The sequence below is a fragment of the Phaethon aethereus genome (genome assembly GCF_964289735.1).
Source record: "Phaethon aethereus genome assembly, chromosome: 2".
NCBI lineage: Eukaryota > Metazoa > Chordata > Aves > Phaethontiformes > Phaethontidae > Phaethon > Phaethon aethereus.
This window is the reverse complement of record NC_138582.1, coordinates 32,639,228-32,711,316: the sequence shown is the minus strand read 5'-3', so window position 1 is coordinate 32,711,316 and position 72,089 is coordinate 32,639,228. Positions and strand designations below refer to the sequence as shown.

The 72,089-nt window shown below is 41.5% G+C and overlaps 3 protein-coding genes across 3 annotated transcripts in view; 1 reads left to right on the top strand and 2 right to left on the bottom strand.

The window, feature by feature from the left end:
* Positions 1–41,878: 41,878 nt before the first annotated feature.
* IMPA1 (inositol monophosphatase 1) lies at positions 41,879–49,838 on the bottom strand (the record flags this gene model as incomplete). The annotated part of the gene is made up of 8 exons (XM_082015195.1): positions 49,764–49,838; positions 48,430–48,563; positions 46,336–46,440; positions 44,991–45,036; positions 44,747–44,855; positions 43,959–44,067; positions 42,426–42,577; positions 41,879–41,997 (listed from the first exon to the last, which is right to left on the bottom strand). The coding sequence occupies exons 1-8, from the start codon at positions 49,824–49,826 to the stop codon at positions 41,879–41,881; spliced, it is 837 nt and encodes a 278-aa protein (XP_081871321.1). The 5' UTR covers positions 49,827–49,838.
* Positions 49,839–58,947: 9,109 nt separating this feature from the next.
* ZFAND1 (zinc finger AN1-type containing 1) lies at positions 58,948–66,871 on the bottom strand (the record flags this gene model as incomplete). Its single annotated transcript, XM_081996755.1, has 8 exons — positions 58,948–59,118; positions 59,285–59,440; positions 61,978–62,102; positions 62,908–63,008; positions 63,094–63,221; positions 63,589–63,628; positions 65,601–65,643; positions 66,817–66,871. The coding sequence occupies 8 exons, from the start codon at positions 66,869–66,871 to the stop codon at positions 58,948–58,950; spliced, it is 819 nt and encodes a 272-aa protein (XP_081852881.1).
* Positions 66,872–68,798: 1,927 nt separating this feature from the next.
* CHMP4C (charged multivesicular body protein 4C) overlaps positions 68,799–72,089 on the top strand; it is a gene marked incomplete at both ends in the record, with an annotated part of 14,174 nt that continues 10,883 nt past the window's right edge. The window contains one exon of the mRNA XM_081996676.1: positions 68,799–68,994. Coding sequence (XP_081852802.1) covers positions 68,799–68,994 — 196 coding nt within the window. The remainder of the gene's footprint in view (positions 68,995–72,089) is intronic.

The following is a 72,089-nucleotide window of genomic DNA, read 5'->3' as shown; positions in this document are numbered from 1 at the left end:
GACACTGTTTCTTACCCAGCTCCTGCAGGTATGGCTTCCTCATTCTCTCAGATCGTTTTAGTCTTGCTGCCAAATTATTTAAGCTGGACATAATTTAATTGCTTTTATGATCTGATATGGCTCTAGGTTGTACATATCCCTGTTCTAACAGTACCTTCTGCATTAGTTTGTTAACATGAACTTCTGGTAGGCCAATACTAACTTGCTGGAATTATATTGAAATATTTGAAAATTCCTTCTGTCATTTATAATTTACTGCCTGGCTTATTGCTCCTTCAAAGTGCTCACCACAGTTAAGGCATGACCATGCCCTCCTTGGTGTGTATAAAGCTTCTGAGAAGAAGCCCCCTGCAGTGGTAGCACCTCAGGTTCTTCCCCTGCCTATACAAGTGTCACAAATATGATCATCAACATCAAGAGCAGAAGTGGGGAACAGCAGAAATGCTGCTTTTGACTGTTGGGAACGACTCCCTGGGTCACAGAGCCTGAGCCAGGGATATCTGTTGTTTCACAAACATCTAGTGCAGTTCTGTTGTACAGCAATAGGCTTGGTAGAAGAAAATAGTTTACTGTTTGTGTTGCACTGTTGTTCATCCAGTTTCCAGTTATTGTCTATGACATGTTTAGCTTATAAACATTTGCTTGTAACTAAGTACATGATAAAGTGTTGCCCGGCTCTCTGGGGTGACTGAACTGTGTTTGGTGTATGCCCAGAAAAAGCTGTGTTTCCTTCCAGGTCTCTTCACTTCCCTATCCTGAAGGACAGGAACCTGAAGCCTGATGTCTCATTGCCTTGGCCTCCTGCAAAGCCTGGTACAGAAGTGTTGTGTTCATCTGATTTTTCAGTTTTCCGCCTATATTCTATAAATGCTTTGAACTGTTAGTACCAAGGGTAGAAGTTCTCAGAAAATATGGCATCAAAGTAGTTGTAAATAACTTGTATGGAATATGTATGGAATACGTAATATGTACTATGTATGCAAATAACTTGTCAGGCCCATGTATGAAAACTTTTGACAAAAGAGACTGGTATTTCATGTGTCACTCTACTGTTGGAAAACTAGGCCCTGTTTACCTAGCAGACATCTGGTTAGGCTAGGGGGGAAAAATAAACCCACATTAACCTAGTATTTGTATATTCAACTTGTGTCTGGCGCTGCCCAGGGCCCACCTTCAATGGGAGGAGTAGAGTGCCTCTTGCCCCGAAGAGCTGATACTTTGGGTGTGCCAGTGGGAGGTGGGGTATGCAGGCCTGAATTCTCCTGGACTGAAGAGGCTACTGGAGCTACGTGTCCAGATACTCAGACAATGGGAGAGAGGGATGTTTTGTTCAGCTGTTTTGGTTACTTTCTTATTAGTGAGACAGTTGTCTGCATCTGTATGGGCCAAAATCATGTTCATGGCTGGTAAAACTTCATGGAGGTTCCCATAGATGGAGAAGGCTTCAAGGAGATGCTCCTTCTGTCCCACTGAGCTGGCATGGGCATTTCTTCCCTTAGCATGGTGGCTAGCAGAGATCCTTCTCTTTAGGACCCACATTTCTTCATATGCTGAATAAAGAAAGTTTCCCATTTACTTTGGCATTGAGATTTCTTCCTCCCAAACTTCAGCTTAAGTATTTGTTTTTTTGATCTAGCTTTTACTGTTCCAGATAACAGGTTATTATATAGTGTAACAGCATGAATTTGTATTCTTCTGGTACCATGTCTCAATCTATCTCATTTATGGAAATCTATGCCATAGACTGAAAGTTATGAAGAGGGAGTACTTTACTGGAGTAAAGATGATGAATTCATACATGAAGTCTTTAAAATTAGTTCTAAATAAACCTGCTTTTAGGGTGATGTTCAAGCTGCTCATCAAGTCAAAAATACCAGTCCACTCACATTCCTTCCTAAAGGAAGATGGGCTTGTGACATGGAAAGACATTAGCATAGTCAGAGATGATTGAACCCACCTTCATTAACTAGCAAAGTAGTTAATGCCAAGACAAAAAGGAGCAGTAATTAGTCTTGGTTCAAATCCTGCTGTTACCTTGGTTCTCTTTTTGTGGGATGAGTTGAGGGAAGGGTTCAAATGATCACCTTGGTACACATAATCCCATTTCAGATAGATTTTAAGAGTTACAGGTCATTAAGATCTTTCCAAACTCTGTCATGGGAACGTGCAAAATCTTGGCCACACTGAGGCAAGCTGTCTGTGAGGACTCTCCATCTACAGGGAAAGTGGCATTATCAAGCTGTGAAGGACTTGATGCCACAGTGGACCACTGTGCCTTGAATGAGCTGCTTGCATCTCTGGGCAGGTTCCACACATTGCAGCAGCGAACAATGCAGTATGAGTAACTATGATGGCAGATGCAGATGCTGTGAAAATAAACTTGTAGAAAGGAGTCTCACTGTGGTGAGTATGGTGTTTTAAATCCATACCTGATCCCTGAAATAGTAATAGCATGTCATCAAATATTGTTGAATTTAACATGTGCTATTAATATGATACACAATGCAGGAAAGTTTTTAAGGCTTACTGCCAGTTTTTAAGAAACTGCAGAAGCACTAGACAACCACAGAGCTCTAACCCAAGGGCCAAGCAAGAGTAATTGTTAAGACCAAGATCCTTCCGGAGTTTGTAAGTCATCAAGGGAAAGTGCTCAATAATTCAGTTCATACAGGTACAGTTCTGCATAGATTTGCAAGGAAGAGGAGTCTGGTTCACTAATCCTAAATTATAACAGTTCTTAATGAGTTTCAGTGTATTCTCCTGTATCTTCTTGAGGAGTACAGTATAAAATTACCTGCATGGGAACTGATGAGGAATTGCTCCATGTAGCATCAAAACTTGTTGTTGTGAACTGGTTTGATTATACCTGAGATATGCAATCATATTTTTATAAAAACAATCAGCAAAGCTCTTATAAGCATATTGAAAGCATCCCTGTAACTAATCTGCCAGTTATTTTACTTATTAAAACTTACAAATATACAAAGCAATTGATTTGCTGATTTTGATGCCAAAGGAACTATCTGGAGCAATTCTGAGGTTTCATATAATGGTATAGAGGTAGTCTGAGACTCCTAACTTCTAGCTATAAACCTATTGGATTATATAATTTTATTCCGCGATTACCACAGTGTCTACTTTGGCTGAACACTTTTTGCCTTTAGAAAGGCTGAGAGATCATTTTTCCGAACTCAATCCCAATCAGAAATAGACATTTTCTGAAGTAGAAACAACCTGAGATCCTTCTTGTCTTTCCTGCCAGCTAACTTCTCAGATGCAACGTGGTGTTAAGTGTTTGTTCCCATTAGCAATAAAAGAACTTGGCTGTAACCACAATGTTGGAGAATCAAACTTTCTTTGGGACAGAGGTGCTTTTTTGCCAGTTCCTGCAAGTAGTTCTAGTACGATAGTGATCACACTCACACTACCTTCTGCTAGACAGAAGGTGTACAATCTAGGACAGTACTGAAGCTACTGGATCTCCCAGAGTGTACTGAACATGACTAGCAAAACTCCTACAATCTCTCTGACCCTGTAAAGGTAAGCGGTGAGACACATCTGGCAAGTGCTTGGAAGTGCTCAGCTAAAACTAAATCTAGACTATTGTCCTGTAGTCCAGGACAACATATTGGCTCATTCTTGGGTGAGCATGGCTCTCTATAACTAAACAACTCATGGAGTCTGTTGGCGCCACAAAAACACTATGTGCCTAATATGATCTACTCTAGCTGCATAGCATCTTCTGCCCTGTGAAGCAGAAAATATTGAAGACTGGTAGTGCAAATTACTCATGTGTAATTTTGTTCTGTAAATTTGCTCTGTACCTGAACAGAACAGTTCTGTTTCTGGTACAGAACCTGAATATGGTAGCTGCTTAAAAAAAATCTGTCTGGTAGCCAATAATGTAGCATGTTCTAGGGTCAAAGTAGAACAGACTTAACCCAGTTTCCTCACTGGCACTTGATGAAACTGCTGTTCAGTGTTCTTTGGAAGTTGTGTCTATCATGTCTCAAGGTTAGTGGGCTGACTATAAAGGCTGTAAGATAAGTCTTGTCCAGAGAGGAACTGTGTATTTCATATACACTTGGGCTAGTGTGGAACTTAGATTAAAATTTCTACATTCATAATCAACTTGATTAAGTCAGAAGTGATGGACTTTGGATTCAGGTCTACTTACACAGAATTTTGGAATATCCCTCACCTTCTGGTGTACATGATAAAAATCAGTCTGCTAGATATATCAATACTTTAGGTTACCAGAGCATTATTTTAAAGTTCTATAATTATCACCATCCTGATTAGTTTCTACTTGTACTCATATTTCTATTATGAAGATAAATGCAAGTTTATTAATATTGCACACTAAAAGAAAAATTTAATTCATTTTACTTTATATCTTGGAGATAAATGATGTTCAGTTCTGTAGGCACACACACCAGGATGATTCCAGGAGATAAGGTTAAAGGTCTGCTTTATATGTAAGGAGAGATAATGACTTTTAGTCGCTTGAGGCTGCAGTGATGTCAGCCAGCTAAAGTCTGAAAATTGAATATTGCTCAAATGACACAAATAATCTGTGGAAACACCTTACCTGAGTGCTCTGGCATAACAACAACAAAGACCTGATACCAACTTGAATTTAGTCTTCATAATGAAATGGCAATTTTCCTATTAATTCTGCGAAGAGTGTCAAGTGCAGCTAGAATAATTCAGTCTCAGGTTTCTCTGAATTTCAGAGGCAAGCTGAGCTGCCTTCTGCCTCACTTTTCCTTTTATCTTCAATTTTGATGTATTGTTAAAAGTAACATCTCTGAAGAGGAAAAGCTATGTTGCACATTGAGAGAAATCATTATTTCTGATGCTTGAACTAAATCTGTTTCTTAGTTATATTATTTGGATTACTACTATCCAAAGTCACAATGACTTAAATCTCTGTGGTTTTAGCTTATTGGCTGGATGTCCAAATTCTCAGTCTGCTTTTAGGCAAGATGGTGGTCTGCGCTTGGGCAACCTGAGCTAAATTAATACCTAACACAACTTCTGCAGAAAGCATGTCCCTCACACTTTGAAACTTCCTTAGTTTCTGCTGTGTGTCAAGCTGCACTAGTAATGAGCCTCTTTGGAGAGAAGAAAATAGACAAGATGATCTCTCTTCTCCTTTTCTTTCCCCTTCCCCACAAAACAGACAGACAGAACCTTTCTCTTTAGAAGAAAGAGCAGTTGGTGAGCTTGAGATGTGTCTCTCTCTGGTCTTCTATGACCTGCCTTAGAACATTAAAAAGAGGGACAGTGCTGCCAAGAAACAGAGTGCCATTGCTTGGAGAGAAAAGTTTGTCTCTTTCTCTTACATTAGGCTTGTTAATTCTGTCAAGATGATGGCAGGCACTGACTCCAAATAGCCACTTCAGTGAGACTGCTGAAAACTGAGCTAAATGTTCTGTTACTCAAGTTTGTGAAAAGGCGAAGGCAAACCAGAAAGGAATCGTTGCTCTATTTATTCTATTTATTATTGCACATGGGTCAGGGCAATCCCAAGCACAAATACAGGCTGGGCAGAGAATGGGTCAAGAGCAGCCCTGCCGAGAAGGACTTGGAGGTACTGGTGGATGAAAAGGTGGACATGAGCCGGCAATGTGTGCTCATAACCCAGGAGGCCAACTGTATCCTGGGCTGCAACCAAAGCAGCATGGCCAGCAGGTCGAGGGAGGGGATTCTGTCCCTCTGCTCCGCTCTGGTGAGATCCCACCTGGAGTCCTGCGTCCAGCTCTGGAGCCCTCAGCACAGGAAAGACATGGACCTGTTGGAGTGGGTCCAGAGGAGGCCATAGAAATGATCAGAGGGATGGAGCATCTGTCCTGTGAGCACAGGCTGAGAGAGTTGGGGTTGTTCAGCCTGGAGAAGAGAAGGCTCCAGGGAGACCTTATTGCAGCCTTCCAGTACTTAAAGGGGGCTTGTAAGAAAGATGGGGACAGACTTTTTAGCAGGCCCTGTTGTGATAGGACAAAGGGTAATGGTTTTATACTAAAAAAGGGTAGATTTAGATTGGATGTAAGGAAAAAAATTTTCACAATGAGGGTGGTGAAACACTGGAATAGGCTGCCCAGAGAGGTGGCAGATGCTCCATCCCTGGAAGTGTTCAAGGTCAGGTTGGATGGGCCTCTGAGTAATGTGGTCCAGTGGAAGATGTCCCTGCACATGGCAGGGGGGTTGGAACTAAATGATCTTTAAAGTCCCTTCCAACCCAAACCATTCTATGATTCTATGATTCTGTTCTTCTTAAAGTTGCTTACACTTCCTATTCTCCAAACTCAAGCCCTTGTACTTTGGGAGCCTTTGTCTTCACTGCCTCTCCTGAGCCCCATCTATTAAAATCTCTCTTTCAAGTATTCTGTCACTTTTTTCTCCCTCTACATACCTACCAAATGGGGAAGCTACTTTGGTGAACACATAAAAGTGGAAAAAGGCAAGGAAAAGCTCATGAACATTCTTTTGTTTTCTTAACAGGTCGGTAAAGTTAAGCCTTTTATTAGTGTCGTATAAAATTTCCTTTAAAATCAAATAGCTTTATTCCTTTTTCTGACTCATATAGCATTCTTTTAGTATGTGTCAGAAGCAGCAACTTCCTTTCTCTGGAAAATCTGAAAATCAGGTTAGGTTTCTGGGCCATGTGGCCCCAGAAGGTCCCAGACTTGTCCAGCTCAGTAAGGAATGAAGCAGGTATATGGTGGAAGGTGTTTATAGCTATAGGAACCAAGGAAATTGTCCATCTCTTTTCCTCTTCCCTGAAAGAGCTGTTCCTAAAGCACAAGGAAAAAATGTCTTACTCCTTACATTTTATAATGCAACAATTTTCAGGGATTATCTAGGGATTTACTTCAAAGCAGTGTTTAGTTTCTGGCATCTGGAAGAGGTGAGCTATTTGCATGTGTTTAACATTCCTACTGGAAACTTTGTGTTGTGATATTGCTGCAGTAAACCAGCATGTATAAAAGATTGTCATTATCACAAATTAAACTCCAAACTCAATCCCTAAGAGCATCTGGACCTTTTAAGTAAACCATTTTTCAAAACACTGAAATAAATGTCACTGTAAGTCGTCTATTTCTGCACATCTCAGTCTCAGAGTAGTAGCATGTACCTGTAAACAAGAAGGTGTAGCTGGCTTGGATCTTTAACTTCAGTTGTGATAATTAAAGGCAGATAACTTTAATTCAGTCATAAGGTTGTAATTTGCTGAGCTTCAGTAAGGGTAATTCACCAGCTGTTCTGTGGCCACCAAGAGAGAAATCTGTATTTGGACTACGTCCTTGTGGCCCCAGCCTGTATCAAATACAGGGTTTAACTCTCTAATTGTTGGTTAAGACAAGCTGAATAATTTCACATTTTCTGGCTACTGTGGGTTGGCTGATATCCTGGATCGGACTGTCCTGAATAAATGTGGATTTCTAGAAAATGGGTATCTATATCAAAGTAAGTCACCTTGGATTCCCCTTTATATGCAACAGATGTCCAATGGTGGATTACAGAGTACAAATGGTCCTATTTTAAGGTCATTGCCTATGCTAGAAGTATAATTTTGTAAATTGTATTAATATCTTGTAAAAATGAGCAAGAGTGCTCCTACATGAAGCTCTATACCTTCAAGTCAAAACTTAGAATGAGACACTTTCGATAAGCTTAGAGGTCTTTTCCAGTCTTAATGATTCTATGATTCTACATGATGACAACGATGATGAGAGTAGGATGCACTGAAAGTTTTTATCCATTTGCATTAACTGAACTTGAGCAGTTGAGGGTTTAGAAAATTATGGTTGTCCCTGTCTCTAGTATTTTCTCTATTTTCTCTTGAATTAGAATCTAGATGATTTCTAGGCCATCAAGTGTAATTTTTCAACCATACCTTGAAACACTTGTCAGCATTCAATTTTCCCTGTCTAAGACACAAAGCAGTGCACCATTTCCTTGATCTTCAAAGTCATCTTTGTCTTTGTAGTTCTAATATCCACATGACATCTTGGTCCTAAGTAACTGCTGTTTTGTATCCCTGTAAGCATTGGGGAGCTAATAAAGTACAGTGGATGAAATAATGTCATCAATGTAATCTTTAAATTAACAATATGACTTTCTCTCTTCCTTTTTAAAAAAAACCTATATTGCAAAGACTGTAAATCCTGATTATAATAATTTTATATAATTTGGAGAAAGAAGAAATATCCCTATATAGAAGAATGTTGTTCTTAAAGTTCTCCCACCTTTATTTTATTTCTTAACAAAAGCTGATAATGTTCTTCTGCTGAGTTGAAAAATAGCCTTCAAACTGGCAGAAAATATGCTGCCACTTCCTTTGGTGAGAGTCGGAGGTTTAATATTTGGGATTTTTTTTCCTAGGTACCTAGCCCTTTCCATGAAATGCAAAGAGGTCTGTTGAACTGGGTCTAGCTGGGATGGACTTAATTTTTGTATCGGCCTGTATGGTGCATCATTGCTGGCTGGTGTCAACCCAACACAGACCAACAGATGTAAATTTGGCTGGGTGACTGTATACTTGATAATGCAAAGATTAGCATTGTAATGTGTGGTGGATTGACCCTGGCTGGATGCCAAGATGCCCACCAAAGCCACTCTATCACTCCCCTCCTGAACTGGACAGGCAAAAGAAAATATAACCAAAAGCTTGTGGGTCAAAATAAGGACAGGGAGAACACTCACTAACTACCATCACAGGCAAAACAGACTCGACTTGGAGAAAATTAATTTGATTTATTACCAATCAAATCAGAGTAGGGTAATGAGAAATAAAAACTAAACCTTAAAACAAGATTAACCCCACCCCTCCCTTCTTCTCGGGCTCAATTTCACTCCCAATTTTCTCTACTTCCTCCCCCCAACCAGCACAGGGGGAGGGGGAATGGGGGTTGCGGTCAGTTCATCACACATTGTCTCTGCCGCTCCTTTCTCCTCAGGGGGAGGACTCCTCACACTCTTCCCCAGCTCCAGAGTGGGGTCCCTGCCACAGGAGACGGTTCTTCATGAACATTTCCAACATGAGTCCTTCCCATGGGCTGCAGTTCTTCACAAACTGCTCCAGCCTGGGTCCCTTCCACAGAGTGCTGTCCTTCAGGAACAGGCTGCTCCAGCATGGGTCCCCCATGGGGTCACAACCCCTGCCAGCAAACCTGCTCCAACGTGGGCTCTTCTCTCCATGGGTCCTCACGTCCTGCCAGGACCCTGCTCCAGTGCAGGCTTCCCACAGGGTCACAGCCTCCTCCAGGCATCCCCCTGCTCCAGTGTGGGGTCCTTCACGTGCTGCAGGTAGAGATCTGCTCCAGCACAGCCGGCCTCACCATAGGCTTCACCACGGGCTGCAGAGGAATCTCTTCTCTGATCGCTGGAGCACGTCCTCCCCCTCCCTCTGCACTGACCTGGGTGTCCGCAGAGCTGTTTCTCTCACATATTCTCCTTCATTGTTTTAAGATTTGGTTTTATTTTCTCATTATCCTACTCTGATTTGATTGGTAATAAATTAATTTCCCTAAGTAGATTCTGTTTTGCCCATGATGGTAACTGGTGAGTGATCTACCCAGGTCCTTATCTCAACCCATGAGATTTTTGTTTTATTTTCTCTCCCATGTCCAGCTGAGGAGAAGGAGTGATAAAGCGGCTTGGTGGGCACCTGCCATCCAGCCAAGGTCAACCCACCACAATATGGCACATCATCTTCACAATTTTGGGCAAGTGCTGCAGTATTTAAGAAACCTGGTGCCTAATGACTAACCAAGGGCAGCATCCTAGCCCTTGGCCACCCAGTCAGCTGTACAGGCAGTAGAAGAGGGTGAAAGCAGTCACATCAAAACTCCTGATTTTTCTAGATTTCCAGGCAGTGTCTGTTCCAAGCAATTCAAGTACTCCTCCTATTGCAGATCTTGATGTGATTGATAATCTGTCTGTGGCTTCCTTTGATTTTTTTTCACCCGGGAAGGAAGGATATGCAACAGTTCCAGTAAAGATTATTTCAGTTCTTTTAGTGTTGGCTATAAATCAGCAGCTGCTGTTCATAGCATACATGCAATTTTCATAGAGCCCGTCATGTTAATTTACCTCAAACTTGCTCTTTAGTGGATCATGTTCCTGGTGTGTGACCTGACTATGCAGAGAAGGGGTTTCATGCCGCAGATCATTAGTTTAATAGGTTTTGTGTAAAGCCGGTGGGCAGTAGTCAGTACTGGCTCAATCGAAAACCTTTATTAAAGATGGAAATAGATATAAAATCTCTGCCAATAACACCTGTGGGTGACACAAAGACTGGCAGAATGATAAATTATGACAGATTAAGGGCTCGTAATGCAGCATGAGCTGGACTTGGTAACAAACAAACTGTGTTGCAGTATGCATATAAAATGGGGTACTGGAAAATGGTAAATTTGTAAAGGATTTTGACCAAACCACAAAGTGGTAACACCAGTCTAACATTGTGACAAACAGGGCTAACGTGATTCTTGGGTATGTTAAGAGGAGTAGGGTATTTTTATGTTATTAAGGTTGCTGGATGCAGAGTATAGAACTGCTGCATGTCTCGTACAGGATCAAGAGAAGATTTGTTGAAGAGCTGCACAAATTTTCTGAGGGATGAAAAAAATGTCTCTCAGTGAGGGGCATACCTAGCTTGGGTTGCATATAGAAACAAAGACTGAGAAGGAAGCTGAACACAGTATAATCATCTTGCTTTCACTGCAGATAAACCGCAAAAGGATACTACTATGTTTGATAAAGCTCTTTATTCTCTGGCATAACAACAGCCTGTGTCTGAAAGCTGAAACTGTACAAATTAAAAATAGAGGTACACTCCCTGAGTGAGTGAGATTAATAAAACCTGACAGAAATTCTCTGTATCTTGTTTCTAAGTCAGTATTAGTCATTTTTCATCATCATCATCATGTCTCTAGAAGATATTTTTTAGTCAGATTAAAATTATCTATTACACTTCCAGGCACTACTGTGTGAAGTTGAATGATTTAAGAAATACAGAAGTCTGTCCAGATTAGTATCTTAACTTTTATGAATCTAATGCAGAAAACACACCCCTCATGGTTTTCTTAAAATCCCTGGTCCTGCCTGTTCCTGGGTATGGAATATCTATTTACATTTCATTATTTTTTCCAAAAGCAGTTGCGTTCTACAAATATTCTTGCTGCTAATCTGCATGTCTTTTCTTCTTCTACTGGAAATACGGGCAATCTAGTGGAAACCTTTCATTCTTACCTCAGTTTTACAGTCATGTGGTATGGTTTCATTGAACTCCTCACCCAAGGTGAATGAGATTGTGATACTTCAAAAGCACCTTTTGTTTTGATGGTGATCACATGCCTTTCAGCACTGATTGTCATGCTGGGTTTGGCTGGCTTTCCTGGTTTCCTTGAGGATAAAACCACTCAAAAAACAAAACAAAAAGAAAGAAAAAAAATTCAGATTGTGTAATCTCTGCCAGAAACCTGAGCAAACACTTGTGGAATTGAATGTCTTGTAAAGGAAAAAGTGGCACTGATAGGAAATGTAATGCAAACATTTCACAGCATGTCGTCTTGAAGAGCTCTTAGCATCTGCAGTATTTAATTTCCAACTGAGGATAGGATGTGATGTATCATCTATTAAAGTCAGTGGCTCTTATTTGCTAAGTAGGAAAGACATTTTCCATTGTTGCCAGCTCACTGCAGTCCACTGCTGTCTTTTACAACTGCCTTAGAAATGCTTTGTAAGTTATTCTATACGCATGTTGAACTGTCACACCGACCCTGCACTTGTGAACAGAAAGCACTTCATGAGTGAAGGTAAAGGTATATATTAAACTGTCTTCATAATATGAATTATTGCTGAGGGCAATAGTGCATTCCCCTTTTCAGCTTTCCTGGTTGGATAAAATGTTACTAGTACTAGCACTAAGTGGGGAACTGAACACAAATAAGGCTACATGCTTTTGGCACATGTACTGGCTCTGTGGAGAAAACTAGGTACATAATAAAAATTAGAGCTGTAGGTATTCTGCCCACCAGCTCCATTTGCTGCTAAAGCTGCTCGTGACCAGACAAGCTGAAATACAAGATTCAAACATCCCACCAGCATCAGGGCTGAAAACAAATCAAGGAGAGAGGCAGGTCGACTCACTCCTGTAGCAGTACTCTTCCAGAGTCTGGAGATACTCCGTGCTGTTCTTTAAATCGATAACTGAAGAATGAAAATCATGTAACACTCCAGCTGATTGAATCTTGTTATCCTCTCCTGAAATGCTGCTTATAAGAGAAGGTAAATCTGCAGGACATATTGTTGCTGTATGGTATCCCCCTGCACCTTACAATCAACCCATCCCATTGCGTTGACACACACAAAGAAGTCCCTGCAGACCAGCAGTATGTTGTGCAACCAGCTGCAGCACACACTTGTATCTACCTGGCCATGCACCTGCACAATTGAAACTTCTCCCAAGATGATTGAAGATGAACTGCAAGCCTGAAGGAAAAATCCATGAATTCCAAGAGCTGTGAGTAGTCTGAGCAAGCTGAAACAACTCCACCTGATCTATCTCATGAAAAATATTTGCAGCGTTCATAGCTCTTTGCCCTTTGTGGAAAGCTGTTTAGGCACCTACTCCAGAGACTGGCCTGCCCCAGCTGCTTTTTATTTCTTTCCAGCATTGGGTTTTCAAAAGTGTGAGATGGGCAATAATATAATATATAATGTATAATGTATAATTCCTGCTTTGGCAAGTGCCATTATGTCTGTTCTTTGATGAGGTCTTTTCCTGACCTTGTGCGTTGCTAGCATGTTCTGAACTCTATCTGGCTGGCTTGCTTAGTGCTGGGCAAAGATGTCTTCCAGAGGAGAGTTTTGCAAGTATTTTTTATGTAAATATCAACAATTTTACAGTTCTTAAAAAACTGAGATAAAATTATCTCTTCAGACTTCATGCCTTACAAAGACAGGTCTGAAGGAAGGAGCATCACAAGAAAATCTTACTAGAAGTCCCCTAGGGAGGTTCTGATACACCTCTAGGAAAGCAAAGTTTTTCAATAACGATTAATGGAAAGTGATTGTGCATTTAAGATGGGGCAGCTCCGTGTTCAGGGAATACCTACTAGAACCAGATGGATTTGGGAAATTATTATTGAACAGGCATATCTCAGGGTAGAAAAGATGTCTGAGAGAAGCTGCAAATGGCTCAATATCAGACTGCAGGAGCATTGCAAAAGAGAAAAAAAAACAACAAAAAACCCCCAAAAAGTAATTTACTTATTTCTAGCAACTGAAGAACAAGTATCTCTGCTCTTATCTTCTACATCTTCTTCCAGCTGTTGTCTGTTTTGAGTGTGTTCTTGGTATTTAAATGGATTTTCATTGAAACATTGTTTCTTTGCTTTCTAGATACACAAATTTATCCTTTTGATTATGCTTTTGAATTCAATTTTCTCATGGGAAACAAAAATTAGCATTAAGATATTAAAACCTAGTTCATCTTTTAACACTATTTCTGTGATAAAGATACCATCTTTAGCAGAACTGCTTGAGTTAGGAGACTGACAGATGGGTTATTAGTAAGTGGATGTAATAGCAGAGACTTGACGCTCTTTTCCCAGTTGTGGAGTAATTGCTGAGGGACAATTTGGAGATTTACTCTCTAAGAACAGCATTGAGACCAGGTGGAAGATAGCTAATGTACAATGAGTTTGCACCATGACGATTCCCTAGGCAGCCCTAGACGTTGGCAGCATCAGGGGAACTTGATGTGCTGATCCTGGGAGAAATTGCATGGAGGGTGGAGCGGAGTGGAGACGTCGCGGCCACGCTCTGTGAACAAGGGAATTTAAAGGTACACAGTGTGTACATTAATAAGCTGCACATGCGATGCCCTGGGTCAGTGACCTGTCAACTTTGATGAAATGCTGTACTTGGAGTGAACTTTGCTTATTATAATACCATTATAATACTAAAAATCACACCCCTCTCAAAAGCTACCCACCTCCCAAGGTGCGACCACCCCTCAATGAGCGTGCGCACTGAATTTTTCCTAGTCTGTACCTTTAAACGCAAAGCGAGAGAATTTTGAACCAATCCTGATAAAGGTACGTATGACTAGAGTCACTCAAGCTCCACCTGCAAAGTAAAACACTATAAAATAGCGTGAAAAGAGCTGGATGTCAGGGAAGACACCATCACTCCTGACTTTTAGGATCCACCGACGGACTGACCCTCTCTTCCCCCCCCATTGGGACGCCTTTGGGTAAGATTCGAACACTCGGCTATCCTGAGTGGATCCGCAGGAATTTTAGGAATTTCTAAAGTTGTTTCATCACCCCATGCGTGTGTAACCCGACCATAATCAACCTAGTGCACTTGCTTGCAGACAGTGAATTTATCACCAGCAATCCAAAGAACTTGTGCATCTGTTGCTTCAACAAATCGCACTAGTGACTGACTCAGCCGTGTGTGTGTTGTCCCTGAACGCGACCGTACCTCTGAGTGCAGCCGTGTGAGTTCAGGACGTGTCCAACTGAGCAGGTAGTGTGATGTTAGCAGTGCATCCGGACCCGTGAGAGTCCAACGAGAGGGGTTGGGCGCGACCGGACTACTAATGCTGACTTTGGACATTTGCCTCTTAACGCAACGCCAGTGAAGCAGATTACACAGGCAGTTTCCTCACAAAATAAGTTACTCCCTCCAGTTTAATTTCCAGCCTTTCCCCAGTCTGTTATTCTTTCTTTCCCTTCAGAATAGACTATGTCTTCATAGTTATTGCCTTATTCTTGCAAAAAGATAGTAAATTATTTCATCCTTTCTTTCCTATCCCTATATCTCTTATTTCTATTTTAAAATGGTGTTGATAAAAGAATTTTAAAAGATAATATCATAAATATACACTCACATATATATTACATATATAAATGCATATATGTGTGTGTGTGTGCACATTAAAATATATATAAAAACCATGTCTCATCTAGTTCTTTCATATATTATTCAAATTTTTCAGAGGAGGCTGATCTCAGGTTCCCAAAAGATGGTAAGTCACCTTTCTGGATGTGGTGAAGTGCCGCTTCTGAAGGATAACAAGAAACAAATGTTTTACTTGCATGATCCAAAGGGTCATTTGCAACCTGTCCTGAAGTGTCCCTACATGTGTGGCACATAGAAAACAGTATTTGCTAGTGTATGATGGCGTGTGCCACTTAGCCAAGACTGATGGAAAAAAGTGCCTCAGAAGCCAACCCACAAGCACTTCGCTTTCACATCTCAATCTTCTCTACAACATTTCACTTTTCCCATTAACAATTCGGGAGGGTAAAACAGCCTAGCTAAGCCTGAATAAAAGTAGCAGCCAGAACCAAACACAAGCAGGGCTGGATCTGCTTCCCACTCTTCTGCTCTGTTCTCAAAGGCATCAGGAGTCAAGTCTAGATGGGTGATTTTGCAGTTTTGGACGGAGGCTGATGACGCCGGTATGGCTTCCCAAAGTCAATGGAGGCAATGGACCTGCTCCGGTCCTTGGCAGGAAATGTCAGAGGGAGGCAGTGAAGCTCACCTAAGGAGACATAGGGATATTTAGTAAATCTGAGTTTAAGATGTAGCAGATGAAGGCTTAAGGCTAGCTTACAGTGGTGCCAAAGAAAAAAATAGAGGAAGAAATGAGAGTTAATAAGATAAGAATTTGAGGTTTTCAGAAGTTGATTCCACAGTGACAAAAGACCATTCCTGGAGCCTCTGAAAGACAAAGTGGGAGTCAAAGGTCTGGGGGGACTGGGGAGGAAGAGTTTGCAGTTGAAAAGGAGATGAGGAGATTCAGGGATCTGCTAGAAGTGGAGAAGAGATGATATCATTTCTGGGTGTTGACAGCAAACAGAAAAGAAAATGACACAAGCATGAAGAGCTCTGCTCAAACAGCCTGAGTGGTTGGGGCGATACATGCCAAACGCAGTTTCAAATATCCAGAGAAGAAAGTTGGGAGTTACCCAGGCAGGATTCAAGGACTTCTCTGCATAGTTGCTGGAGATGCTATTGTCGAGGGCCAAAAGCTGTATATATGTTTAAATATTAACCGAACAACTGCCCCTGCCTCTTGCTGGTGCTGTATGTTTTTGATCCAGGTTTTGAGCCTGCTTCTCCATTGCAGCATATGAGGACTGGAGCTGGGAGACCCTACTAATGCCACTGTTCACTGCAAAGTGGGGAAGCCACATCACAAAGCAGTTTTCTGTGTCTCAGCAGGTCTCACCAGGTTGTCTGGCCATGCCCTGCACTGTGTATCACAGCGCTTTTTAGTGTTGTCTTTTTTGCAATAGCTAGCAAGAAGATGAGTGATGCAACCTATGAATAAAATTCCTATAGAGAAACTGAAGGAAAAATACATTTGCTGGGTAGACTGGTGTGCTGAAAACCTCATTTGTGCTTTCTGTTGCTTAAGTCCCTCCTTGGTGTTAGAAGCAGCACGTCGTTCTGTGACCCTCTACCATCATTACATGATTGTTTTTCCAACTGTTTTGTTTACTGTAGGTCACCTGGCACATAACATTTCAAAAGTGATTCATGTTTAAATCCTGATGGATTAAAATAAAGGAATTGACCAATCAATTGTTCTAGAATTTGACAACTTTGATGTTTTTAGAGTGGCTTATTCCAATAGGGAGGTAATAGCCTTAATTAAGTTAACTAAAATTGTTGAGAACAAAGACAAACATACTTCTACTCACATAAGACTTTTCTTCAGATCTGAAATGGACATAATGGTCTAGAAAACAAAAGTTGGGTTGGAAACAAAATGATTTTCTCAAAGGAATTTCTTACTGCTGTCTAGCTGTATTTATCACACTCTCTTTTTTTCCCCTGCCATGTTACATTCAGACTCCAGAGTTGTTTATAAGCACAGAGCACATTTGAAAACTATTGTTTTTCTGCGAGTCACCTTGAAGGGTTTTTTAGACAGGCCAAATGCATCACTCTGTAAAATCTGATGAGGTGTCATGGGTGAACATAGCCCACCACCTTGGAGGTTTAGGAAGCTGTGTTAGACCCATGCCTGGGGAGAGGAAGGGTGGGCATCCCTTCTTAATCCACCGTGCAACGTGAGGACACCTTCACTGGGCTCGTGCCCAAAGCAATAGGGTGTCATGCAAGCAGCAGGGAGTGATGTAAGCAATTACAACTACTAAACCAGAGTAACACTTCCTACTGAAAGACTGTTGCCCTGTGACTCTCTGTGAAAGGACCTGGGAAACTCAGGTGCATTGAAGCTTAATCCCAATGAGGTGCATCCCACTACAGCTAATACTGGCCAATTATTCAAGCTACCAGTGTGCTATTTCTGGTGGGCAGCTCTCCATGTCCTTATCATTTCCCTAATCTTCTTTTCATTAAATTCCATTCTAAACAATTACTTAAGAGAGAAAGTGGTACTGGGTAAAACAGGATTAAAATACTGATCTTCTCAATGAGACTCAGGAAAATGAAGGTATCTCACAAATATGAAAGTCACTAAGGTTTTGTTTTACTTCTGCGGAATACGATTAAAAAGAATTTAACAACCTGCTAGTGTTTCGCCTAAGGTTTTCCTCCTCAACACAGAACCCTGGACAGTCATGTAACACAAGAAACTGCAGAAACCTGTTGAAGAAATTAAAAACTACTCTGAGTCTGAACTTCTAGAATGAATCCTTGACTGGGGAGAGAGTGAGAGGCATGGACTTTGTGTATAAAAAACACTGAATATCGCCCAGTGGTGAATAAAGCTTTGCGATGTGGTGAAAACTCTTTATTCAAGAAGACACTCTTTAAACAGTGGTTTTATCCTTAGGGTATAACAGTCCAAATACTGCTTCCCACACTTTCTCAAGCCATGAGTAGTTTGTCCTTCAAAACATACCCTGAAAAATATGTGCACCTTCCAGTACCTGATGGGAGTCTTATGTGTGCAGGCAGGGCTGGCTGATAAAAGTCTCACATGTGCCAGAAAGGCTGGCAGATTGCTGCCACAGCATTTTCTTTCTGGAGAAATTAAATGGTGTTTTTTTTTAAATGCAGTAGATGCCTTGCTAAGAAGAGCAATTCGAGCTATGTGCCAAAGCCCTGACAGGAACTGATGATGAAAATAGCCTGTATCTGGGTGGCTTCACCTTTGGTGAGTGCAACTGTGCTATGGAAGTCCTGCCACTGATAAGAAGACTGACTAGCTGTGACTTAAAAAAAAAAGTAAAAAAAAAAAACCAGTACCTTACCATTTATCTTCCCTAGCAAAAGAGGATTTGTCATGCTGGGAGCAACACAAGAGCAAGCACTTCTTGCCTTCACAGAAGGAGATGTGCAATTCTGTTATAGATGCTGATGCTTTCTGCTATTCAGTTTCTTTTTCTCAATAACAGTTATTCTGTGATATCATAAACTGGTTTTTCAAAGCATCCAAAATCAGTCAAAGCACTACAATAAATCTGACCTTTCTTTAAAATAATTTTTTCCAAGAAATGTGACTGTTTTCTGATTCCATCAGTTTTGGTGATATCCCCCATATTATCTGCACAGAATATCTCTACTCTGTTGTCATAGTTGCCAGTTGATGGGTTTACCTGCATCTCTCAACATTGAGTAGCTTTCCTCAAGTCCCATGGGAGACAGAAGTTTTAATTTAAAATCTGAGTTTCTAGCTTTGATGACTACGGAAAAAGATGAAAATGTGTACTCAAAATGAAATAACACCAAATTTATTGATTCAATGTACACCCAATTTATTGATTCAATTTTAAATTAGCTATATGAGCTCATGGTTGTTTGTTGGGGTTTTTTTAATGTTGGGGGCTGACTACACTGAATTCCCTTGTATACCTTTATTTATTTATAGCGTGCCTAGTCAGAGCTAGGTGTTGATGGGCTGACGTTGTCTTTGCTAACAACAGTTGTGTGATGCCACCAACTAAAGAGGAGAACTAGTCTCTTCTGTCTTGTATCATCAGGAGACAGTTAATTTCTGCTGACCCAAACCGACAAAGATGTCTGAGAGAGTGGCAGGGCTTGTAAAGACAATAACAGTATTTACAGACCAGCTGATCTGTAGGAAGAAAATGGGACAAATGTCTGAGCACACCAGCTCTTCCACAGTTGTCTTTGCTTTTCAGTCTCTTATGGATGCAGGACTGCATGTGCATCAGCCCTGGAGGCTCCTGTCCATGAGGCAAAAGCCAGATGTTGTCACCCTCTGCGTAAAATCACCCGAACTCTAACGGCAGCCCCAAAGCTTGCAGAGATTTGCCAGTCCACGAGTTGTGCAGGCTCTAGCAAGCTCCTGGCGAGCTGGGTTTCTCACTTCTTCTTGGAGGTCTTCCCATGAGGCATTAGGGCTTGTCATGGCAATGGCTTGTTCAGGGAAATAAGGTGTCAGCTACCAGACCTGGACGGGTTCCCAGCAATGGGCAGTGTGGTGATGCTGTCATCTTGAACAGTTATGGTGCCCAACAGTACCAGAAGCATTGGCCGCCTGTATTATTGCCACAATACTCATGACCCTGGCCTTTTGTCCTCTCCTGGCTTTCCCAGGTCACACTTGCAGTGTGTGGTATGCATGATGTATTGCTCCCACCACCCATCACTGTGTAGCATTGAAGCCTCTGCTGCAGAATGAGGTCTCCTGAGGGCAGGTCCCAGATCCAGAGGGAGATCTGATGGTCTAGTAATGGGAACAAGTTGAGCAGACAAGATGCCCTCCCCACAGGACCTGTAATCTTATGGACCCATTATCCAAGAAACTTTAAAGTTAGCAGTGATATAGCAATAATTCTCTTATATCATCATGATGACAGATTAAAATGGGCTTTTCACCCTCATACACTGTGCATGTATATGCATACACAAATAGATTGGTGGGTTATTTGAAAAACACTTCCCAGACTCTTTAAACTCGACCTTCTGTTCCTGCATGAAAGTAAAACTACAGGGCCCAAGCTACTGCTTGCTAATTTTGTCCAGTAAAGGGAGCAGAATTTTTGCATTTTGGAGACAAACTGTGGCAGAGCACTCAGCAAATAGCAAAAAAATAAAACCAAAACTACAGTTCACCTGTTCCTTGCCTCCTCAGTTCTATCACCATCCCCTAAAATGAGATTCCCTTAAAATAAACTCTATTTGAATTATATAGTTTGGTTTCTTTCCATTTACCTCTGGCTCTTCAGAGTATTCTGAATTTCTCTGCATTTAGGAGAGTGAGAAACACATTCTTCAGACAGAAGCTGTAAGTGTAGTGCTATTTCTTGGCTTCCAACTCTGGGTTTTGAAATAAAAAGAAGTCCCCAAACCCAAGAAAGAAAGCACACAAATTTATGAAACACTGCAGCTTGAGATAAGCACACAGTTGGCCGTACTGCAGCCATAAAAAAAAGGCAGCAGCTCTTTGTGAAGCCCAATGATGCTGTCAGACTGATGGTTTAGGTAGGAAAAAATGGGTCTGCTTTTTCCTGATAAAAAAGATGTATGTTATTGTCAAACTAACATATAGAAACTAGCAGCAAAAGCAAAGGAAAGGCACTAGGGAAAGGGCCTGGCTCACCATGGATGAATTATAAAAAAGCTGAACAGGGAAGGCCGCTAAGAACAGCGAGAGCAACAGCCGTCACGCTGAGGGAGGGCTGCCTGGTCCAGGCAGAGCACACACATCTAAAAGTGGACTTGGGTGTGATTTCCTTTGGAAATTATTGATGTCGGTTAGTTTTATGAGTACCTAAAATTGAAGGTTCTAAACTCAGGGGGTTCCTATAAACCCACATCTCTGCCTTCAACTTACACACTAACACTACTGAGCATCCACCATGCTCAGCATCACCCACTTGTAATTAGCCAGTTTGTAGCCAGGAGCAACAGATTTTAACAGCATTTTTAGGGGAATCTTTTCCTACAAATAGCAGAGGCCCAAAGATCTTACCCAGTAATCTTTCTCTCTGCTTTTTGGCTCCAAAATACAGTTCATACACAGCAGAACTTCATCAGGAAGGAAGGCTGAGACAGCTGGCTTCCACAGTGCCCTGCAGCTTTCCAGCTAGGTCATTAGTCTTAAAAGAAGGAGGCCTTGGTGTGCCAAATTGGGGTAGAAAGTAATTTATCCTGGGTTTCCAATTTCAAACTATTACAGTTATGAAGATCCTAGATTCCTTGCTAGCTGTTTTCTGGCATGAGCAAGAAAATGACCTGACTCTAGGAAAAGAACTGGTCTTTGAGTGGATGGATGAGCCTTTCCCTGACCTGGGTAAAAATCAGGTAAATCTGAGCTGCGTGGAGCTTCTTCCACTCCTTGCCTACTTTGAGTTTCTTCCAACCATGCTTAGTTACTCTTCTCTCTGTGTGCGGGCTTTTGTGGGTGCCACTCCTATGGGCCTACCTTTCTCCCCTGCTCTTTGCTTGTACCACTCTCAGCGCCCTTGTAAAGGAAGGAGACCTGGGCAGGCAGCTGGAGAGAAGGACTCAATGTGCTCTGGCCAGCTGGAGTCCCTGGAGCCTGCTGGGGCATGCACTGGTCACCCTGGCGAGGTGTGCACCCGTATGTCTCTGTGTGTCGAGTCCTACTTTGCAACTTGGGTCCTATTTATCCATTTGCTCACTGAGCACCCTTGAGCCCTCTCAGCCCAACAGCTCTGGAATCCAGATGTCGCAGGATATTTGTAAAATTCCAGTTTCAAAAATTTTTCAAGTCAGCATAACCCGAGTCAAAATAGTTTGTTTTTTTTTTTTTTTACAGAAACATCTTTTTATTCCTTTCCTGTGTTGCATAACAAGTAGAGTGTTTCGTTGCATTACAAAATGCCTGGGCTGGGCTGCTTGCATTTTGCTGCAAAGGTGGCTGAGTGTGGAGGGAGAATGTCCAAAAAGCTGAGATCAGAAATCAGCAGGTCTTGTTTTAACAAGCCAGCTGAATTCATTACAGGCTTTTTGCTGAGTGTGCAAGCAGCAACAAAGAAGAAAACTGCTGCTAGCTCTTCCGCAGTGGCTCATGTCTGATAGCTCAGGATGATTTAACCTGTTAGACGGAAATCTGCAGAAACAAATGGGACACCTTTGGCTCTCTTCACGAATGTCTAACAACAATTTTTCCTACCTCCTGCTGGACAAAACCCAAAATACTGCATGTGGTACAGCGTACCTTTTAAAGATCAGGATTTTGTGTATATGGCCTCAGTTCTACCATTTTGTTAGAGGTTTAACTAACTCCGTAACTAATATCTAAGGTCCTGATGGTGCTGCCATTACAGTTGTTGGACTCACTTGACTGCTGTAGTAGTGATGCACGCTAATGATTAGAGGACCTCTCCATTCCCTCCTGGTGGCATTGCAGATAATGAGAAGCTTACTACTACCTGTTACTGCAAATTTTATACATCTTCCAGCTCTGCAGCAAGCCCAAGAGTAATGAAAGTAGATTCTGTTTCCATCTTCCAGGTGTCTTTACACTTATCATTTAAGAAAAAGTTTTGGTTTCTGCTTCCATGTTTGTCTGCTTTTTATATTCAGACACTGCCCCAGGGACCTTCCAGTCTCCTCAGGCAGAGCAGCAAAGGCAAGCAACCTTCTCAAGTGTTTAATTAGTTGAATTTTCTTCCAGTTGCTAACATCTCCTGTCATATCGGCATCTGTTTTGTATCTTATCATAGAAGTACAGACAATATGGCTGGAAAGGACCTTGAGAGGTCATTGTCCCTGAAGGGATGATCATTAACATCTCATTTCTGATGGGTACCTGCATAACCTGTTCTTGACAACTTGTGAGTAGATATTTCTCAATCTCTCTGAGATTTTTTTCTAATGAGAATTAATCCTTCTTTCTGCAGTATTTAATCTTATTTCTTATTTTATTATTATAAAATTATTTCTCGTTCTGTCTCCACTGAGTGTTTATTCCTTTCCTTTTTGCAGCAGCTGCCTGAGCATTTTAGGTAATACTAAGTAAGCCCTCATTTTTCTCATCTCTGTTTAACAACCTCCCTTCTTCACAGCCGTTCCAGGGCAGCTTCTTCCAGGTGCTTGATCCTTCCTGTTGCCTTTTTCTGAATGCCCACTGACAAACACTATAACTTCTTTAACTTGCTGCTGCTGCTTCATTGTTGTCAATGCTTAGCACACTATTCAGTAATGGCCAGCAAAAAAATCTTCAATATGTCTCTGTGGCTGGTCCTTTTGCAGAAACCAGTTTAAAACATACTTTTATTCTGAGATGTATAAAACCAGCTTATAAAGATAGTCACAGTCTTTGGCTTTGTTTTCTCAGTAATCCTTCTGGCAGAAATACATCAATATTTGTGCATGAACAGCTCCAAAAGTCTTCCATGTACAGACCTGCAAGCGGGAGGAAAGGCAAATAATGACCCATTTACACGTAAAAGGAGAAGTGGGTTCTTTGTGAGGAAATTGAGCAGGATTTGGAGAGATGGGTTTCCAAATGAGCCATTAAAGGTCCACACCAGAGAGATTTGGTCCTTACCAAAGAGATTTGGGGGCTGCTGCACACAGGCACACAAAACGCCGCTTTGAAGCTGTACGAACAGAGTGCTGGATGCTCAGTCTAGCCTCAGCTGGTTAGAAATGCTCAGACACCACCTGCAACATTTTCTCCATGACCAGAGTATTTTCTTTTGTCACCAGAGAGCAAAGCAGAGGCTTCTGCTGGCTCCATGCCTGTGCTCCTGACACATGCGATGCACTTGGTGATGGCTGAGGCAGATTGAGCCCTGAACTAAATCAATCACCTGGGAGAAATGCTAAGAACATCCCCAGGATCTGTATCACGGTGTGTCTTCCTTGTAAGCATCTGCTTATCACTTGCATTCCTCTGCCTATGCTGACACCTTTTACTGCTGAGAACTCAGCAGATGTGTTCATCTTTTCCAGTGTGCCTTATCTGCTGCCTGGACGCAGGGCTAACATTCTTGCGCTGTGGAGTTTTTAGATGCTGTTTTCACTAAATAAACTTTTATGAAGTGTGAAGCTGCAAGTGACATAATAAGTTTGGATCTAGAGCTGCTGTCAAGGTCTAGAGGCTATTATGTGTACATGGTGTGAAGTAATCTTTATAGTCAGGTGTCTGAACCATAGAAAATTATGGCTAGGAAGGGCTTCCACAGATCAGCCATTCTACCTCCCACCCAAACACTGGATAAACTCTACCTACAACTTCCCTGGCAGATATTTGCCTTATGTCTTGTTAAAAGTCCCCCAATGATGAAGCTTTTCACAGATTTCCTCAGGCAATTATTCCTGTGCTTGACTATACTCACTCATTTTCCTAATGTATAATTTAGACAGAAATAATGTGCAACTTATCTTCAGACAAGAAAGCAATATGATCAGAGAAAGGTAATATTTCTATCTATCTATCTCTAGTACAACTGCAATAAGAGAGTAACACACTTAAATATCTTGAAAGAGCTAACCGAGAGAGACCTGTGTAGATACATACGTGGATATGAGCATGGCAGCACCAATCCTGTCAGGGAACTATGCAAATTGGGTGGCTGGAAGTGCTGAGTTCTGACATTTTTTTTAAGTTTCTCCCTCTCTGGGCTGCAGGTGTCTTAGTCAGTGCTATGAAGTGATGCCTCCCTCCATGCAGGTTTCACAGCTCTAAGCCTTTACCTGGAGCCTCTCATTTAGTGGCAGAGGCAGATCTCACTCCCTTTCTTCAGCATAGATTGGCAGGAGGAACAAATTCTCGCCTGAAAAGTCCAGGCTCATGACGTGTGCTGAGGTTCCTTGCCTGAAGATTGCTCGCGGTTTTCCCCTGTTGCAATGCCCTGCTTGACATGAAAAAAGTTCCATTGCACTGGAAAGCAAGACTGTGAGTTTTAGACTAGCAATTAGATGCCTGTGTTGAAGCTTGGAAAGGTGGGTTTGGGCCTGGCCACAAGGATTGCATCAATATTTTATGCAATATTTGTTTCATGCAAAATGCATACACAAACTTTGGCTGAAAGAGCAGGCATCACCCTCCACCCCCAACCACTTTTCTCAGCAGTCGTGCTCACCTTCTGTGACTCACTGAACATTTCACTCTTCCACACAGTGGAACAAGTTCAGCAGGTGAAGCAGAGCCCTCAGTTACACACCCTGTGAAAGGTGAGCAATAGTGGTTTGAATCCTTTCCCACAAAGAGAACGAACTCTGTAGCCCACTTTTTGGTGGCTGCTGCAGAGCATTCAACATTTTCCATCTAGCTGCATTTTGAAGGAAAGCAGCAGATTCCACTGGATTTCACACGGATACAAATTTGGGAGCTCAGAGTGATTGTGCCTGGGGGGATTTAGACAAGCGAGGGCAGGGGCTGAGCTGCACGTTGCCATCCCAATGGGCCCAGAAATGGAGCTGCTACTGTAAGGGGACAGGTCATGCCAGAAACCCTCTTCCTTTCATGGTGAAATAAGAAGAAAAGATCTTGAGGGCCCCAGCTGCAAACAGCTGGATTTAAATTTAAATTTAGATTGCTTTCCCAAGAACTCACAAGAAAACTACAGAGCTGAAAACTTCCCAAGCCCTGATGCACTGAGCTAGCTCCTGAATGAAACTTAGTCCTATTACATCCATAATGTGCTAAGGAATGGTGACTGCTTTTAAAATTGTTATCCTGCATCTTAGAGAACAGGGCACCAATTACTTGACATAACCTTCTTGCTACTATTCATCAAATAATTTTTATCTCATTATAGTAGTTTACTACAAACTTTTCCCCAGGGAGTTTCAGACTGTGGTATTGCTAGGCGTGCTGAGTGAGTTAAGGATGCACATTTCTAATTCAGCCATTCAGGTGTATTTTAGTGCCTACTTCCCCCAGAGTCTCTTATCTCTTTTGTTTTAATTTCAGATGTGGTTAAGTTAATTCTGGAAAATTAATTAACAATCAGCAGAGAAAATCTGAGATTGAAAGCAGCTTGCATGAATGTGGCCAAAAGAAAGAGAATTCACATCACAATTAGAAGATGAAGAAAAAGGGAGACTAGCAAAATAAAACAATAGACCTCAAGAAGGTAGATTTGACAAAATTCAGGTAGTGTATCTCTAAAGTTTAATGGGAAGCCAATGAAATGGAAGGCTAAGCTAAGGAGAATGGCTGTCACTCAGAAAGGAACAATACGAAGGACAGATACAGATACGTTCAGACAGGACACAGAGGCAGCTTGCCTCTTTGTCATTTCATCAGTGTCCTGAAATGCAAGAGGAAAAAAAAAAAGGAAAGGAGGTCATATTAATAGTTAGAAGAAAAGAAGAATGAGCATTAGCAATTAGGGACAGGATCCGAAAGACCGAGGCATAAAGGAAGGTGCAACTTGGAGAAGATGGCAAATAACAGGAGATTCGACTGTAAACGGCCTTAGTAAGGGAAGAGCCAGGCAAGAAGAAGGCCTCTGCTTCACCTGCTAAACAGCTCCATCTGGAGAAGGCCAAAACATTCAGTTCTTTGGCTCAGCCTCCCATAAAAAGTTCAATGACGAGCAAATCTATAATAATTAATACCAGCTGAAAAAGTGTAAGATTTCAGCCTGGAATAGGGGAACGATGCGATAGGGAGATCTTGAAAGGTAAAATTCTTAGATGTTTGATGTTTCAGTATGGCTGATAAATTGCCCGGTATGATGTTTAGACAGGTTGAAGCAACCTCACTAAAGAACATACGGGAGGGGAACAAAAGTTCAGGAAAAACACCTGCCCTGAGGAAAGAAGGAAAGAATCAGAGAGGAAATAGGGAATAACAGGCCTTACTGACAACAACTGAAAACTAACTGTAAGTATCTAATTGATAAGAAAAATTCTGGTACTTGCCAACATAGATGTCAAGAGTAAATTACATCAATTCAACTGTATTTTCTTCTTCAAAAGGTTAATTGGTCTTATGGTTAGGGAAGAAGTAATATGCCATCTGTCCTGATTTTAATAGGGGCTTTTGACATTCCCTTTCAATGCTCTTACAAGGGCATTAAGGAGGCACAGATAGGATGAAATCGATAGAGAAGTACAAAGAAAATGCTATTTCTCCATGATTTGTTGTCCAAATGGAAGGACTGGGGTTTCTGTAAGGCCCTTCTTACATAGGTTCAACTCTCTTAAGTTTTCTACTTAATATAAGAATAATTCATGCTCACACAAATGGAACAAGAAGTAACAAGCTTAAGTTTTAGCAAGACTCATTTTAGACATTAGTAAAAACATTTCTAGCTGTAAGTAAGTGGCACAAGGAGAAGGAAACACCTGCAGAGTGTCTGTCACTGGAAGTCTGTAATAACAGCTTACACATCTGTCAGGGATGGACAACTGTAGTTGACTGAATCTTCTCTCCCTCCCTCTTTGTTTTGCTTTGCTAAAGGCATTCAAAGAAAAAAAAAAAGACTGCAAATGTAATTAAAAAAATGATTTTTCCTGACTTTAAAAAGAGAAGAACCCTCCCATTGGTTTGTGGAGTCAGGCACTTACATACCTTTGAGAATCAAAGCCTCTATCACATCAAATGTTAGTGATGTATGTGAAGATCACTATTTATCCGTATATTTTATCTTTGTTTCTAACAGCTATAATCATAATTAAATTCCAACACTGCTGTTGTGGTTCATGCTAAAGCTGCTTGCTTTGCAGTGGCATAGCTGAGACACTGATCAGCCTCTGGAACTGTTAATTAAAGGATGAACACTCATGGCAGAAAAAAATGTGCTTGTTGTGGGAGACTAAGTGTTAAACGGAACTGCAGGCATTTATCAAGATAAGCAGTAGCAACATGGAGGAAATCATTCCAATGAGTGAATATGATAAAAGAGATTCAGCAAATGCAATTATTAAAAAGAAATGTCAGCATTGCCTCCTCAGGCTCAGCATGTGCACGGGTGACCGCTGCGGTGGAGGGCTCTGTTCCGGCAAACCCCCAAAGTCTTTGCATGTCCTAATGTGAACAGACATAAAGGTGGCCTACTTGGAAGGGTGAAAATTACTGAGCAAAAGAACATGACCTGCTGAAAAATACTGACAGAGAAAGACCTGCGAGCCTGGAACTGTGAGCCGGGGGACTAGGCTTGGGAAACACAATCACCCTTGAGAAGTGCATCTGGCACCTCTGAAGTACAGCTGGGTACCTACAAACCAGAGACATCCCGAGATACTATCGATAAGCCCCAAAACAAGAAACTGTAACAGCAACTTATTGCCTGAAAAGTGGAAACAGTCTGGGAAAATAAAATGGTTCTAAAAGAACGGAAAATATCAACTGTTGGCTGTTACAGGAGAAAAATGGAATTTAACAGCATCTATTGGCTGCTTGAGGTGGTGATGTCCTATACCCTCTTATGCCTCTGTGATCTAAGAGGAACTTAATTTTTATCCAAAATGAAGCCTCTCTTTCAGAACTTCCCATGCTGTGCGTGCTTTTCCTTTCCTAAAGGAGGTTGACTCCCACACAAACTTTCTACAAAAGCTTGGATGCTCACTGGGGACGCCTGGCTGACTCCAGGCTCAGTGATGCAGATCATCTCTGAAGTGAGACTGTCTATTTATCTCACTGGACTTCCTTTGGGCCCAGTCTTGGGGGTTTGTCCTCCCACCTCTGGGATGGTTGGGTCTCCCTCTGGGATCAGATTGTCCTCTTGGGATCGTTTGGCTCCTTCTGAAATCTGTCTAATTCACATGATATCAGACAGTATTATAGACCAGTATATGTAATCTATCATAAGTATATCTGCTGCTATATTGTTGATAAGTTGCTTCACTAATAATGTTTTTAGTAACCTGTGATAGCATATACCTACTTGGTTGTTGCTATACGATTCATTGCTGCTATTATTAACCACTGCCATACTAATCATTGATACTAGATTATTGATTGCTGATCATTATTTGTAATAGCTTGATATATGTATGTAGAATCATAGAATCTTTGGGTTGGAAGGGACCTTTAAAGGTCACCTAGTCCAACCCCCCTGCAATGAGTGGGGACATCTTCAACTAGATCAGGTTGCTCAGATCCCCGTCCAACCTGACCTTAAATGTTTCCAGGGATGGGGCATTGTCCTGGTTTCAGCCAGGATAGAGCTGGTTTTCTTCACAGAAGCCAGTGTGAGGCTGTGTTTTGGATTTGGGATGAGAAACTGTTGGTAACGTGCTGATGTTTTGGGTTGTTGCTGAGCAGTCAAGGACAGTCCAGCTTCTTGTGCTGGCTTGCTAGCAAGAAGGCTGGGGGTGCACGGGAAGCTGGGAGGGGACACAGCCGGGACAGCTGACCCAGGCTCACCAAAGGGATACTCTACACCAATACGACATCATGCCCAGTTCATAAACTGGAGTTGGCCGGGGGGCGGAAATCGCTGCTGGGGACGGGCTGTCGATCGCCGGGTGGTGAGAAGTTGCTGTATTGGGCATCGCTTGTTCTTGTACATTCCTTTGTCGGTATTATTATTGTTGTTATCGTTGTTTCCTTCTCTCTTGCTGTCCTATTAAAATGTTTTTATCTCAACCCACAAGTTTTTTTTTCCCAATTCTCTCCCCCGTCCCACTGGGGGAGGGAGAGTGAGCGAGCGGCTGCGTGGTGCTTAGCTGCCGGCTGGGGCTAAACCACAACAGGCATATATTCACTTTATTAATCATAGGTATACTTGCTATTGGTGATTTTCATGGTATTTGTGCTAATCTGTAATAATGTAGATAAATTAAGAGGTTAAAAGCCTCCATGTCCTTGTGTATTATGGAGTCCTACAAACCACGGTCACAATCTCTACCCACCTGCAAGCTGGGCAGCCCTTTAGGTTCTCACATATTCCCAGGCACGTGCTTAGTTTCCCTAAGAGTACTCCATCGTGCCATTGGGAACACAAGTGAACCTAAAGGTAAGCCTGTGACAAAATGTTTTGCTGGATGTACATGAAGCTGTAAAAATCAATAGCATGCCATCAACAGACAGGATCATGTAGGTGGTTCAAGGAAGGGAAAATACACCTGCATTAATCAAATGGCTTGTCATTCACTAAAGATGTTTGGGAATAGCCTGCTCTCTTTATTCAGCTCTGTGGTCTTGCAGGGCCAGGCTACTGAGCACGCAGCTACTCACAAGGCCAGCTGCAGCTGGAGAAGCAGTCAGTGATCTGAACACTTGTCCCCAGGGAAGCTGGGGAAGAAGGGACTCTTCACCAGTGCCGCCTGCTCCTCTCCAACGCCGTGTTTGTTTATCACTGCTAAAAGTGGAGGCTCGCTGATGTAAAGCATTTAGGTGGTGTTGAGCAGAAAATATTTGTCACCAGGTCTCCTTGCCTAGCCATGAAAAAAAGCAGATTGGTGGGTACAAGTTAAATTAGTATTTAGCAAGCTAAAGTTTGAAAAAATAAACTTCACCATACATGACTTTATAAATGAATTTTAGCTTCTCCAAACCAGTTTTGTTTTGATGTATGTGGACATTGTCTAGGTAATAAATATGTATAATATAGATGTATATGGATTTTTGAAGATTAACATAACATTTTCTCATGATGCTACCAGGAGTCATTTCTGTGGCTCATGAATACATGTCTTACAGTTCCATCATGAAATCGATATAGTTACACATAGGACTACCTTGCTCTTCAAGGTTTCCTACCCTACTTCCACTCACCTAATTAGCTCAAATTGCATCAACTATCATCTGGTTTAACATGACAAAGTACCTGCTGTACCTTCAGGCCCACCTACGTACCTGCTATGAATATGTCTGCTCTAAAAAGCCAGGGAACTGAGAGCCACCTTGAAATTAAACCAAACGTACTCCTGCTGCGTGAAGCTTCAGTTTACCCAAACATCTTCCCTATAGTCGAAAGCTGTTGCAAAATGTCTTCTCTACCATTAGCTTGCAAGATCTCTGCCACTATAAGACAGCCCTCCCTTTACATGCCCTTTTCAAAAATAAATGCATCCTGTCTTTGATGGTGTTTCAGTCTGAGTTTGTTAAGTTCACGTCTCTGAAGTCGTTGACAGAAGACATTACAACAGGCAGAGTGGGAGTGGATTTACAGTTCCTGTACTGCGTTTGGAAGTGCTAGGGACAAGTTTTCACAGACTGTATGGAAGAGTCATACAGCCGAGACACTGCCTCTGTGTGTCATCTTGCATATCTTGGAAGATATGAGGCAAGTGGGGGGAAAAAACAGCCTTCAAATGAAACAAACCTTTAATGAGTGTGCTCAGGTAAAGAGGAATACAGCAGAAAATCTGATATGTGATTGATACAATAAAATTTAGTCTCCAAGACAACTTAGGCTGCAGGAAAGACTATTATTAATCTGCCCACAGTGTTATCTAGTCTTTGAGTCTTGCCTCCATAATCCAAATCATATTATTAATGTATTTGCAAATCTCACTTCTTTTATTTTATTTGGTGCTTACATTATCTCAACAGCTGTAATTTGATCTGGGAGCTTTTTATTGTCACTGATGCCACCTTTAGAAAATCATTAGTCTCTTTATAGGTTAAAACCGTAACTGAGTCTTTCCTACTTTCTTATCTTCTGTTTCATCTTCTATGCAGATGGTGCCTTTTCTTGTGAAGGTTAAATCAATATAATAGTTTTAAATATTTGTGGAAAAACTGACTGATGACTTTTTTTCCTAGATGTTCTGCTAAAATAAAATGATTCTTTTAATAGATGCAAATGTCTCTTTTCCAGAGAGCGTTCTCTAAAATCTTTATTCTGGATTACATCAGAATCGCAGGGCTCCGTGCAGGTACAGACCCTTCTGGAGCAGAGCCACGTGTGGAGTTGGAAGTAAAAGGTTTTAGTGTTGTTTTAATTTTCCAGGTGTTCACTCAGACTTGTTACCACAGAATACAAGGTAAGTAAGACATATCTGAGAGATTTCATATGGATAGTCTGTTAAATGCACGTGCCCATGCTCAAACAGTTGAACCATCTCACTATAATCAGAGAGTACGTTCTTCAATTAAATAACTACAAATATCTTTGACAGATCAGACTGTGGATCTGATCCTGTGCTGCTGAAGTGAACGCCAAATCTCCCATGAGGTCAGGATCATTCCAGAAATGTTTCATTCTAATTCTCAGTGAACAGGTAACCACGGGAGAATGGAGAGGCAGGAGAAAAAAACCCTAAAACATCTCCACACAGCTGCCAAGGTTATACTGAACCCTCTATGACAAGTCTGTATCTTGCATTACTTGCATGCCAGTGACTGGGAAATGTCGGGTTTTGTACTGTTTGTGCTGTATATTGTATTTTCTTTTCCCTGTAAGTGGAAGGAAAGAAGTCTGCCGTGGCTTCCCAGTTTTCAGGAACAATATAATTAATGAACTTTCCCGTAGCATCTGTTTTCTAGGAGTCTAGATGACAGCGTGACACCAAGGAGGTATGGACTGAGTGCGGTTGGGCCGTGTCCCCTTCAAACATGAGGATCGGAGCTCCCCTGCTGGTACCACACACCCAGCAGTGACGGCCATGGACAGAGAAGGTGCTGATACATCTGCAGCATGGTGAAATGTAAGTGTGTAGGTCTCCACATTCATTACCCCACAAATCTAGTTCCCACTGGAGGCACCTAATCTTTGTTATTACTGCGCTATTTGTCTTGAGAATTCCCCAAGTGCCCAGAGGGTGCAACTCGGCAAATGCCTAGAATGGCCTAGTACTGCTAGTGCTGAACATCTTGGACAGCCCAGTTTGGAAAAAACATTTTACCTATCTGAGACCAAAAACCAGACTAAGGGACTCCGTCCATAAGTTCTCCCAGCATACTTGCCTGGCAGCACCAGGGCCAGACTCTACAGAAAACGCAGTTGTGGCCACCACCTTCTTTTCAAGTTTAAAGACCAGAATGTACTTTTATGATATTTTTTTTTTTTTCACTTTTTGAAGTTGTATCACTCTGAAGGCAAGACAGGAGGATATCCTAGCCTAAAGAAATCGCCACTCCAGCGAAGAGCGCACTTGCCTGAGAGAGGAAGGAGGCTGCGATTTCTCTCTGCTTCCCATTGTTTGTACATTTTGCCTGTAACTCTTTCATTTAAAATGCATAGCAGTTCTTGGACCAGGAACTGGAACCAAAGATTCTCTGTTTCATGTCCAGGTGTGCAGCCTACCCAGCAAATTACACCCCTGAAGTCTTTCTTGCTTGCTTCCTAGTCCAATGAACCTCAAATTCTTCTTTGGTAATGAAGAGACTTTCCAACAATGGAGGTCTGAGTCTCCTTAAGCAGAGAAGGAACTAAATGTGGACTCATGTGAGCAAGCTCTGCCTCCTGCACAAGGCAGGTGCCTTTGTCTCTGGCCACGGAAGAAAACAGTTTCTACTCCAGTACCACAATAAGAAAAAGACAACCCCAAAAAAACCTCCCACCCTGTACACTTCCTAGCTATCAGCCATTTTCAGCTCAAGAACTTCCTGAGACAGATGTGATTTATATTTAACAACTGTCAGTGAATTTCATTGAATTGGCAACTTCAGTCTCCTCTACACCCTTTTTTTGAGATCTCGTTTTACATTTCTGCTAGCAATAGGATTCAAGACACATTGCCATTCTTCAGCTTTGCCTAATTTTAAGGACTTCCAGCTGAAGACTGCTCTGTTTTTAGGAGCCCCTAGTTCTTGATGTTTATCGCATGGGAAAACTAGCAATCAACTCTCTATTCTGGATTCCCAAGGAGACATAATTAACATGACTTCAGTTGGGGTGCGTTGAATATTGCAATGAAAACTTCAGGAAGAAGAAGAAATAAATACTAGTAACAGAGTCTGCTGGAGTAACTAACTTGAGTATAGAGCTGGGCTGGCATTTACTAAAATGCCAAGTATTAGGCTTGTTGGCAGGTACACAAGGGGCAGAAAGAAATACTTCTGATAGAGTAAAAAGTACTAGTTATTCGTTTTCCATGATATTTAAATAAAAGACAGAAGAAATTAACTGGAGTGTGCACTAGTGGAAAACATATTTTCTCTCTCAGTTGATTTGGTTGACTGAATAGCAGTGTTCCTCAGTGTCAGATACACAAATGACTGTTGATGGGAATCATTATGTCTGGGTTTGCACTTCCTTTCAGTGGAAACTGCTATTAAGATCTAAGTGCCTACAGAAGCAAAGCTTTTAGCCTCCCCCTGCTATGACAGTTTCTCATTATGAATTCCATTTCAACATAGTGAGCCGAACAAGGTGCACAGATGAAGTGGGATACAATTTACTTTTACACAACTAATACATTGCTAATTACGCCTGAATAAATATTGAAACAGGAATTTCTAATAATATTAACCATTACTCTCTTTTAAATGTGTTTTGCTGGGGACTGTTCAGAACTGTAATCACAATTTCAAGTATAATGAAGCAGAAACAAAGGGAGTTTTTATTATTTTTAGCTTTCAGTAGTGAAGATAAAATAATAAATATTTTTTAGCTGTTTGCCTACAAGAGGCCAATGCAAACATCCAGTAATATGTGGAGGTTTCTGCCATTAATAAGAAACAAAGTCATCCTGATGAACTCACAGACCTGAATTAACTTTTTTTTTTTAATTCTGGAAAAGATACAGAAAATTTAAAATCTCTACAGAAGCTTTCTATATGGCTGTATAGAAACACTACATAGATGTCATCCTGCCTGTTCATTGTGAGGGCTGGAAAAGAATGACCTTTCTAAAACTAGAAAAATCCCCTGCAGTTACTAATATAAGCTGGTCCCAAACTAGGACCTCTTGTCCCTTTTGCAGCTACCTACTGCTGTTGCCCTTCTCTGGCCAGCCCCTCTCCTACCTTCCCAAGGTATCACACCCCATGCATTCCCCAGGTCAACACATCTCCTCAACTGGAACTCTCTTTCTGCAGCTACTTGTCCTCAGCCACGGTCCCCCCTGCCAGAAACAGCATTTGGAGCTTTCCTTTTGTCCAAAGAGGCATTTGTGACTGAGGATAGCTGGAGGAAGGAGAGTGTAGCTGTCTTGCAACACCATCGAGAAGTCATAGGAGAAGAGTTATATCATGCTGATCCACACTAGAGTAACTTGCTCATTTAAAGTCACCCCGACTGGTACTGAAAGCGCATTGCAGATGCTCCGGGACCTCTCTCTCCTTTTGCTACTCGCTATGAGGAAGCAGAGCACCTTGGGGCCTGCCCAACAGCCTGTGCAGATGTGCTTGGCAGCGTGCTAATGCTGGGCATGTTCTGGATGGCGTGCTCTAGCAGGGCATCTCCAGACACATTACAGGGAGGGCAGGAAAATCTTCTCCCGAGAACACTGTTGAAGCAATCCTTAACCAGCGGCATTGACATAAATAGCAAAACTTTAGTCAGTAATGCATTGGCACGTAACCTCTAGGGCACTACCTTCCTGGGCAAGGTCACAAATACAGTGAAACATTTTATAGGATGCAGCACACAGACCTGTCAAATAATGAAATAAGGGTATGAGTTACCTATCCACGCTTGGACAGGTTCTGAAAAATATAGTCTCAATATGCTGTACGGTATAGGGACAATGCAGACACAGCTGGTGAAGTTCCTTTACATCATCACAGCACATTTGGAGGTAAAATACTGGGCTTGGGCTCTCTTTGAAAAACGAAAGAGTTGCATCTCAAAGATCATAAAGAGCTACTCATTTGTGTCTGGGTTTGTGGTCCCAGAGCTGTTCTATCTGCGTACAATCGATACCTGCTTGCCCAGAACACTATCTGGTAGGTTGAAAAAAAGGCTTTAAAAAGCCATGTCCTAATTTATGATAGCAAAAATCTAGGGAAAATTACTACAGCTTTAAATGCAGTGTAATCTGATCACTTGTATGGCTTCTATCTTATTTTAAAATTTAGATTCATGTTCTTGTAATAGATACCACAATCTTCAATATAATTACATCAACAAGGAGGGAATGTTAATGGTGCTGACACAAGTTCCATTTAAAATTTCTTGTCCAGTCACAGAAACACAGAGCCCAAGTCCTCAAAAATTTGTGGTATAATTCTTTTGAATAATTCTCAGATACGTTTTTAGTTGCACCCAGCAATAATTGCAGAGAGCTGAAGGAGGATGGGAGGGAGGAGTGGAAAAGTGAATCTTATCTATAAAAAAGGCACCCTGGGCCTTCTGGTGTTTTCCGGGCTGCGTCTGCCATCTAGTGCTTTGCCAGGCAGGGTGAGGTGCGCGGCTTACTTGGAGTCTGCATCAATCTTCTCCGAGACTCAACTCCGCCAGTGTATGCGGGCAGGGTAAATAGTACAGAACCACCTCTCCAAGGGACAGCAGAGGAGGAAGGTTTAACACAGCAAGTTGAGGAAGAGCTCCTAAGAAATTAGTGCTCAAGTATTGGAGGTAGCACCATTTCCTCTGAATTAACTGCTTTACATGGTCATAAGCGTGGTCTCTACTGAGCTAAGGACAGACATAACAAAACATAAACCTTGACCTTCCACTGCATAAAAAGGGGGTAGGCTTCTGCTCTTCTCTACTGCTGTGGTACAGTAGTTGCTGTTGTATTTTGGGTTTCCTTTCCCTTATGTGGGTGTACAGAAGGCCCAATTCCCAACTAAAGCAACATTGGTGTAGGGAGAATGATCTCAGAGTAAAAATCATCACTGCAACTGTGCAAACCAAGAGTGAGTACGACACACAATGTATAAACTCAAGCTAACGTAGCAACATAGGCTATACGCTTCTAGAACAGGGTGTACATACACCATCACTTTTAGCATCTTACCAGCTTGAATTGTGCTGGGAAATGATTTCTGCTCTACTGTGGGACAACTAATCCATTTTCCTCAAACAGACAAGAGTTTGTAGCTGTTTCAGACAGTGGCATAACATGTGCTTAGCTGAGCGCAGTCCTCCAATCTGTTGTTCGGGATGCTGCACACAGTTTTGAAGTGTGTCAGATTTTGTTTGCCCTGTTGTTGTAGCAAGCAGACAGTGGATAGAGGGCACAGAGGACATTTCAGAAGCTCCTGCTGATCTTTGAGAAGCTGCAGATCTTTGTGTGAAGATTGTACAAACCAAAGAGTGACGTGACAGGCTGCATTCATGGTCACTTTTGGTGCAGGACAAGCAGCAATCCAGAGATTGAATGGATTATGTTGTCCAGGAGATCTGGCTGACTCAGGGCCTGGTAGAGGCTCTTGAGGTGTCACATCACTGACAATATCCTTCTGATGCCTGGAGTTTGTGCAAACAAAGGAAGTCATGCCAACTGCTGTCAATCCAAAAACAATGTGCTGCTGGCAAGTTGCCTGTCAGCACTTTAGCAACAGAATCAGACTTGTGAAACAATTACTTCACCCACAGGTAATGAATAGAACTGAATTAGCTGCTGGCTTTGAGAGGATGGGAAGAAGCTCAGGAAAAGAAAGAAATTATTTCTTTTAAATTAAAAAAAAATTAAATTAAATCATACTAACATCACAGGTTGATGTTTTGTATCTAGTCACAATGTCCAGTTCACACCTAGGCATTAGACTATGCATAATTAAAACCACAGCTTTGGGTCACCGATATTATAAGGAATAGTCCATATTTCATTGGGGGGGCAGGAAGGGGAGGGATTTTCTGCAGGGCTGCTCAACAGCATGAATTGGTTATATGGTCACAGCCAGAAGGTAGTGGTCAATGGCTCAATGTCCAGATGGAGAATGGTGAGGATTGGTGTCCCTCAGGGGTCTGTATTGGGACCAGTACTCTTTAATATCTTCATCAATGACAATAGACAGTGGGATCGAGTGCACTCTCAGCAAGTTTGCAGATGACACCAAGCTGAGTGGTGCGGTTGACACACCTGAGGGATGGGATGCCATTCAGAGGGACCTGGACAAGCATGAGCAATGGGCTCATGTGAACCTCAGGATGTTCAACAAGGCCAAGTGCAGGGTCACGCAGCTGGGTTGGGGAAACCCCCAGTATCAGTACAGGCTGTGGGATGAAGGGATTGAGAGCAGCCCTGCCGAGAAGGACTTGGGCGTACTGGTGGATAAAAAGCTGCACATGAGCTGGCAAGGTGAGCTCGCAGCCCAAAAGGTCAACCATATCCTGCGCTGCATCCAAAGCAACGTGGCCAGCAGGTCGATGGAGGGGATTCTGTCCCTCTACTGCGCTCTGGTGAGACCCCACCTGGAGTCCTGCATCCAGCTCTGGAGCCCTCAGCACAGGAAAGACATGGACCAGGTCCATGGAGCATGTCCAGAGGAGGGCCACAAAAATGATCAGAGGGATGGAACACCTCTCCTGTGAGGACAGTTGGGGTTATTCAGCCTGGAGCAGAAAAGGTTCCGGGGAGACCTTATAGCAGCCTTCCAGTACTTAAAGGGTGCCTATAAGAAAGATGGGGACAGACTTTTTAGCAGGACCTGTAGCTATAGGACAAGGGGTAGTGGTTTTCAACTAAAAGAGAGAAGATTTGGACCAGATAGAAGGAATAAACTTTTCACAATGAGGGTGCTGAAACACTGGCCCATGTTGCCCAGAGAAGGGGTAGATGCCCCATCCATGGTAACAGGGCTGGACAAGAGCCTGAAGCCTATGGCTTTGTCTTTGGCAATATTTCATTCTGGGAAAAGCTCCGAAGGATTGAATCTACTGGAACACCTTGCTTTGAAGAAGGAGCAAAGCTTTGCAGGTTGTCACAGAAAACAATCACAAACTATCAGCAAATCAATAAATGAAGAGGGCTAGTGAACAGGAATAATAACCAGGGCGGTAGACTAAGGCTACCTCCCCTTTTTCAGACATATCAGTGCTAAAAAGCCATGTTAGCTATTTTGTAGTATTGATCGTTTACCTTGGGCTAAAAATCAGTACCCCTACTCTGATGACCTTTGTTAAGAGTAGCAGCAGGCCCTGGAGCAACTATAGCAATAATGTTGAAACCACTGAAATCCACAAAGTAAAGATGAAGGGACTGGTTAAATTTGCCCATATGGTCCTTTAATTTCCAGTAATATTTCTTGGAATTTTTTCACTTGCTCCAGTTGCTGAATCTGTCTGCCTGCTGTCCTCCTTCTTGCACTTGCAAGTTTTCAGTGTTACTCAGAGTTGAGATTCAAACCATAGTAGAATTTGTCAGATGAAGTCAGGAGATTGTCACTGAAAGGCTATGTAAGAAAGCTTCCTGTATACCAGACTGTTGGTGTCTTCATGAAGAATATTCATTATCTTAATTTGATAGTCTGCCTGTTCAATCTGTGGTAACTGGTTTTCTTTTCCAATTGTCTCACTGCCCAGCAAAATGTATAATGTATAATATTTGTAAATGTATAATTTCATCTTAAATTATAAAAAAATGTAAGATGATTATCTCTGTCACTCCATCTTTCACAGCAACAAAACCAGGCATTTTATTGTCTTGAACATTCAGAGACTACCCCGCCTGTATAATATCTCAAAAGCATTTTGATTACACAGCAATCATGACTTCTCAGTTTTACTACAAAATTCACTTACTACAAAAATTTGCCAAAATTGCAGGCTAGCACAGAACCAGAAAGAAAATGCCTTTAAACTTAATGACATTTTGGTGTCTTTTCACATGATGAATGAAGTGGCTGCATCTTAGATGAAGAGTTATCTGGGAAGATAATGCTTAGCAAAGTAACAAACAACAGGGATTTCTGATCCCCCTGAAAGGAAGACTGAAAGTAAAAAGAAAGCAGACAACTGATAAAACCTGCCATTTAGAGTAAAAAAAATTAGTCTGTCTCCAACGCAAACAGAGTGAGAGGGCCAATGGGAAATGAACATAAATTTTTCCTCAAAGAGAATTATTAGGAAAGATAACAGTGAGAAAGCTACATGCTTCAACAATTCACAGGCAAGATACACTGAAGTTTGAGCTCTGAGGTTGGAGATGGTTAATGCACCAGTGATCTCATTGGAAGGTGTTGGAATATTCACTCTGAAAACCTACTGCAGGTGTATACATAATCCCACTTATCTAAAGGCGCAACAGTTTATGACCTATGTACATCAGAGGCCAAGAGGAGAAAGTTTGCAACTCAGATTAAGTTTGATGCCCACAAATCCAGCTTGTTAGGACCCAGCACTGTACTCTGATGAATGTTAAGAAAGGAAGCACATCTGCAGTCACTGCTGCTAAAGCTTATTTATTTCGAATGTGTTCTCTCACAAAAAATACTTCTCAAGTATTTTTTAGACATATCTCCATTTTACAAATAAGTCAGTTTAAAAAAAAATATGCAGAATTTGTTACACAAAAGCTACAGAAACGGTACAGTAGACATACTTCTCCAGAAATAATTATGAACCCACATCATTTACAGCAATGAAATACAGTGAAATGCTCAAAAAGTTTCTATTCTTGTCAATGGGAATTTAACAAGTAAAATTACTGTACAACTGGCTTTTTGATGAGACTTAAAAATAGGAGGCTGATCTCATTAATGTTAATCATCTGGCATTAGATACTTCAAATTAAGTATTTCTGCAAAATCTGCAAAAATCAACTGATATAAAAGACTGAAATTTATAATAAAAGACCTGTTGAAACTTCAAGACAGAGAACACCATTTTCCAAAATAAAAATAGTGGGACAGCAGTACAAAAAGTCAGGTTTTCCAAAGCATTGCTGTATCTTGACTGGATCACCAATGAGACAACTTTCTTTAGGAAACTGTAGACATGGAAAAATCAGTCTAAAATTTGATCTAAGTTAAATCTTTTTTTTAAAGTGCATTAATTATTTGAACAGTACACTGATACTTTTAACAAATCTTAAATACAAAAATTCAAAGAACCAGTATAGTTTTCAAAGTTTAGGACTACTGACACCAAGAATAAAATTACTAGTATTTCTTAGATTTATAAATCCTTCAGGTTTAGATATGTATCATCTTTTGTGCCTGTACACTGTAACACAATGGAAACCTGATCCCGGTTGGTCACTACTTTCATAACTTAGAGAAAATTATGTAAAAAAAACTGGACTGTGGACCTATTTTTTTGCCAGCTGAGTTACTGAAACTCTCTTGGATTTCAATGCTTCCTTAGACTTTAAAACACACTCATCCATGGAGAAACGCAAGCAAAATTAACAAGAATTATAACTGCCAAGAATAAGATAGAGGACCTACTACCAGCTGATTCCAATGGTCAAATGCAAATCATACTTCATCGTAATTTAGAGTATGTCCATTTGGTGATGGAAGGTGTGCTCAGATCTGGGAGATACACGTATTTTCTGGCACAGTAACTATTATTTTTGCAACTGCAATGAATTTGCAAGCATACTGGCCACAAAAGAGGCTAAAGAAGAGATTGTGTTTCTCTACCGTAAGAAAGGTAGAACAATGACTACAAGAACAATGACAGCTTAGTAATAAAGGCTTTAAATTAGAGCCAAAACTACAAGCAACTAAAAAACATTTGGAAATGTGTGAACTACCTCTGCAAAAAACTGTAACAAGGTAAGGAAATGGATACACTGATGACACTGAAGAAAACAACAGATGAGATAGAAAAAGACAGGATAAACAGTAATGCCTTCATCTTTCTGGGTTCAGGATCAGATGTGATGATGTGGTGTTAAGACAGTGAATTTTGTTTTGTCACTTATGGAATTAGATATTTTTGTTTATCTATACATCAAAGAGTCTCTTGCTATGCCTTCCAGTATAGTGTAAAACTTGAAAATATTAGCTGTATGTATTTGCTTCTTTTCATAGAACTTTATGTAATCATGATGTTAAATAAAATACTTAACAGTAAAAGCTTGCTTAGAATGTTGGTCCAATCTCAAAACACAACTTAGCTGTCACATCAGTATTAAAAGACTATCATCAATTTGTCTATCTTTTTATCAGGTTCAAGGTATAGAACAACCACCACATGGGAGTATGACATGACATTATATAATTACATTTAAGGTGTAGTTTTGGTATTCAGTTAGTTGCATCATCCCTTTTCAGAGGAATTATTTGAAGTGCTTTGGCTATTCTCTCTCCTATAGCTCGACTACTTGCTGCAATTATTCTTCGAGACATCAAATCAAATGGTCCACCTAGAAATCAAAGCAAGCAAAGTAATTAGCTTATATCTGGAGAAAATTAAAAGTTGGTATGAAAACGAGCACAAAAAAGTCAAGTATAAATGATACATTACTGTTTAGGAACAAGTTTTGCCCCTGGATAAAAATGCATTTAACACAACAGGTATCTCATATGAGCTACATTTAAATTATCTTCAGTGTATGTTTACTGTCTTTTTTCACTCTTCCAGGTGCTTAGCCAAGGGAGCAAAGGTTCTTTTGTAATTAAGAACATACAGTTGACTCTCTCTTTGTCTATTAACTGGATCGAACTCTTATTCAGTAGTGGTAATACGGAAAGAGGACTGAAAAACATCTTTGCCTTCTCATTTCAGCTATGTTTTGCTCCCAGTTAGCTATTTAAAAGGACAAAAGAGTATCACGCATGCCCCTGTATTTACCTGATACATCTAGCAGTACTCCGCCTGCTTCAGTAATGATGATTCCAGCCCCTGCCATATCCCAGCAGTGAATCCCCATTTCGTAATAGGCATCAGCTCCACCCGTTGCTACTAGGCACATGTTCACAGCTGCTGTACCAACGGCTCTAATCCTAAAAGAGACATAGTTGTTTTTTTAATTGAGAACAGTTTGTAAGGAAATCACATCTGTGTACATTGCGCAGAGAACACAGAAGCCTCATATGCAAAGTGAACTGAGCTAGAGAAAACGTGATGGAATGCTGCAGTGAAACAAAAAATTGGGAATGAATTTTCGCTTAAGCAGCTTGAAAAGCTCTCCAAATACAGCAAACTTCCAGAAATTACATTTATGAATTCTGTTACACAATTTTGTTTTAGAGCGAAAACACATCTTAAACAACTTCTTAACTTAAAACATATTATATAAGATAACTACCCATGAAACAATAACAGATATTCTACTTTGCTTCTTGAATACCAGAATTCAAGTAGAGTGTACTGTTCTCAGTGTTGAAAGAAGTTACTTCAGTTTCTCTGGTGCTACTCAGTAAGCATCTTTGACTTGCAAAAAAACACTAAAAGCAGTAATCACAAAAAATAAATTACACAGCATAAATTTGGTCTGGATAACTTCATCAAAATTTGTGTTGTAACTTCTGTTACAAATTCCAGTTTCTTTTGGAAATGTTGACGCACTTAGTGCGACTTGTACAAATAATTGCAGTTATTTCAATTATCAGTAAAATGTACGTTAAATTGTAACTGACAGCAGCTAAGTTACTGCAAGAAGCAGCTTAAATCAACTCCAATCTCAATTTATCATTTACAAATACCAAAGTTGAATTGACAACATACCTAAAATGTATTTCCTACTTACTCTTTAGCATATATTCTTTTAATAACATCAGAAGGCTTTTTGAAAGTAGAAAAAAATCTACATGTTAAATGTCAAAACAAGAATCCTGACAATCTCAACATAAAACTATGGCCCCTTTTAGGTCAGAAACATGAGTAGGGTTGAGGAACAAAAAAACCTATCTACTGAAACCACCTTGAAACATTTACAGAAATGTAGGCTTTGGCTTATCTGGAGGAGAGGAAGCAGGGAATGTAACTAAAATAAGTGCAGTTCATGGACAATTTCAACTACTTGGACAAATTCAAAAAAATTGTACAGTGTTGAAAGAGGAAAGGGAGATCTGCTTTTGTCTTCTGATATATATAAAAAAACCCCAAGAATTTTCACTAGTAAACACAATACTTTTTAGTCCTACAAAACCAACATGCTTCGCTTTTCAATACTGATTGTTAGGGTTTTCTTATATATGTCCCAGCTTGAAAAAGTTAAACACACTTAGTTTCTCTGCAGAAGCAACTAGACAAAAACATTTAAATCATATTTCACATTTAAGGTGTCAAATGTAATGCAACCAATCCTTCCTAAAAAGATCATATTTACATATTTACAATATTAATACTATCAGTACATATAAAAATTAGGAAGTATCTTACCCATGAATAGGAATACTGAGAAGTCTTTCCATGTTAGAAAGAATTATTTTTATAGTCTCTGGATCACGATTTGATCCCAATTCTGTTACTAAAAGGGATTTCGTAATATCTGGAAAAAGAAACAAACCCTCACTTTTCCAACAGAGTTTACTTCACTGTTTTCTTACAAAAATGAATATAAATACGGTATTTTAATATTATATATATTGAATGTATAAAAATCTGTTCTTACATGGAAACAGCAGGAGAAAATAAAATACAGTGAACAAAGCATGATCCGATTCAACTGTGCATATACATTAATCGATGTCAGTACTAAATAAAATTCTATTGCTATAAAAATTAGAACAGTCTTCAGATATTTAAAGGTCTCACTTTAAGTGCAGATTTTACTTTACATACGGTAGTAACTGTACAAGAGTGATACTGATTTAAACCACTAGTTCATACCTGGAAGACGTTGAATTGTTTGGTAATTTGTTACAGACTCTGAAGAACAATCGCAAGCGGATTACAGACATACAAAAAACCACAACCACAAACAGGGAATAAAATCTTCAATGGCTGAGTCCTGATTTTGCAAAGATCACAAGTATGTTATATGCATCAAAGAGAACATAAAAGCTGCTCCTCAAAACTGAGCCACCCATGGCCAAAAAAAAACAACCCCAACTCTTTGCAAAAAAAAACTATGAGCAAAACAGGAACACATCCAGGTCTAAAACTGTTGATTCCTCATCTGCAAAATGAATGTAATTACTAGAAATAAGCTGCTCCATTCAGATTACCTTCTTGGCCTGATACTTGAAGTTTCTGACCATTGCAAAATGCACCTTTTCCTTTCCTGGCAGTATACATCTTGTCTTCTATACAGCTATACACAATTCCAAACTCTACCTGCAAGAATAAATAAAGGTACCTTGATGTTTTTTTCTTTTCTATTTGCTGTGAAAATACAGATCTTAGTTATAACTAGCAACGAGGAATTAATTTAGTTTTGACTGATTAGATATTAAGTAATAAAAAGGATACCTTTTTGTTTACAACAAAGCCAATTGAAACTGCCACAAATGGAAACCTACAAAACAAAACATTTCACTAATTTATAGTGAGATACTTTGCTTCTTTCACTACCATGCTTACTTTTAATAAAAACAATGTTCAATTAAATGTAATGTATATTTAAAAAAAAAAAAAACTTGGACTATATAGGAAATACTGGTTTTCCGAAGTTGTAAGATTTACTATGAAAAGACCGAACAACACTGTTTACCATTTAAAATACAAACTTTTCCACCCACTGAAACTAAGCCTGTTACAACTTAGGGATTGTCATCCCTGTTACAGCTGTTACTAGCTTAGGGACTGTCATTTCATAGCCAAATTATATAAGCAAGCCTCTTTGCTACCAACTTTTCTCAGAAGGAACAAGCTGGCCAAAATGACCTCATCAAAAGAAGCAAGTCATTTGTCCTCCCAAGCAACAAGACAGACAGATAGAGTCTTTCTTGAAGACTGACAGCAGTGGGAATGTATAGGAAATAGTGGGCTGCATCTCGATCTAAGTTTTTATCGATCAACCATTTATTTTTTATTATTATTTTTTACTCTTCAAAATTTTCTGTTCCAAAACATTTGCTTTAATTACTAGCTGCAAAAAATGCAGACTTTTAAGTCTGTAAATCCAGCAAAATGGGTTATTTTCTTATAGCTTTTTGAATATGTTATTTATTAGGATTCAGCAGACCTTTTTAATGCTGTGGTACACATAACGACAGCCATTTCAAAACTGGAATCAAGTATGCTCAGAAAAGCTCATCAGGGCCAAAATCTATCATGTTTCAAAGACAGAAGGAACAGGCAGTCAGCATTACACTGAAAGTCTCCTCCTCACCCTGGTGCAAAATACCACTAGAAAATTACTGGTGATATTCTGTGCTTTCTTTCATGGTAGCGGCTCCTAGATCTCTATGAATTTGAAATTTCTTGGAAATGGGCACCTGGAGCTGCTAATGCCTCTCTGAAGATGCTGCAACTCCTAATTCTGAGTCCTGTTGCTTTACTGTTAAAATCCACCCACCTATCTTTGGCACTTGTGCCAAAGGCTGCTGACCCCTGCTATATGGTACAGGCCTCTCATGGAACAACTGCTGTTGGTTACAGAGTGAGACCATTATAATACTTACAGAAATACTAAGATGATTACAAAAACTGCCCAGTGGCTCTCAATAAATGCAAACAGCAATTCGTAACTATTAACAAGTTCATACTATCTCTTTTAAAGCAATTTGAAAGTGAAAAAACCTTACTTTCATGGAACAAGAGAAAGAAAAAAGGTAATCAGTTGAAGTTGCTAGCAAAAAAATGAAAGGTGGACCTGTGTACGAAGTTGGTAGTTCCATCAATAGGGTCTATAATCCATGTGGGGTTATCTGTCAAAATGCTGCCCACTCCAGCTGCAACAGATTCTTCTCCGATGAAGCTAGAATAGCAAACACATTTAAAAGATACAAAGAAATTGTTTAAAGTGTCTGAATTACAACACTGTCCTTGAAATTAAAATTCTTAAAGTGAGATGCAGGTTTTTGTACCACCAGTGATCATATGTAAAAAGCAGAGAAATACAGAATTTATCTGGAAAGCACCAACCACATCTGACAAAACTTGCATCAATATTTATGATGCTAGAGGTAGGCACAATATGTGGGGAAAAGAACTTCACATTTTAATATCCGTTACTGGAATTTAGCATTCAGAACATAGACATTTTCGTAATTTTTTCCAGTAACAGCATCATCAAATTTTGGTCAGAATACTTGTAGCTATTTATACCTTTCAGTTTATTTGTGGTATAAACCACTACTTTTTAGCTTCTGTTTTAACTGAAGAAAGCCTTCATGGTCATATGCATCTGGTTAGACTACTGCAGTAACTGTTAATTTGTAGTCTGATTTCAACCCAAGTATGACTGAAAGTTGTTGGTCTCAAAACTGTTTAGTGTTACAAGTATTACAAAATGGTAACATAGTAAAGGGATGAAATTCAAACCTGAGCTCCTCCTGAAAAAGATTGTAGAGTGCATGCTCAACCCTAATACCAAACCCCAGGGATATACAAGGCACAGTGCCACTGGAACCCAAATTTCACAATTTTTGCTGCTCATGAAAGTAGTTGTTTTGAACTGCAAAATTACTGGGATGAATAATCAATCAAATTATCGATTATTCCACCCAAAATTATTGGGTGGAATTCTCTTCCATGCCTTTTGCACGTTGTTAAATTTGTCATATATTACTCAACTTAGGAAAAGTATGCATCACACACATGCTCTCCTCCACAAACATGTAAAATGAGAACTGCTGAGTGTAAACAAATAAGGTCCCTTCAATATTGATTAGGTGTTTTATGATTAACTATGGAAATGAAGATGATTGCTCAGAAAGAAACTGTGTGTTTCCAAAAAGCAGCTGAACTTCACAAAGAGGACAGAGAAACTGAATAGTTATTTAGGTGGATAAGCAATTCATCAGATAAAGAAATTCAACATGTCTAATGTGATATCAATTATCTAATATAAAAAGAAGCTAAAAATATTCTAAAATGTTTATCAATGCCACAGAAAATGTTATTTTAAGATCATTCCACAAGTCTGTATGCTTACACTAATTTGGTTAGGTTACTGACATTTTGTATCACCTCAGTTGTTCCAATTCTATGCCTATTTATTATGTTTCACATATACAGCTACAACAAGAAAATCTCCAAGAAAATGCAAGAAAACATTAGGAAACCCACTGTAAGGAAACTTCATTAAACTTGAGCCATTACGTCAAAATGGGAAAGAAAGTCCCATGTAAGTAAAAGTAAGTACAATACATACAATTCACCCTTCAAGAATACATTTATTTCGGGAAGGAGGAGAGGCGGGGGGAGGAAGAGCAATAAAAAAAAAAATTCAGTATTTTGTATGACAGACTTTCAGTTATGCAGAATCAGAAGACCCTGTGTTGTTCTAAGGATGTTTGATGTTCTTAAACTATATGGGGTTTACACCAAAGGCACACACAGTACCATGGGATCCATCCAGTAGACAGCGAAGGCATGCTAGTTTCAACAGCAGAAAAGAAATTTGGGTTCTGGATATCTTGGGGTCACCTTTGATTCTCCAACACAAATAACCAAGAAGTTATTTACAGCTGGCTTTACTGAAAGTGACTTTCAGTGTAAGTCTTGAGCAAGGCTAAACTCATGTCAATAGACACCTTGTTATGTTACTACAGCCCTGGGCACAACTTCAACCTGTTACTACTCTAAAATACTTAATATAGCGAGGGCAAGGGAGAATTCCGTAACTTTCCAGCATGCCAATCGTAATGAAATTTTACCAAGCAAAATCATGAACTTTCCATTTTCTTCTTCCAGTCACCTCTCCCCTCCCTCTATCAACGGTGTATTTGGTAAGAAGTCGTACCTGTGAGAAGGATACTTTTCTTTTATCAAAGAAATAATGAAGTTTTCTACTTTTTGATCAGTTTCTGTCACTAGATCTACTGGTGAACTTTTAGTCATAACAGATATTTCTTCTTTGAGTGCTCCACGGATTACCTGTTAACAAAAGGGAAAAAAAAAAAAATCTTTCTTCATTAACCATATGGGAAATATGAGTTTTCTGAAAAACGTGAGCATCATTTTTATTGTAATTTTCTATACTGCACGTACAAAGCACTGACAAAACCTGGATTTAACTGCAGAAGCTGGGGCTTACTCTTGCATCTAAATCCAGCCCCTACTCAACACAAAGTCTTGCATGACTTTAAATCTAAGTACTACAAGAAGATGCACTGGTACATGAAACTGAGCCTATTTTGTTAGGACAAGTTTTAGATTTATAAATTTAAATACCAGAGTTGAATGAAACACTTAGACTGAGCTTAAGTCAGCTATTTTTAGCCAGACACTGCATTTATGATCTCAAAACTATCAGAATCAGCTTATGAAAGAATCCACAAATGCCTCACAGACCACAAAATTATTTTACTATAACTTAGAAAGATTTTGTGAGGAAAGACTTTGATGAGGTCACTGCAAGGACAATGTTCTGAAGATTCTGCCGCTCCAGGGGACAGAATTAGTACATGTGCCATCTTGTCTGGCTGCAATAGCATTCAAATGAGCAAACTACCTAAAAAAAACCCTATTCAAACCGAGCAGAACTACCAAGAACTGAACATTTGGTAACCACTCTTACGCTGAGGCTCTGCCAAGATGTACAAACTCTTTCATGTTCTAAGCCATCTCAGATCACAAACAGGCACCACCGCAAGGGATGCTTCTTATTTACAGAAGTAAAGCAGTCTTCATGAAGAGGACTTAATCTTGTGCCAACAACAAGCCACGGTATAAAGTTGATTGAGGTGTTCACAAGAAAGACTGTCAAAAGCTTTCAGGTGGTAAAATAATAAGGTAAACAGGTGCAGTGTAAGGGGAAAAGCAGAGATGCTGTTTGTTTACCACACTTGAGAATTTTCCAACTTTTTAAAAATCAAATTTAAGGAACAAAAGATACTCCTCAGTCTTTAATTGGACTCTTGTGCAAAGAAAAGTGCAAAGGTGTTTTCTTAAATTAACCAAGTTGTAAACATGAAAGATACTCCAATCTTGAACTTGAACATCAATGAACTATTCTGCTAATTAATGTTTTTGACAAAATACTTCTCAGAAGAATATCCATCAAACTCCTTCAAAAGCTATATGCATACTAGACTCAATAAATAATGTTATTATTTATAAATAGTTTATACTTACCTCCCCAGCTTTCCTTGCTAAAGCAACTGCATAATCCATACATTCTTGCCAAGGATCTGCCATCTTTTCTTAGATATACAGCCTACCAAAAGGAGGTAAATTAAGACAAAAATTATTATGGCTATTTTTTTTTTTAAGAATTCTAATTTGCTACTCCCCCTGCTCTGGACTGCACTGCTGGAATATGGAAGTTTGTCCTGTCCTTTACTCTGAAAAAAACCCCAAATTTCAAAAGTATTAAAAGCTTAGTCAAATTACCAGATTTCTTCCCCACATTTTGTGATTATCAAAAAGGCATACTATAAAAACATTAACAAGTACAGAGCCTCTATCTTGAAAGATACATGCATAAACAAGATTCCACATTTAGCCACTAACCTCAATGTACATAAAGGCTCTGAAAAGCAATACTGTGGTTACACACAAGCACATTCTCAAATAGAGTGTACATCTCAAGGCCTTTTTGCTTAAAAATACTATCTTCACTGTAATTTATTGCAGAACACTGCTGACACACAGCTTAGTCTATTTTAAAGTATGGTTTAAATGACTTTGAATATCTTAAATTAGATTAAACACAAAATCTAGCCTTTCTGTATGTTAGTCCTCCATGCTTTGTTCTACAGGTTTACTCATATCACAAATATGAAATGGTTTTGATTCGACATGAGAAAGTTGCAAGATCCCACAGTCATTTAAAAGTGTCTTCTATATTCTTAAATATTATGAAGCAATACAAGACACATTATCTTCTATGCATCTATACTTTCATGAGCAATGTGAAATACAAATCAGCATATCATACAGTATTTGCGATACACCCCCAACAGACCATAAATTCATTCAACGACACAATGGTATTCTGAATCTTGGAAGTCTTTCATTTTTGAGTGTTAGCCCTTTCAGGAGTCTTCTGGGTATTTCCTACTTAAGTGATTCAGTCTTTAAGCAATGACCTGGGTAGCAGTCTTGTAACACTTGCAGATCCACAAAGATTAAATAAATTCTCATAAAAAACCCAGCACTGAAACAATATAAAAAACCCTGTGCAATTAACATGATCCATGAGTTCTCAGTCCAATGATCCTGATCTAACGCTCCTTGCCTCATTCAGCCTTGGTCCTAAACAGGTAGAGATGGCTAGAGAAGCTAAGTAAAATGCAAAGGGTATGATGCTTCAATTATGTTGATAATTATCTGACGTTCCTTACTCATCAGAGCCTTTGAAGTATAGGTTCTGTTATATAAACACAAATAATTTGTCATGACACAGAACTGGATACAATAGCACTAGATGAAGTTACTCTGTTATCCATAAAGGACTGGTAGTAGTACTGGAACCTTAAGTACACTGACATCCTGTACAACGGCACAGACTTATGCAGCAGAAGAAAAAACAATCATTTACATTTAAAACCTCACTAAAACAGTAACTCCAGAACACGTATTCTAGTTAAATACCGGCGCCTACACTGACTCGAAGAAGCGTCTTTTTTTTTTTTTTCCCCAGCTTCGTCTTCTCCTCTCTGGATGCCCCGTGACGAGTTTTGTCCCACAAAGTCAGGAGCATCCAGAGTGGAGGTTTGGATCCCGGGATGAAAGGCGGCCCACATTACCCGGCCGGGGTGAGAGCACCTCCCGCCCCGCAGCTATGTGGCCGAGCCCGAAAGATGGCAGAGCCACATAGCCCCCCCGGGCAGCAGCCCATCCACCTCACGGCACCCCGAAATGGCGGCTGCGGAAGGAAGGACAAGCTCACCTCCGCCGCTCTCCCCGCTCTCGCAAATACGCGCAGCCGCGCCAGTGCGCAGGCGCCAGGCAGCGAAGCCGTTAACCCCGCCTCCAACTCCCGGTGTTCTGCGCCTGCGCGGTGTGTGTTGGGGAGGCGGAAAAGGGGCGTGGCCGCTTGTGCGCGGGGTGGGCTGAGGTAACGGTTCTTGCGCGCGCGTCAGCGTCTGCGTCTGCGCCGTGAAACTTACGGTGACGGTGTTGAAATTAGCCTTTAATGTCGACTTCTGTTTAATAATTGGACGTGGCAGGGTGACGACTGCCGTGAGTGCTCCCCCATGGGAGACGCGATTGGCGTTTACCTGGGCCTTTTGCTGCCGAAGGCGCCGCTGTTGGAAACGAGACCGCGTTATTCAACGGGTGGAAAAAAGTGTGAAGACCCGTGAAAAAGAACGTGGCTGTATGTGTAACAGCCCTCTCGAAGTAAAACAGCATTTAATCAATTCAGGTGGCAGTGCGTAAAAACAGTAAAAGGAGCAAGTTTCTTACAGATGCGGTGCTTCTCCGTTACTTCGAGATTTTTTCCTCAAAACGTCCGAGCACGGGCGAACCGGCTTCCTTTGCCGCCTCACTAGCCCCTCCTGCTGACAGTTCTGCTAATTGAACTAATTCCGAATCGGGAACGAGAAACAACCGGTATCTTTAAAATACACAGTAAACACGTTTGCCAAAAAACTCCCTAGCTTTCAAGCATTTGAAAACACGTTGCAGTTCAAGTGATGCAGATTCAAGATTACTACAATTAAAGTTACAGAGAGGAAAGAAAGCTTTCCTTCCCAAGACTGATACCAATGTCATTGTTTTTCTGTGGTCTATTGACCCTATTGTCTTTCATCAAGTAAAGGTAAAACACTGAGATGTTGTCTTGTGTTCACGAATTGCAGCTGATGTAATTTACTGTCATATGTAAAATAATGATCTGCTGTAAACAGGACAAGAGTTGTAGTCTGCTTTATGACGTAAAATGATCACAAAGCATCCATGTCATGAAAAGAAGCAGCCTTACTCCATTTCCCCAATGCTAATCCAGCCCACAACTAGGCACTTGTTCAAGGCAAAATGGGGGTAGTTTTGTCTTTTCCGCATCAGTGAAGATATGGTTTCTATTCCGAGCAGTGGTGTTGTGTGGGACAAGTCACTGTGCCTTTTCATGTTTCATCCTTCCCATTTTGTAGACAGGAACAGTCATATAAGCCTGTTTTCTAAAGCAGTTACAGTCATTAAAGAACTGCAGAGTGTGTTTTTATTAATTATTTTGCAAGTCATTCTTTACGAGGTTATATGAAATGCATACAGCCAATTGCAAGAGGCACTTTGGCTCTGATTGAGATTTTATTGAGGCAAGCTGCCAAACACGCTTCAGTACAAGCTATATTGGACTGCACCAGTATTATGGAAAATGTCTCCTTTGACATCATTAATAGTACACTAGACATTACAGCCAGTGGTTTACAGGTTCTACAAGGGGATTTCAAATTCTGCATGGACCCTAAAATCAGCAGAATTAAAACAAACAGAAATGCCTGAAATTCTCTCCTCGTAAATGTAAGAATTTCCCTAATCCAAACCACAATTCCAGCTGAAAGGAAATGCATTTCATGTAAGAAGCTACTATGAAGAGAACTGAGCTACAAGGTGTATTTTTAAGTGACACCTGATAAGCAAGATGAACAGCGGTGATCTATTGATAAAAGTCAGACTGATCACACTCCAGGGCACATACTTTGCTTAAACAGACACACAAAAGGAAACTGATGAAAATAAAAGTATGAGAGATTGCTGCCTGCTTTCTTAGTGTGATGTATTATTTCTTGTTTGCTACAGCACTGACCAGCTGATCTAACAGGTCACATATCCAAGCAAAATTGAGCTCTTGATGTTAATATAAACCTTTCCAAACTGTGTCACACACAGTTATGTGTGACAGGCAATTTTGTAGTAGTATTTGAACTGGAACAAGGCCAAGAGCTGCTACCCAGAGCATCCTCAGCCGTAAAATGTTTGCAAAGCCTCGACCTTGTGCATTCTTTAAAATTACTATACAGATATAACCACAAAAAAGCTTGATATTCACCTATTTTAATAGTTTGACTGAAAGTACTGTTTATTATAAAATCATTAAGTATTTCTTTTGACAAATTCCTCTTCTCAGTTGAGTAACTTTGCATATATTTTCTTTGCATACATTTTCTTTGCATTTACTAGAAGGGAGTTTAAGATTTTATTTATTAACTTTGAAGTGAAACAGTTCAGCAACTTCTAAACACAAGCCTGTAAAATTAACTATGGTTTCAAATGTCAAATGTCTCCTTCAAAAATCCAGTTGTTTAACTTTCCCTATGAAAGTGTGCTAAGATAATAAGCTTTAGAAAAACAAAAAATTGTATATGCTAAGTAAAGATGTGCTGGAGTCTAAACAGCTAAAATGTGAGTGATTGTAGCCTAGGCGAGATACTGAAGCTTTGGGTGAATTTCTGCTTTTGTTCCTAGAGTCAATGATTAGGACGGGGTTTTCATCTCTCCTCAATCATTTATCAGTGAGACTAGCTTAATTTGATTTTGCTTCTCAGTTTCTGAAAACTAAGTAGAATGAGCTTCCATATACAATCCCAGACACATTCCTGGAACAAGACGAAAGTGAATGGGAAAACTTTTCATAGTTTTATCAACTGTGACTTGCTATATTTGTACTGCCATTTACAGGCTGCTAGCCCTTAGCAATAACTGGTGATTGATGAAAACAACCTTCCTGCTAAAACCTTTGAGATGTCCACAAAGATTTACTTCCTGCATCCCAAGTCTATTTCTATCCACAACAAATGTTATTTTACCTATTTTGCATGCAACTCCTACGGCAGAAAAATCAGGGACAGAAGGAGGGGGGTGAATAGGGGGGTGAATGAGAATTTTCTGCTGGAAAAAAAAAGACCTTGTTCTGTAGCAGCATTTTCCACTTGGTTCTGTAACAACAGCAAGAGGAGGAAGTTCAGTTTGGGGCTCTCATCCCACAATGATCATGGAATGATAGAGTTGTAGAATCATAGAATAGTTTGGGTTGGAAAGGACCTTTTAAGGTCATCTAGTCCAAGCCCCCTACAATCAGCAGGGACATCTTCAGGCCCCCTTTAAGTACTGGAAGGCTGCAATAAGGTCTGCCAAGAGCCTTCTCTTCTCCAGGATGAACAACCCCAACTGCCTCAGCCTGTCCTCATAGGAGAGGTGTCCCATCCCTCTGATCAGTTTTGTGGCCCTCCTCTGCACCCGCTCCAACAGGTCCATGTCTTTCCTGTGCTAAGGGCTCCAGAGCTGGATGCAGGACTCCAGGTGGGGTCTCACCAGAGCAGAGGGGCAGAATCCCCTCCCTCAACCTGCTGACCATGCTTCTTTTCATGAGGCCCAGGATACGGTTGGCCTTCTGGGCTGTGAGAACACATTGCTGGCTCATGTCCAGCTTTTCATCCACCAGGACCCCCAGGTCCTTCTCGGCAGGGCTGCTCTTGATCCCTTCATCCCCCAGGACCCCCAGGTCCTTCTCGGCAGGGCTGCTCTCGATCCCTTCATCCCCCAGCATGTACTAATGACGGGGGTTGCCCTGACCCAGGTGCAGGACCCTGCACTTGGCCTTGCTGAACCTCATGGTGTTCACACGGGCTGATTCCTTGAGCTTGTCCAGGTCCCTCTGGATGGCATCCCATCCCTCAGGTTTGTCAACCGCACCACTAAGCTTGGTGTCATCTGCAAACTTGCTGAGGGTGCACTTGATCCCACTGTGTCGTTGATGAAGATACTAAACAGTGTATGTCCCAACATAGACCCCTGAGGGACACCACTCATCACCAATTTCCATCTAGACATCCAGCCATTGACCACTACCCTCTGGATGTGACCATCCAACCAATTCATCATCCACCCAACAGTCGACCCATCAAATCCATATCTCTCCGATGTAGAGACAAGGATGTTGTGGGGGACCGTGTCAGAGGCCTTACAGAAGTCCAGACAGACGACATTGGTATCTCTTCTGTTGTCCACTGATGATGGTTGGCCTCTTATTGCATATTCCTTACCACAGCAACCTACGAGGCAAAGAAATGTGAATCGAGAATTGCGGAGGAAAGGGAGGAAAAGAAATAACAAGGGAAAAGGGAACTGTTCCCTTTGCACTGGAAAGGGAGATGAAACAGCTGAAGAGATAGGTGGGGGAAAGTGGAAAAATGCACATATACTTCCCACTGCCAGGAAACAAAGTACTGCAAAATATTCAGACACTGAAGACCCTTTCCTTCATGGAAACCAGAAGCACCCTCCCTTTTGTGACAGCCTCATCACATCCAGTAAAATAATTTATCAATACCTAAGTCATGTTAGAACTACAGTAAAGAGTACTGTAAAGCAAAATAAGAACAATTCACAGTTACAGGCTTACTGAGATGCAAGTCCAATAAATATATAATAATCCTATAGGTATTCCTAAGTTGTTATACAGGTATACTACTTTGTACTACTGAAAATCGTGATACTTTGCAGCCACTTGAACAAGACCACATTACTTGGGGTAAGTGCTCCACATGCCAATGGAGAGCACCTTTGAAAAAGGTGCTAGGCAGACTCCTCTTACATTGTGATTTTTTTTTTTTTTACTGCAGCTGTGCCTAGAATGGGTATGTTATGCATGGCTATCTGTTTTCAAACCGGTCCAAATGAACAGGGATCTAGCATTACAATGGTTCCCTTTAGGCAAGCATGTACTAATGTTTTTTCACTAACTTCCTCAGTTGGTGAACACGATAACTGAATGAGCCAAACCACCAAAGCCAGTGATGCCCAGGTGACTGTGGTACGATGTCCACCTCCACCTGCAGGTCTGAGTACACCTCTCTGCCTCATGGCAGCTCTCTGAACTGAAACTCCATTTCTCTCAGGACTAGCAATATTCCTTAGCCTTATGTCCCCTGCCCTCTTCATAGAGTTTCTCCCCAGTTCTATAGATGTCCTGCAACGGCAGGACAACATCCCTGAAATGCATCATATTGACATTTTTTAACAATGTAGACATTCATTCTTCCTGCAGCCCATTTACACCTCTGGGCATTACTGAGTACGTTCAGTCACAATGCATATGCAAGCTGGAACATCCTTGCAAACATGAGAATGGCACATGAAGATAGTTGCCTGAAAGAAAGTGTCCTGTGTCTGAAAAATAAAGGTAGCTCTTCTCTTCTCAAACTCTCAAAGGTGAGTCACTGATCTAGCAGTGAGTCAGGCTGTGGGACACTGAGAATTCTCCCCCTCTGTCTGAATACTGCACCCTAATCACAAGCCACTAGGTCATTTCAGTAGCAACGGATCACACCTTACATGATGCAGCTGACTGCAGCTGAAAATCTTGGTAGCCTATTTAGTATCTGATGAATAGGTTTGACTCGGTAGTTCATTCACGCTGCACAGCACCAGGGAGCAGTAGAAACACACTACAGCTTTGCAAATGGAGCTTCGGCTTGTGCTTTCCACCGCCCTGTTTACGCCCATTCATCCACTGCCCTTTCTGTCTTTGTAGGATTGCGTTTTTCAGCTCCTCCCAATTGGAGAACACTGTCTGAATAACTGTGAACAGATGAAAGCAAATTGGAGGGATTCGTCTTTGTCCTGGTTTAACCCCAGCCAGCAACTAAGCACCACACAGCCGCTTGCTCACTCCCCACCAGTGGGATGGGGAAGAGAATCAGAAGGGTAAAAGTGAGAAAGCTTGTGGGCTGAGATAAAGACAGTTTAATAGGGAAAGCAAAAGCTGAGCACGCAAGCAAAGCAAAACAAAACAAGGAATTCATTCACCACTTCCCATCAGCAGGCAGGTGTTCAGCCACCTCCAGGAAAGCGGGGCTCCATCATGTGTAACTGTTACTTGGGAAGACAAATGCCATAACTCTAAACATCCACCTTTCCTTGTTCTCACCCAGCTTTATATGCTGAGCATGATGTCATATGGTATGGAATATCCCTGTGGTCAGCCTGGGTCAGCTGTCCTGGCTGTGTCCCCTCCCAACTTCTTGTGTACCGCCAGCCTACTTGCTGGTGGGGTGGGGTGAGGAGCAGCAAAGGCCTTGGCTCTGTGTAAGCACTGCTCAGCAATAACGAAAACATCCCTGTATTATCAACACTATTTCCAGCACAAGACCAAAACATAGCCCATACTAGCTACTATGAAGAAAATTAACTCTGTCCCAGCTAAAACCAGCGCAGTCTTGAAGGGGTTCCACTCCTCTAGCTTAAATAGAGACAGGCTCAAGGCCACTGCAGAATGAGTTTAGGTTTTAACAGCCCTGTTCAAGACGAAGCAAGGCTCCATACTTATTGTTAGGAAAGTGCTGGCCCTAATATTTGTGTACAACATTACATGTTTTTGTGTTTCAGTAATTCAAAACAGCTATAACTGTGATGAAAATAATCTTGTGATGTTTCCTTGCTATGTTCGCTTTCAATTTACAATCCAGCTTTGAAGTTCACCAAGAGATCAGAAAACTGGAGTACATTAACTACTGATATTCTGAACAATCTTAATGAGCACCAAACAATTTCAAGACAATGACAACTTAGCTGGAATTCTATAGGTCATACTTGTGCACCTAGAGGTGTAACTTCTTTATGTACAATCACTGCAAACAACTGGTTTAAATCTTAGTAAGTCCATCTGGCAGACTGCTGAAGAGGAGACAACAGAGATTTACCTAAGGTCAGAAATGCCAGGATGGAGCTCCAAGCTGTTGAATGCTATCCTTCTAGTTGAACTGTATTTTTTCCTCTCTTACCATCTTTCTTCCTCTTTTACACAAGAATTAGAAAAGGGTAGTTTCAACTTCTCTTTTTATCCTTCATCTAATCACACAATGATGCTGAGATTTACAAACATGAGAAAGACATCTGTGTGAATTTACTTTTGCTTCAGAAAGCTTTCCTTCTAAATGTTGTTACTCTATTATGAGGAGAGAAGAAAACATGGACCTAGGGCATGGACAGTGCTGGATTCCAAACTCAATGAAATCTGTTCTTGTAGATGTAGAAAAGATGCTGCAATAGTGTATTCTGTTTCTTTCCTTCAGAGAACTGATACAGTGCAAGTTTACATTTTCATTATTTATTGATTTTAATACATACTTTCCCCATCATTGACATAAAAATAAATATAGAATTTAAGAAAACATTACTGACATTACACAGCTAGATAAAGCAAGAATTTATTCTAGAAAGTGAAGCAGTTGAGAAGTTGATGGGAACTGTGTCTTTAGAACTGAGGACAGATTCTGGCATACCGGTGATTTTAAAAGAAAACTGGACTTGGTTTGAGTACCACAATTCTAAAAAAATCTTTGGGTTTTTTTTGTTTGTGATAGTTTACTGATTAACTAAAGTACGACTCTGTATCTTCTATAAATAGAACATCACTATCAAGATACTCCAAAATTATATTTCCACCATTGTACAATGGGTAGTCTTTATCAGATAGCCATGTCTCCAATGTGTGCTCAAATGGCAAGGCTTCTCCAGAGGCAGTATGGCATAATCTCAATTTCTGTAAAACAAATAGCACAAAATAGGACAAAACAAATAGAAACGAACATCCAGATTTGCCTATCTGAGGTGCAAGAAGTGGGGTGGGGAGGGACGCAAGGCTAAAAAAAAAAATCCAAATCCAAACCCAGTAACATGGAAAATGCGTGTTATTATTACGGATTTACCTGGGATGTTGATTTGTTGTTGTCATTTTTAAGGCTTGCTAAGGAAGCTGCAAAATCTACTACTTTGCCAATACTCCACTTACTGCAGAAGAACATGGGCTTGCTTTTCTCTTTGTTCCCCTTTGGTAAAAATACTTGAAAGTAAATTCTTTCTGTCTAGAAAAACATGAAAAAAATTATTCACAGAAGAAATACATAATTCCAGTCACACACATCTAACAGTTTTTCAGTAAAAAAACTTAAACTTCAACCCCAAAATTACCAACTGAACCTTGTTCTATTCCATCAGGACCAAGGCCCCATTTTACTGCAGAAAAAAAATGACTGAGATCATCAAGACCAATCCCCTCCAGGTGCACGTACATACATGGTGGACAGTAAGTTCAGAAAGGTGGAAAGAACATCTGTTGTGGTTTAACCCCAGACGGCAATGGACTATCCCTTTGGTCAGCCTGGGTCAGCTGTCCTAGCTGTGTCCCCTCCCAACTTCTTGTGCACCCCCAGCCTACTTGCTGGTGGGATGAGAAGCAGAAAAGTCCTTGACTTAGTTTAAACATTGCTCAGCTTCATATTCAAAAAATCTGTCATGAACTGGAACAAGCTGGGCTGAAGAAGGCTAGAAGGAGTCAAGGAAGCAATTTAAATAGAGAGGTGCTGAAGATTAACAGGCTTAATTTATCAGTGTGAGAATTATCGCTATTCTAGATGATTAAACAATTAATATCTAAATGAGAAAATGAACAGTAAGAGAAATTAGCATACAGTAATTTGTGCTACACTTTTTAGAGCTTACTGGCTTTGGAATTAGGAAGCAACTTTTAAAATTTTCTTATATATATTCAGGGTGGATTTTTTAAATTATGTTCCACAATATTTGAAATTAATCACTTTCTCTCCATCACATATTTACTGAAGTGGTACTATCTGTGAAGAATAGTACAAGACCTACAAGCAGGTCTTTGTATTATGAGTGCTGCCTAAGCAGAGCTAATTTCTAAGCATGACAAAGTATAAAAAAAGAAATTCATAACAAGATCCAGTAACGGAATGAAATGTTGTTTTAAAAACAATAATTAAAAATACTCTACTAAAATAAGACCTAACAATAAGACTATCATATAGAACATTTTCAGTATTATAAAACCAATATAACAGGCCTAAACTTCGTGTGCTCCAACATAACACTGTGGTGAAAAGTAATTGAAATACAGTTCTTTTAAGAGGATGCATAAATACAGATCTAAAGTGAAACCCTAGATGAAAGAATCAAGGTGTTTCTAAATCCAACATAACCCTGATATGTGGAAAAGACTTGAAAACCAGGTTTGCCTGGCCACAGTAGTGAAAAACAGTAAGAACTCTGTGAAGTACTTCAAGAATCCAAGAAATTAAAGGCTGAAAGAAACAAAAAGGAACTGTAAAAAAGCTTTTCCAAGCCAAAGGCAGGAACAACTGACCTCCAGCCCTTCATACCTCATCCAGAAATGTAATAAATGTCTCTTAAATCTGAGTAGCAGAAATAAGAATGGAGCTTTGCAGAACACAAAGCTCAGTTTCGTATGACACAGGTTCACTCTGACTGGTACAGAGTTGTGCAAGCTGTGTCCTGTCTGTGTCAGAAGCCCCTCAGTACCCAGGATGAAAAGCAATCTTTTGAGATGGGTTTGCCACGAGTGGCCAGCACCCCCTGCTCCCGACCCCTGGTATTATGGCTAGCATAACTAACACCATTTTGTATGGCAAATGGCCATTCTCTGTGACCAAGCTGGTCACATACCAGTCCCTTCTCCCCCTCTCCTGATGGCCCTGAAGGTCCTGCACATCAGGCAGACTTCTTCTCCCCCTCCCTATCAGCCTCAAGGTCTCTGGGTGCCAGGCCAACTACTCCCTTCCTTACCAGCCTTGAAGGTCCCAGGCACCCGGCCAACCCGGTGGCGATGGCTCCGTCACAGAACAGGGAAGGCCAGCAGCACACAGAGCACTGTCCATAAAATCAAGCCGTTACAAGCCCTAAGTGGGACTTGGACCAAAACTGCTGCTGGAATGCAAAACCCGTGATCCCCCAGTGGCCAGGGACATCTCCACGGTGGTCTGCTTCCTCTGAGGATCAAGTGACTGACTTGTATTCTTTTACATGTTTCGAGTCTAGATGATGACTGTGATATTGATACTGCAAGCCAAGTCTTAGGATTTGGCCTGACCTGCAGAGGGTCCAGGTGATTAGGAACCATAAGCTAAGCTATGCTGTAAAATGCTGTGCTAGGCTATTTATAAAATTGTGCTACACTGATTCTGATTATAAAAATCCTTTGCTACTCTGATCATAAAGTTCTATGCTATGCTGATCATCAAAGTCTGTTAAAATAATAGAGATTTATATTCTGCAAAGGATGCCCAAAAGAACCTGTCTGCCCCTGCAGTGTTGGGTGACAGCTGTATGGCAGGCAAATACATTTCTGCTACAAAATAAAGGAATTTGACCTGACTGCTCCAAACTCTACACTGATACCTTATAACAGAAATAAGACTGTGAGATTGTTTTTGGGTACCAGGCTGAAATAGATGCATAAATGATTGTGGGCTTGAATTATTAAATCCAAAACCAAACAGAGGGAACTAGATGAAGAAGAAGAAATTTATAAAACTTCCCATTTCCTTTGAGAATTCAATTACTGAAAACAAATGTGACTGACCTGAGGCAAGGACTTGTCCCCACACGCATGCATTTTCAGTTTCATTAATGCCACTTTTGCTGCTGTCTCACTGTTTTTTGTTCCTTTACATTTTTTGCTTTTTGCTTCCTCATTTTTTTTAGAATCTGAGAACAAAATTATTCCTGTTAGTGTGACGATTCAGATTGTCTCTGGAACATATATTGGAATTACCCTATTGGTCCTCATTGTATCGCCAAGGTTCCCATCCCTTTCATATCCTCCCAAGGCCATGATATCCTATTCAAGAATACTTGGAATTGTCACAGTTCTAGCAGAACTCCTTTACACTGAAAAGTAGATGAACACTATCACAAGGTAAACGCAGGTTGCAAAAGCGAAATAGATACAAATTCCCAAGTTTCTATACCTGTGGCCATCATAGCGTTCATATGGCAACAGTTTCAGGTCCTCCTTTCTACACATAACCCCACTGTCCAGTTAGGCAGTGCTGTTTGTTTATTCTCTTCCCTGTCCTAGAGCTTGTTTAAAAGCTGCAAAACATTACCTTGTAGACTCACATTTTTTTGCCGTCTTGGTTCTGTAGGTATAATCCCAGCAGATTGGCATGCACACCCAATACAACTGCATTATTTGCACATGAATTAATACGCAAATGATAAGGGCTAGGTATAATTCATTATGTTATAATACTTGTAGAATGAGAACAAGACACTAAATCTGCATGAAACCTGAGCCCTATTTAATCTTTAAAGATTCTCTTTATAGACATATGCTACTGTTGTCTTGTTCTCAGTCTAGATGAACAGTATTACATGCTGAGCTGTGAGTTTAGGGCTATTTGAAAAAGGAACCTACATCCTTTCTTCTCATTTGGTCAAGCCTGAACCCTCAGAGGAGGTCACAAGCTCAAATAGCCTTCTGAAAAAAACTGTAGAATATATATCCCACTGTACTTGCCTACAATATGCTTAACTAGCCGCTGGGTGGCAGCCATTCGAGGTTTTGGTGTGTCCAGTTTCTCACATTCATGGTCTGATGGATGCCGGTGTCTGTAAACAACAGTGTGAAAATTGTATTACCTTTTCCATACACTAATGAATTAATATTAATGTTTAAACACTCTGTATCACTCACCTTAGACAAAAATGTTTTCCACAGTAGGGACATAAAACTGGCAAAAGCTCCTTCCCGTTGCAGTCCTTGTATGAGCATGGATAAGATCTGTGCTGATCTGGTTTCACAGAACTGTTTCTTACATTCACCTAGGCATTAGTACATTAGTACAAAATATTTTGTATAAATAAACAGATATTACAGATACAAGTCACCACCCCAGCTTTCCAAAAGATCTGGGCTAGCTCTCCATTCTACAGGCAAAACTAGTCCACAATTCTCTCCTACTTTTGTCCTGGTTAAGTTTAGCTCAGAGTTAGAAAAAGAACCATCATCCTACTCAAACTCAGTGTACTTCTGACAGGTAGAAAAAAAGTAGATTCATTTTTTCAAGTTTCTCACATTCTCAGTTAAATAATTCATACTTACATACTATGTGTATATATCTAATCTGAAAATAGATAGTTAAATTGCACTGAATTTTCATTTTAAGATAAGCATATATTATTAGGTTACCTCAGAACACCCATGAGCATCCCGGCTCCTGTGCTGAAGGCTTTGTGGCAAAAGAAGAAAATACCACACCGTTATCAACATGTCAGAAAAAGCAAACTGCACGTGAAAACATTTAAGTGTTTAAACAGTACTCTGATAAGTTTTATTATGGGAACACTTCAATTAAATGAGTCTTCTCCAAAATGTTGTCTCACCTATGCATTTCACATCTTGAATGGATTGATCATATATTTCCCGAGTATATAAAACATTTAGCTCTTGGAACATACACCCCAAGATAACAAACCATTTCAAGAGAATAAGAACATTAGCATGCTCAAGAATTCAGCTCAAAGCAGTTTGTCTGCTTTAATGGATTTTGAAACACACTCCACAACAGCAGAAACCCCTTGAAGACTTTTAACATGCTAAAGTGAAATCTGCCCTCATTTTATCTCAGAACTTATCTCAGCTGCTGTCTGCTAATCTGAAGTGTGAATCAAAGTGCAGGCCCTGACCTGAATCTTGGAAGAAACTTCCAATTTTTTCTTCTACAAGGAAAAATATGCATCCCCCCCAAAAAAATCAGTACAAACCAGGGTCTAAACTAGATGCCTTCCAAAATAATCTACCTGTATTCTAGATATATACCCAGATTTCAAAGCTCCACAATACCTGCTTGGGAAAAATTTGGCACGTTCAATGAAACAATTATTTTTTAACTAAATGTATCTGAATTGAGTCACAGAATATTTTATAAACATTTAGATCTACACAACTGCCATACTGAGATCTCATAGGAAAACCAACTCAATTTCCTTTTATGACAAAGTCACCCATCTAGTTGACCTAGCAAAGCCACTAGATGTGGTGGTTTTGGATGTTAGCAAAGCTTTTGATACTGTCTCTTACAGTATCCTTCTGGATAAAATGTCTGGCACACAGCTAACAAGTCCATAATACGTTGGGTGAGCAATTAGCTGATGGGTCAGGCTCAGAAGGTTATAGTAAATGGGGTTACATCAGGCTGCCGGTCAGTCACCAGTAGTGCCCCCCAGGGCTCAATTTTAGGACCATGGCTCTTTAATGGTTATATAAATGATTTGGATGCAGGAATCGAATGTACATTAAGTAAGTTTGCTGACGATACTAACCTAGGAGCTGTGGGCTCCCTTGAGAGTAAAGGAGGCGTTACAGGGTGATCTGGATAGACTAGAGAGCTGGGCAGTCACCAACCATATGAAATTTAACAAGAGCAACTGCCAGATTTTCCACCTGGGACAAGGTGATCCTGGTTATACATACAAATTGGGGGATGGGTGGCTGGACAGCAGCCCTGTGGAAAGAGATCTGGGGTTTTGGGTTTATGGCAAGTTGAATATGAGTCAACAGTGTGCCCTGACAGTCAAAAAAGCCAACCATGTCCTGGGGTGCATCAAGCACAGCACAGCTAGCCAGCTGAAGGAGGTCACTGTCCCACTCTACACCGCACTGGTGTGGCCCCACCTCGAGTACTGTGTGTGGTTTTGGGCACCTCAATATATGAGGGACGTGAAACTATAAGAGTGTGTCCAGAGGAGGGCAACCAAGATGGTGAAGGGCCTCAAGGGCAAGACTTAAGAGGAGTGGCTGAGGTCACTTGGTTTGTTCAGCCTGGAGAAGAGAAGGCTGAGGGGTGGTGACCTCATTGCAGTCTACAACTTCCTCAAGGGGGGCAGCAGAGGAGGAGCTGCTGAACTCCTTTCTCTGGTGACCAGCAATAGGGCACAAGGAAATGGAATGAACTGCATCAGGGGAAGTTCAGATTGGACATTAAGAAAAGGTTCTTCACTGAGAGGGTGGTCAGTCACTGGAACAGGCTCCCCAGGGAAGTGATCATGGCACCAAGCCTGTCAGAGTTCAAGGTGTGTCTTGATGATGCTCTTAGTCAGATGGTTTAGTTTTAGGTAGTCCTGTGAGGAGCAGGGGTTTGGACTCAATGATCCTTCTGGGTCCCTTCCAACTTGAGATATTCTATGATTCTATGAACTTACCAAAAGACACCTGAACAGCCATCACATACAAAGGGGAGAAAATCTGAAACAAAGAGATTGTTTTCAGTTAGACAACGTTGTTGTTTTGCTAATAGTTTCTAGCTTAATTTTTACATTATTAACTTTTGCTTACCTATATCATGGGTACGTATCTTTACAAGGACACCTAGCAACTATGTCTACACAGTACCTCGAAGTGGCTTTTGTAACAGATTTACACTGTTAACTCCTCTAGTTAGTACTACTGAAAAACATACAAGTAGATAAATTATATTTAGATAGATTCCAAAAGTTGGAATTATGCTTTAAATTCAATTTTTTCAGTATCAAACTTTGAAACTAGAACATCTGGCTACCCATCAAACTCAACCGTTACGCTAAAAATTTAATTTATTGTGAGACCACTCAAAATACTCTTTACTGACTGCTGGAGCACTGGACAATTTACATTTTTAGTATATGGATTTGCAACAGGAGGAGATGCTATCCCTTCCAAAAAGCCAGCATCCCCTCCATTTGACAGTTCTGATGATCATGCTCCTTCCTCTCTATCCTTCATATCATACATACCGTCCTTGTGTATTTAAATTGCACATACTTCTTAAGCCTCTGCACACATCCCCCATCTACTGCATCAATTCTTACAGATAAAATCACTGTCTGCTGAACTCGGCCACATCACCAACGGCAGCAAACGCCCACCTCCAGGCCATTACTCCTGTTACTCCATTACTCAGGTTTGGTCTTAATGGACCACCATGCAACTGGACCACAAAGCTCAGGTCACGAAGATCTCGGTCACTTCATCTGTAAGACCGAGTGGTCCCATCAGAAAGCTTTCAGAACAAGTGTTTCTGTTGCCTCTCTCTGAAAGGTTACACCTTCATTACCATCATTGCCTGAGATGAGTGAAGGCAAGCAAGGGTGAAGAATGGAAAAACAAGGTAATAGCAGTTGGCAAGGCAGAGGATTAACCATCTAGTGACACAACTGAAACGACAGGCCCTGGCAATAGATCGTTCGGAGCCGCAGCAGCACGGAGGACCCCTCGGCGGGCAGACACCACCTCCAGCCCCCTCACCGCTGCTCCCAGCCGCGGGCACCGGCCCCGGGCACCGCCCCCAACACAGCGGCCCCGCCTCCGCCAGCGACGGCCCGCGAGAGGCCGGGCCCTGTTTCCGCCACCCTGCCGAGGACCCGCCGCGCCCTCCCTTACCGAGCTGGCGGCAATCCGCCACCCCGCAGTGCTGCCCCAGCTCCAGCTCCGCCATTTCGCGCGCGTCGCAAATGGCGGGGGGTCGCGTGGCGGGTAGCGGAGAGGCTGCAGAAACTGGGTGCGCAAGGGCTGTCGGGCCACTGGAGGACACCGCGCGCCGGGTGCGCGCGGATGGGCGGGGCTGCTATGCAGATGAGCCGGCGATCCCCGCCGCGGGGCGTGGCTGGCGGCTCTGCGGGCGGGGCCTGAAGCGCGGAGGCAGGGCGGGCGCTGCTGCGGCTCGCGACGGGAGTCGCTGCCGCCCCTGCGCTGGCGAGCCCGTGTAAGCGGCGCCTCGGACTTCCAGTGCTCCCTGAGCCGCGGCGCTGGTGACCTTCGTGCATCAGGCTGCCGTTATCGGGGGAAAAAGTACTTTTTCTGTCTTACTTTTGTCGTCAGTTGCGCCAGCCCTCCGAGCAAGGCCTGTTTCAAGAGGCAGAGGGAAGGGGAACACAGCTTTGCGAGATACTTCTTGCACTCTTGTAGTGCGTTGGTGCTGCTACCGAAATCGGGAATAAACCTCGTAACACCAATGTAGTGTTAAAAGGCAGGCATTCTTTATTCACGGCGCCGGGAACACGGGGGATAGCTCCTCCCAAATCGTGTTCGTCGATCAGTTCAAAATTCAAACATTTCTAGGCCTATGATTACAAGATTAATACATATTCATCAAGTTTCCATACAATGATTGGTTAAGTATTCCTCGCCTACCATGTAAATGACCACGCATGCTCACTATAATTTCTTGGGATTTTACTTCCTTAATCTTTTGAGTCGGAGGGTTTCTTGAGTGGGTGGTCTCTGAATCGGTGGTCGCGATCTCCCCCTGCCGGAATTACCTTTCCCTCCAAGTTCATTTAAACTTGGCAACACTAAATAGATCTTCACAGGCTGTCGGTCCAATATGCAATCATTCACCCCACAGTCCTTTGTTTTAAGACAAGACTATAGAATGAATAATTACCCACCCACCGGACCGTAGAACTGACCAAGGTGTTCCTTCTTTCTGACTACTTGTTATCAGAACAAAACATAATATCATGATCACAATGTTACACTTAACTCCTTGATAATTAAACCAAGATGGGAAGGTTTAGGTGGGTTCTCGAGCAGCATTGCTGGTGCATAATGTTCTTATAGTTGCAACTTGCTACAAATTCACAAACCTATTGTCTAACCCTATTTTATTTTAATTCCCTACCACCTTGGTTACAGTGGTTTCCTTAGCCATGCACCCGTACTTGTAAGAGCCACAATTCCTAAGAGTTTCTTAGGAATTCAGTGTTTATTTCCTCAGTCGTGACCCGCGTGCATTCCTGCGCCCGAGCGCGCTCCGGCAGCGCGTTAAAGGACGTGACTAACGGCTGGGCCTGTGTCAGCCCCGGCTCCGCAGGCCGTGCGTAGGCGGAGTCGTTCCGCCGGTGCCACCTGCTTGTCGCCCGCGAGGCGCGGGGCGTTCTGCCCTGGCCAGCGCTGCGACCGCCTGCAGCCTTGGCACAGCGCACCTCCTGCGGTGCGGGGCTGAAGGAAAAGGGCGGGGGGAAGCGCCAACTAAGCAGCCGCCTTCGCAGCGCGGGCAAGGCGGAGGCGCCGGCCCGGCCCGGCCCCGCTTCGGCCGCCTTCCGCCCCCGCCCGCGGCTCTGCCCTCTACCGCCGGGAGCCCTGCGATCTGCCCCACGGAACTCGCTCCCGCTTCCCGCTGCTCTGCCCGGTGCTGGCGGCGGGCAGGCGTGCGGCCCGCGGCGGGCAGCGACGGTTCGGTCTCCCCGCAGCCGCCCCTAGGCGGGCAGCTCGGGGCCGGGCCGGGCCCGCCCCGCCGCCAGGTGCGGTGCCGCCGCCCGCGGGCTCAGGAAGTGCCGTCACGGCGTGTGCCGAGTGGGGAAGCTCCTGCGGGCCGGACAGACCCTTCCGTCGGCGCGTGCCGAGCCGGAGCCGCCGTCGCCATGAGCAAGATTTCCAAATTCTTCAAGGGGGGCGGCTCGGCCGCCTCCAAGGGCCGCGGGGGGCCCTCGCCGCAGGAGGCCCTGGCCCGGCTGCGGGAGACGGAGGAGATGCTCAGCAAGAAGCAGGAGTACCTGGAGACGAGGATCGAGCGGGAGCTGGCAGCCGCCCGGCAGCACGGCACCAAGAACAAGCGAGGTGAGGCCTCTCTTCCCGGCGGCGGGAGCTCGGGTGGCTGGCGAGGCTTTAGTCCCAGGGTCCAAACGCCTCTAGGCATGGCGCCCCGTTAAGAAGAGGGGCTCTCGGGGTCTCGCAGGGGTTGTGGCCAACAGGCCCGACCCAGTGTGCAGTGTGTTCCATGATTCAGCTGCGCACCCCCAGCAAGCGTCACCACGGCGGCTGCACACGGGGACACGATGGTGGCTTTGGCATCTATTAGTATTTAATGCATTGTGGATTCATTGTGGTGGGCTGATAACGGGGTGCTGTATTCTTAATTAATTTAGTGTCTGTTCCTGGTGCGATACCGTTGTTCATGCTTTGCATCACATTCGAAGCAGGTATCAGCTGGGTAAATGGTGCTGCAAAGCACTTCTCAGCGTGGGAAAGGGGATCACAGCTTGGGTGTTGAGCATTGGTTGTGCAGATAGCAGAGAAGCTGAAGCATGTGAGGATCTTCTGTATATTCATGGATGAATTCACATTATCCCCACTGTGAGGGTTGGAGAATATACTGCAAGCAACAAAGTCATTCAACGATTTGCCTCAAATCACATAGGAAGTACATGATACCACTTAAAAAAATGAATGACAGTTCAGAGCGTTAGTGACTACTGGTCTGGGCTGCTGTTAGCTGCAAAGGAGAGGGTACTAAAGGATAATAAGGTCTGGGTCCTGCTTATCCTGATGTTGTCATCTCTGGGAAACAAATGGTGGTAGCCAATGTCTTGGGGATGTACAGGCCTTTGAAAAACAAGTTAATTACTTCCTAAAGTCACCCGGAGTCCTGTTTGTCTACTCTGAGCTTTATTTTTCTTTAAATACTTCAAAACAGAAGCAAAATGTTTCAAATTAAAGATTTTGACATGATGAGATGATGCTCTTTCTATTGTTGGATAATTTAAAAGGTTAATGCCATGTAACTTAGAACTTGTCAGGAGTTGCGTGTTAAAGGTGTTTTAGTTATTCCTTTAATGTATTTGTAATACTTTAGCATTTAGTAATCATTAGCAAAAGGCATTTATTTAGAAAGGATTTAAAAGCATCAGTTGAGATGGGGCAGATTTGAAGGAACAAGCAGTCGGAGGGAGTAAAGCCAGTTCAGCAGCACAACTGAGCCTGCTGCTCTGCAGCACAGGAGCTGTCAGGGTTGTCTCAGCCACAAACTTTCTACTCCCCTGGCTGCAACTGGAGCATCTGTCTTGTCCCCTTGTGCTGGTAATGGAACCTGTGTGCTGGCGCAGTGAGCTAGTTCAGGAAGGTGATCCAGCTGAAAACTAGCTTGCTGTGGGACAAAGTGACCAGATAGCCCCTGGGACTGCTTGACTGTGCAACTGCCCAAGCGATGGGGGTGACGCAAGAAAATGGGCCTGCTCCTGTGACACTAGCAATTCCTGTTTAGATCCAGACATGCTGCTGGACTTTAAGCTGGCATGGTTGCAGGAAGAAGCAGTGCGTCCTGCCTTGCTCTTTCCTCTGTGCTGCTCCCTTCCTTTCCTTGGCAGAACTCCCTGAAGGGTGTGTTTCAGAAAGCTGGATGCAGCTGTAAGATGTCGTGGGTTTTTTTGGCTGGGTTATTTTTTTTTTACCCAGTGTAGGTTAAGTTCCACTCATCCAGCTGGGTCCGCAGCTGCACAAGTGCTTGGGCACCTGTGAAGGAGAGAGTGGTGGATGGGCAGGAATGAGCACTTGTTGTTGGAAGTAGCTCTGCTTCTCCTTTAAGTCAGGTGGTTGATGCTGGTTCCAGGTGTTTGTCAAACTATGGCCTTGTGCTTCAGACATGCAGCGTTTGACATATGAAGCTTTTCTGCCAGATGTTTGTTTCCACTGCCATGCTCAGTATGCAATTCCCCTGGTTTTATCTATGCCATTGTTTGTGGAGTCATGCTGAAAACTGGATTGCTGAACTGATTGTGGTTAAGATTCACTCCTTTTTATCTTGTCCTTTGCTCAGGAACCTACAGTTAAAGACAGTCAAGAGACAGCAGTAAAGCAAAAAGAACAGAGTGGGAATTTTTTCATGCCAAAAATCGCTCTAAAGCCTAAATGGGGTAGTGTAACTACAGTCAGAGGAGAAACGAGAAACTAACCTTGCTGTGCCGAATGAAGTGCTTGAATTTAGCAGGCTAGTGAGTGAACTTAAATCCCCAAGAATACCCCTTTATTTGATATGTCAGTTGCTTTACAGTTTAATTGCTGTTGATTTACATATAACAGCGTATTAACTGGTGTACTGTACTATATAGTTCAGAGGAAGTCTGTGCTAACCAGAATCTATTGTAGCAGTACGTAAACATACACACAAATGAGAGAATAAAGTTTCAACCTACATTGCTTTGTTAAAGGGAATGTTTCAAAGGGACCTTGTAGGTAATTTTTAATATTATTTTTTCTTAATTGCATCTGTGGAGAAACCTGTGGAAATTAAAATGGGAGTGTCCGAGACTGGAGCAAAATGTATCTAGGTATAGAAAATGCACCAAATTAGCATGATCTCATTTGATTTTAGGCATGTGAGTCTGAGTCAGTTAACACTCACACAAGAGAGAAGATTTAAGCAACCAGCAATTTTTCATGAGTTCAGATGATTCTTGAATGGGTTCATATGACATCAGTCAGGCTTAACTTGATTGAAATGCTGTAACATGTTAGCTATGCAAATAGATGTGAAATATCACTTAAATATTTTTGGCATCTCCTTTATGAAGTGAGTATTTCTGCAGTTCCTGTACCTAATCTGAAATTAGCTACACTTTTGGGGCGATACATTTCCAGCATTCCCCATTAATATCTTACTGTAGCTAGACCACTTGAGGGTTTTTGAAAGAGCGATGTGTGTTTGAATTCCTTCTGCGGAGGTTATGTCATGATAAGCAATATTTCTTTTTGCAGTTAGCACTGCCTTTTAATCTCTCCCCATTCCAGATACAAACTCATGATTTTTTCAGTATCTCTTGCTGTACTTTTTTGGGTACCTCAGTTTCAGCCAGTGCACAGCTGCCAATTCCATCTGCAAATTGGCCTTCCATCTTCAATGTTTAGAAGGTCATCCAGGAAAATGTAAAGGACAGAAA